At 44.2% G+C, this 69,832-nt stretch overlaps 22 non-coding genes and 2 pseudogenes across 22 annotated transcripts; 22 read left to right on the top strand and 2 right to left on the bottom strand.

The window, feature by feature from the left end:
• The first annotated feature begins 34,150 nt into the window (after nucleotides 1–34,150).
• On the top strand, nucleotides 34,151–34,314 carry LOC134997311 (U1 spliceosomal RNA). Its single transcript, XR_010199844.1, has one exon. It is a non-coding gene; the product is annotated as a U1 spliceosomal RNA (small nuclear RNA).
• A 152-nt stretch (nucleotides 34,315–34,466) lies between these two features.
• On the top strand, nucleotides 34,467–34,608 carry LOC134997204 (U1 spliceosomal RNA; annotated as a pseudogene).
• Nucleotides 34,609–35,300: 692 nt separating this feature from the next.
• On the top strand, nucleotides 35,301–35,464 carry LOC134997050 (U1 spliceosomal RNA). Its single transcript, XR_010199605.1, has one exon. It is a non-coding gene; the product is annotated as a U1 spliceosomal RNA (small nuclear RNA).
• Nucleotides 35,465–35,616: 152 nt separating this feature from the next.
• Nucleotides 35,617–35,779, top strand: LOC134997422 (U1 spliceosomal RNA). Its single transcript, XR_010199940.1, has one exon. It is a non-coding gene; the product is annotated as a U1 spliceosomal RNA (small nuclear RNA).
• A 674-nt stretch (nucleotides 35,780–36,453) lies between these two features.
• Nucleotides 36,454–36,617, top strand: LOC134996994 (U1 spliceosomal RNA). Its single transcript, XR_010199550.1, has one exon. It is a non-coding gene; the product is annotated as a U1 spliceosomal RNA (small nuclear RNA).
• Nucleotides 36,618–37,589: 972 nt separating this feature from the next.
• On the top strand, nucleotides 37,590–37,755 carry LOC134997226 (U1 spliceosomal RNA). Its single transcript, XR_010199771.1, has one exon. It is a non-coding gene; the product is annotated as a U1 spliceosomal RNA (small nuclear RNA).
• Nucleotides 37,756–37,907: 152 nt separating this feature from the next.
• On the top strand, nucleotides 37,908–38,070 carry LOC134997258 (U1 spliceosomal RNA). Its single transcript, XR_010199802.1, has one exon. It is a non-coding gene; the product is annotated as a U1 spliceosomal RNA (small nuclear RNA).
• A 671-nt stretch (nucleotides 38,071–38,741) lies between these two features.
• Nucleotides 38,742–38,905, top strand: LOC134996989 (U1 spliceosomal RNA). Its single transcript, XR_010199546.1, has one exon. It is a non-coding gene; the product is annotated as a U1 spliceosomal RNA (small nuclear RNA).
• A 152-nt stretch (nucleotides 38,906–39,057) lies between these two features.
• LOC134997356 (U1 spliceosomal RNA) lies at nucleotides 39,058–39,220 on the top strand. The gene has a single exon (XR_010199886.1). It is a non-coding gene; the product is annotated as a U1 spliceosomal RNA (small nuclear RNA).
• Nucleotides 39,221–39,891: 671 nt separating this feature from the next.
• On the top strand, nucleotides 39,892–40,056 carry LOC134997260 (U1 spliceosomal RNA). The gene has a single exon (XR_010199804.1). It is a non-coding gene; the product is annotated as a U1 spliceosomal RNA (small nuclear RNA).
• Nucleotides 40,057–40,208: 152 nt separating this feature from the next.
• LOC134997250 (U1 spliceosomal RNA) lies at nucleotides 40,209–40,371 on the top strand. The gene has a single exon (XR_010199794.1). It is a non-coding gene; the product is annotated as a U1 spliceosomal RNA (small nuclear RNA).
• A 674-nt stretch (nucleotides 40,372–41,045) lies between these two features.
• LOC134997033 (U1 spliceosomal RNA) lies at nucleotides 41,046–41,209 on the top strand. The gene has a single exon (XR_010199588.1). It is a non-coding gene; the product is annotated as a U1 spliceosomal RNA (small nuclear RNA).
• A 152-nt stretch (nucleotides 41,210–41,361) lies between these two features.
• Nucleotides 41,362–41,524, top strand: LOC134997240 (U1 spliceosomal RNA). The gene has a single exon (XR_010199785.1). It is a non-coding gene; the product is annotated as a U1 spliceosomal RNA (small nuclear RNA).
• Nucleotides 41,525–42,198: 674 nt separating this feature from the next.
• Nucleotides 42,199–42,362, top strand: LOC134997135 (U1 spliceosomal RNA). Its single transcript, XR_010199687.1, has one exon. It is a non-coding gene; the product is annotated as a U1 spliceosomal RNA (small nuclear RNA).
• A 152-nt stretch (nucleotides 42,363–42,514) lies between these two features.
• On the top strand, nucleotides 42,515–42,677 carry LOC134997301 (U1 spliceosomal RNA). The gene has a single exon (XR_010199835.1). It is a non-coding gene; the product is annotated as a U1 spliceosomal RNA (small nuclear RNA).
• A 674-nt stretch (nucleotides 42,678–43,351) lies between these two features.
• Nucleotides 43,352–43,515, top strand: LOC134997134 (U1 spliceosomal RNA). Its single transcript, XR_010199686.1, has one exon. It is a non-coding gene; the product is annotated as a U1 spliceosomal RNA (small nuclear RNA).
• A 152-nt stretch (nucleotides 43,516–43,667) lies between these two features.
• Nucleotides 43,668–43,830, top strand: LOC134997281 (U1 spliceosomal RNA). The gene has a single exon (XR_010199826.1). It is a non-coding gene; the product is annotated as a U1 spliceosomal RNA (small nuclear RNA).
• A 674-nt stretch (nucleotides 43,831–44,504) lies between these two features.
• Nucleotides 44,505–44,668, top strand: LOC134997066 (U1 spliceosomal RNA). The gene has a single exon (XR_010199620.1). It is a non-coding gene; the product is annotated as a U1 spliceosomal RNA (small nuclear RNA).
• Nucleotides 44,669–44,820: 152 nt separating this feature from the next.
• On the top strand, nucleotides 44,821–44,981 carry LOC134997421 (U1 spliceosomal RNA). Its single transcript, XR_010199939.1, has one exon. It is a non-coding gene; the product is annotated as a U1 spliceosomal RNA (small nuclear RNA).
• Nucleotides 44,982–45,655: 674 nt separating this feature from the next.
• On the top strand, nucleotides 45,656–45,819 carry LOC134997142 (U1 spliceosomal RNA). The gene has a single exon (XR_010199694.1). It is a non-coding gene; the product is annotated as a U1 spliceosomal RNA (small nuclear RNA).
• A 152-nt stretch (nucleotides 45,820–45,971) lies between these two features.
• LOC134997298 (U1 spliceosomal RNA) lies at nucleotides 45,972–46,134 on the top strand. Its single transcript, XR_010199833.1, has one exon. It is a non-coding gene; the product is annotated as a U1 spliceosomal RNA (small nuclear RNA).
• Nucleotides 46,135–46,958: 824 nt separating this feature from the next.
• Nucleotides 46,959–47,121, bottom strand: LOC134997239 (U1 spliceosomal RNA). The gene has a single exon (XR_010199784.1). It is a non-coding gene; the product is annotated as a U1 spliceosomal RNA (small nuclear RNA).
• Nucleotides 47,122–47,273: 152 nt separating this feature from the next.
• Nucleotides 47,274–47,437, bottom strand: LOC134997144 (U1 spliceosomal RNA). Its single transcript, XR_010199696.1, has one exon. It is a non-coding gene; the product is annotated as a U1 spliceosomal RNA (small nuclear RNA).
• A 3,497-nt stretch (nucleotides 47,438–50,934) lies between these two features.
• LOC134997451 (U1 spliceosomal RNA) lies at nucleotides 50,935–51,113 on the top strand (annotated as a pseudogene).
• The last annotated feature ends 18,719 nt before the right edge of the window (nucleotides 51,114–69,832 follow it).

Below are 69,832 nucleotides of genomic sequence, written 5' to 3'. Positions count from 1 at the left end.
GTAGTTTGTTTTTGTCAATTACCATTTTAATAATAGGGTAAAGAAAATTAAGTGGATTTTTGAAAGAAAACAATACTGTCAATATACTATTAAAACAAATTAAAATGGTAAAAGTTATTGTACTTTAAGTAAAAATAAAAGCTAAAATATCAATCCCAGTTTTGGATTACTTTAATGAACAAAAAAAAATGCATATAGCAAAGGATAGTTTCAATCTGCCTACCTCTGGGTTATGGGCCCAGCATGCTTCCAGTGCAGTACTCTGCTGCACATGTAAGTGCAAGAGATCCTGAAGCACTCACTCATCATGCGAAAGTACCAATGTGTTTCTTCATTGGTTGCTGGAAGAAACATCTTACAAAAACTCTCCAGATTATTGACTTTTTAAAGTTTTTCTAGGAAACGTTCTAGATGAATGCTTATTAGTCTTTGTCAGTAAGTACTTTTTGCAAAGTGTCTCTGTGGCGCAATCGGTTAGTGTGTTCAGCTATTAATCAAAAGGTTGGTGGTTCAATCCCACCCAGGGACGTAATTGACCTTGTGATCAGATTTTGGTGATATTTAAGTAGACAAGTCAAAATTGCAAACCCCCTCTTATGGTGTAGGGTACCTGGCCTTCTCTGATGTAATCAGAGTTATATTTGATTCAGTGATTTTATAAAAACAGCTAGGAAGCACAATTTAGCAGTGGGTTGCAGAGAAAAAGAAATATGCTGGCAGAAAAATCCAATTGAGTGATTAAACAGCTCTTCATTTTCTGGCTTTATTTTTATGATAACAAATTTGTTCTCTGAAAAGTGTCCACAAAGCCAAGTATCTGATTAACATCTTTGTAGGGATGGTTTTTCACCTATTACTAAATTAAACTTGCTTCATTGGAAAGGCAGCAAGATGCATCCTCATTTCAATATCTACTGAAATAATACAGGTTGACACCAGGAAACATTAACGCCACTGCATCTTTGCTGTTTTCTCATGTGGAAGTCTGTTTAATGTGAAAACAAGGTGATATCTAATTAGCACACAGGTAAGGAATTAAGAAAATCTTTATTTAAGGGTGAAGATGTTTCTCACAAAATCGTTGCCCCAATGCATCATTGAAATTCAAGCTGGAAAGATGATTTTAATATATCACTTGTACATTTTGTATTGCTCTTCTGGTGACAATGTAGTTTGTTTTTGTCAATTACCATTTTAATAATCGGGTAAAGAAAATTAATTGGATTTTTGAAAGAAAACAATACTGTCAATATACTATTAAAACAAATTAAAATGGTAAAAGTTATTGTACTTTAAGTAAAAATAAAAGAGCAAAAATATCAATCCCAGTTTTGGATTACTTTAATTAACAAAAAAAAATGCATATAGCAGAGGATAGTTTCAATCTGCCTACCTCTGGGTTATGGACCCAGCATGCTTCCATTACAGTACTCTGCTGCACATGTAAGTGCAAGAGATCCTGAAGCACTCACTCATCATGGGAAAGTACCAATGTGTTTCTTCATTGGTTGATGGAAGAAACATCTTACAAAAACTCTCCACATTATTGACTTTTTAAAATGTTTCTAGGAATCGTTCTAGATGAATGCTTATTAGCCTTTGTCAGAATATAGTTTTGCAAAGTGTCGCTGTGGCGCAATCAGTTAGTGTGTAAGGCTATTAACCAAAAGGTTGGTGGTTCAATCCCACCCAGGGACTTAATTGACCTTGTTATCAGTTTTTGGTGATCTTTAAGTAGACAAGTCAAAATTTCAAACCCCCTGTTATGGTGTAGGGTACCTGGCCTTCTCTGATGTAATCAGAGTTAGATTTGATTCAGTGATTTTATAAAAACAGCTAGGAAGCACAATTTAGCAGTGGGTTGCAGAGAAAAAGAAATATGCTGGCAGAAAAATCCAATTGAGTGATTAAACAGCTCTTCATTTTCTGGCTTTATTTTTATGCTAACTAATTTGTTCTCTGAAAAGTGTCCACAAAGCCAAGTATCTGATTAACATATTTGTAGTGATGGTTTTTCACCTATTACTAAATTAAACTTGCTTCATTGGAAAGGCAGCAAGATGCATCCTCATTTCAATATCTACTGAAATAATACAGGTTGACACCAGGAAACATTAACGCCACTGCATCCTTGCTGCTTTCTCATGTGGAAGTCTGTTTAATGTGAAAACAAGGTGATATCTAATTAGCACACAGGTAAGGAATTAAGAAAATCTTTATTTAAGGGTGAAGATGTTTCTCACAAAATCGTTGCCCCAATGCATCATTGAAATTCAAGCTGGAAAGATGATTTTAATATATCACTTGTACATTTTGTATTGCTCTTCTGGTGACAATGTAGTTTGTTTTTGTCAATTACCATTTTAATAATCGGGTAAAGAAAATTAATTGGATTTTTGAAAGAAAACAATACTGTCAATATACTATTAAAACAAATTAAAATGGTAAAAGTTATTGTACTTTAAGTAAAAATAAAAGCTAAAATATCAATCCCAGTTTTGGATTACTTTAATGAACAAAAAAAAAAATGCATATAGCAAAGGATAGTTTCAATCTGCCTACCTCTGGGTTATGGGCCCAGCATGCTTCCAGTGCAGTACTCTGCTGCACATGTAAGTGCAAGAGATCCTGAAGCACTCACTCATCATGCGAAAGTACCAATGTGTTTCTTCATTGGTTGCTGGAAGAAACATCTTACAAAAACTCTCCAGATTATTGACTTTTTAAAGTTTTTCTAGGAAACGTTCTAGATGAATGCTTATTAGTCTTTGTCAGTATGGACTTTTTGCAAAGTGTCTCTGTGGCGCAATCGGTTAGTGTGTTCAGCTATTAATCAAAAGGTTGGTGGTTCAATCCCACCCAGGGACGTAATTGACCTTGTGATCAGATTTTGGTGATATTTAAGTAGACAAGTCAAAATTTCGAAAACCCCTGTTATGGTGTAGGGTACCTGGCCTTCTCTGATGTAATCAGAGTTAGATTTGATTCAGTGATTTTATAAAAACAGCTAGGAAGCACAATTTAGCAGTGGGTTGCAGAGAAAAAGAAATATGCTGGCAAAAAAATCCAATTGACTGATTAAACAGCTCTTCATTTTCTGGCTTTATTTTTATGCTAACAAATTTGTTCTCTGAAAAGTGTCCACAAAGCCAAGTATCTGATTAACATCTTTGTAGGGATGGTTTTTCACCTATTACTAAATTAAACTTGCTTCATTGGAAAGGCAGCAAGATGCATCCTCATTTCAATATCTACTGAAATAATACAGGTTGACACCAGGAAACATTAACGCCACTGCATCCTTGCTGCTTTCTCATGTGGAAGTCTGTTTAATGTGAAAACAAGGTGATATCTAATTAGCACACAGGTAAGGAATTAAGAAAATCTTTATTTAAGGGTGAAGATGTTTCTCACAAAATCGTTGCCCCAATGCATCATTGAAATTCAAGCTGGAAAGATGATTTTAATATATCACTTGTACATTTTGTATTGCTCTTCTGGTGACAATGTAGTTTGCTTTTGTCAATTACCATTTTAATAATCGGGTAAAGAAAATTAATTGGATTTTTGAAAGAAAACAATACTGTCAATATACTATTAAAACAAATTAAAATGGTAAAAGTTATTGTACTTTAAGTAAAAATAAAAGAGCAAAAATATCAATCCCAGTTTTGGATTACTTTAATTAACAAAAAAAAAATGCATATAGCAGAGGATAGTTTCAATCTGCCTACCTCTGGGTTATGGACCCAGCATGCTTCCATTACAGTACTCTGCTGCACATGTAAGTGCAAGAGATCCTGAAGCACTCACTCATCATGGGAAAGTACCAATGTGTTTCTTCATTGGTTGATGGAAGAAACATCTTACAAAAACTCTCCACATTATTGACTTTTTAAAATGTTTCTAGGAATCGTTCTAGATGAATGCTTATTAGCCTTTGTCAGTATATAGTTTTGCAAAGTGTCGCTGTGGCGCAATCAGTTAGTGTGTAAGGCTATTAACCAAAAGGTTGGTGGTTCAATCCCACCCAGGGACTTAATTGACCTTGTTATCAGATTTTGGTGATCTTTAAGTAGACAAGTCAAAATTTCAAACCCCCTGTTATGGTGTAGGGTACCTGGCCTTCTCTGATGTAATCAGAGTTAGATTTGATTCAGTGATTTTATAAAAACAGCTAGGAAGCACAATTTAGCAGTGGGTTGCAGAGAAAAAGAAATATGCTGGCAGAAAAATCCAATTGAGTGATTAAACAGCTCTTCATTTTCTGGCTTTATTTTTATGCTAACTAATTTGTTCTCTGAAAAGTGTCCACAAAGCCAAGTATCTGATTAACATATTTGTAGTGATGGTTTTTCACCTATTACTAAATTAAACTTGCTTCATTGGAAAGGCAGCAAGATGCATCCTCATTTCAATATCTACTGAAATAATACAGGTTGACACCAGGAAACATTAACGCCACTGCATCCTTGCTGCTTTCTCATGTGGAAGTCTGTTTAATGTGAAAACAAGGTGATATCTAATTAGCACACAGGTAAGGAATTAAGAAAATCTTTATTTAAGGGTGAAGATGTTTCTCACAAAATCGTTGCCCCAATGCATCATTGAAATTCAAGCTGGAAAGATGATTTTAATATATCACTTGTACATTTTGTATTGCTCTTCTGGTGACAATGTAGTTTGTTTTTGTCAATTACCATTTTAATAATCGGGTAAAGAAAATTAATTGGATTTTTGAAAGAAAACAATACTGTCAATATACTATTAAAACAAATTAAAATGGTAAAAGTTATTGTACTTTAAGTAAAAATAAAAGCTAAAATATCAATCCCAGTTTTGGATTACTTTAATGAACAAAAAAAAATGCATATAGCAAAGGATAGTTTCAATCTGCCTACCTCTGGGTTATGGGCCCAGCATGCTTCCAGTGCAGTACTCTGCTGCACATGTTAGTGCAAGAGATCCTGAAGCACTCACTCATCATGCGAAAGTACCAATGTGTTTCTTCATTGGTTGCTGGAAGAAACATCTTACAAAAACTCTCCAGATTATTGACTTTTTAAAGTTTTTCTAGGAAACGATCTAGATGAATGCTTATTAGTCTTTGTCAGTATGTACTTTTTGCAAAGTGTCTCTGTGGCGCAATCGGTTAGTGTGTTCAGCTATTAATCAAAAGGTTGGTGGTTCAATCCCACCCAGGGACGTAATTGACCTTGTGATCAGATTTTGGTGATATTTAAGTAGACAAGTCAAAATTTCGAAAACCCCTGTTATGGTGTAGGGTACCTGGCCTTCTCTGATGTAATCAGAGTTAGATTTGATTCAGTGATTTTATAAAAACAGCTAGGAAGCACAATTTAGCAGTGGGTTGCAGAGAAAAAGAAATATGCTGGCAAAAAAATCCAATTGACTGATTAAACAGCTCTTCATTTTCTGGCTTTATTTTTATGCTAACAAATTTGTTCTCTGAAAAGTGTCCACAAAGCCAAGTATCTGATTAACATATTTGTAGGGATGGTTTTTCACCTATTACTAAATTAAACTTGCTTCATTGGAAAGGCAGCAAGATGCATCCTCATTTCAATATCTACTGAAATAATACAGGTTGACACCAGGAAACATTAACGCCACTGCATCCTTGCTGCTTTCTCATGTGGAAGTCTGTTTAATGTGAAAACAAGGTGATATCTAATTAGCACACAGGTAAGGAATTAAGAAAATCTTTATTTAAGGGTGAAGATGTTTCTCACAAAATCGTTGCCCCAATGCATCATTGAAATTCAAGCTGGAAAGATGATTTTAATATATCACTTGTACATTTTGTATTGCTCTTCTGGTGACAATGTAGTTTGTTTTTGTCAATTACCATTTTAATACTCGGGTAAAGAAAATTAATTGGATTTTTGAAAGAAAACAATACTGTCAATATACTATTAAAACAAATTAAAATGGTAAAAGTTATTGTACTTTAAGTAAAAATAAAAGCTAAAATATCAATCCCAGTTTTGGATTACTTTAATGAACAAAAAAAAAATGCATATAGCAAAGGATAGTTTCAATCTGCCTACCTCTGGGTTATGGGCCCAGCATGCTTCCAGTGCAGTACTCTGCTGCACATGTAAGTGCAAGAGATCCTGAAGCACTCACTCATCATGCGAAAGTACCAATGTGTTTCTTCATTGGTTGCTGGAAGAAACATCTTACAAAAACTCTCCAGATTATTGACTTTTTAAAGTTTTTCTAGGAAACGTTCTAGATGAATGTTTATTAGTCTTTGTCAGTATGTACTTTTTGCAAAGTGTCTCTGTGGCGCAATCGGTTAGTGTGTTCAGCTATTAATCAAAAGGTTGGTGGTTCAATCCCACCCAGGGACGTAATTGACCTTGTGATCAGATTTTGGTGATATTTAAGTAGACAAGTCAAAATTTCGAAAACCCCTGTTATGGTGTAGGGTACCTGGCCTTCTCTGATGTAATCAGAGTTAGATTTGATTCAGTGATTTTATAAAAACAGCTAGGAAGCACAATTTAGCAGTGGGTTGCAGAGAAAAAGAAATATGCTGGCAGAAAAATCCAATTGACTGATTAAACAGCTCTTCATTTTCTGGCTTTATTTTTATGCTAACAAATTTGTTCTCTGAAAAGTGTCCACAAAGCCAAGTATCTGATTAACATCTTTGTAGGGATGGTTTTTCACCTATTACTAAATTAAACTTGCTTCATTGGAAAGGCAGCAAGATGCATCCTCATTTCAATATCTACTGAAATAATACAGGTTGACACCAGGAAACATTAACGCCACTGCATCCTTGCTGCTTTCTCATGTGGAAGTCTGTTTAATGTGAAAACAAGGTGATATCTAATTAGCACACAGGTAAGGAATTAAGAAAATCTTTATTTAAGGGTGAAGATGTTTCTCACAAAATCGTTGCCCCAATGCATCATTGAAATTCAAGCTGGAAAGATGATTTTAATATATCACTTGTACATTTTGTATTGCTCTTCTGGTGACAATGTAGTTTGCTTTTGTCAATTACCATTTTAATAATCGGGTAAAGAAAATTAATTGGATTTTTGAAAGAAAACAATACTGTCAATATACTATTAAAACAAATTAAAATGGTAAAAGTTATTGTACTTTAAGTAAAAATAAAAGAGCAAAAATATCAATCCCAGTTTTGGATTACTTTAATTAACAAAAAAAAATGCATATAGCAGAGGATAGTTTCAATCTGCCTACCTCTGGGTTATGGACCCAGCATGCTTCCATTACAGTACTCTGCTGCACATGTAAGTGCAAGAGATCCTGAAGCACTCACTCATCATGGGAAAGTACCAATGTGTTTCTTCATTGGTTGATGGAAGAAACATCATACAAAAACTCTCCACATTATTGACTTTTTAAAATGTTTCTAGGAATCGTTCTAGATGAATGCTTATTAGCCTTTGTCAGTATGTACTTTTGCAAAGTGTCGCGGTGGCGCAATCAGTTAGTGTGTAAGGCTATTAACCAAAAGGTTGGTGGTTCAATCCCACCCAGGGACTTAATTGACCTTGTTATCAGATTTTGGTGATCTTTAAGTAGACAAGTCAAAATTTCAAACCCCCTGTTATGGTGTAGGGTACCTGGCCTTCTCTGATGTAATCAGAGTTAGATTTGATTCAGTGATTTTATAAAAACAGCTAGGAAGCACAATTTAGCAGTGGGTTGCAGAGAAAAAGAAAAATGCTGGCAGAAAAATCCAATTGAGTGATTAAACAGCTCTTCATTTTCTGGCTTTATTTTTATGCTAACTAATTTGTTCTCTGAAAAGTGTCCACAAAGCCAAGTATCTGATTAACATATTTGTAGGGATGGTTTTTCACCTATTACTAAATTAAACTTGCTTCATTGGAAAGGCAGCAAGATGCATCCTCATTTCAATATCTACTGAAATAATACAGGTTGACACCAGGAAACATTAACGCCACTGCATCCTTGCTGCTTTCTCATGTGGAAGTCTGTTTAATGTGAAAACAAGGTGATATCTAATTAGCACACAGGTAAGGAATTAAGAAAATCTTTATTTAAGGGTGAAGATGTTTCTCACAAAATCGTTGCCCCAATGCATCATTGAAATTCAAGCTGGAAAGATGATTTTAATATATCACTTGTACATTTTGTATTGCTCTTCTGGTGACAATGTAGTTTGTTTTTGTCAATTACCATTTTAATAATAGGGTAAAGAAAATTAAGTGGATTTTTGAAAGAAAACAATACTGTCAATATACTATTAAAACAAATTAAAATGGTAAAAGTTATTGTACTTTAAGTAAAAATAAAAGCTAAAATATCAATCCCAGTTTTGGATTACTTTAATGAACAAAAAAAAATGCATATAGCAAAGGATAGTTTCAATCTGCCTACCTCTGGGTTATGGACCCAGCATGCTTCCATTGCAGTACTCTGCTGCACATGTAAGTGCAAGAGATCCTGAAGCACTCACTCATCATGCGAAAGTACCAATGTGTTTCTTCATTGGTTGCTGGAAGAAACATCTTACAAACACTCTCCAGATTATTGACTTTTTAAAGTTTTTCTAGGAAACGTTCTAGATGAATGCTTATTAGTCTTTGTCAGTATATACTTTTTGCAAAGTGTCTCTGTGGCGCAATCGGTTAGTGTGTTCAGCTATTAATCAAAAGGTTGGTGGTTCAATCCCACCCAGGGACGTAATTGACCTTGTGATCAGATTTTGGTGATATTTAAGTAGACAAGTCAAAATTGCAAACCCCCTCTTATGGTGTAGGGTACCTGGCCTTCTCTGATGTAATCAGAGTTAGATTTGATTCAGTGATTTTATAAAAACAGCTAGGAAGCACAATTTAGCAGTGGGTTGCAGAGAAAAAGAAATATGCTGGCAGAAAAATCCAATTGAATGATTAAACAGCTCTTCATTTTCTGGCTTTATTTTTATGCTAACTAATTTGTTCTCTGAAAAGTGTCCACAAAGCCAAGTATCTGATTAACATATTTGTAGTGATGGTTTTTCACCTATTACTAAATTAAACTTGCTTCATTGGAAAGGCAGCAAGATGCATCCTCATTTCAATATCTACTGAAATAATACAGGTTGACACCAGGAAACATTAACGCCACTGCATCCTTGCTGCTTTCTCATGTGGAAGTCTGTTTAATGTGAAAACAAGGTGATATCTAATTAGCACACAGGTAAGGAATTAAGAAAATCTTTATTTAAGGGTGAAGATGTTTCTCACAAAATCGTTGCCCCAATGCATCATTGAAATTCAAGCTGGAAAGATGATTTTAATATATCACTTGTACATTTTGTATTGCTCTTCTGGTGACAATGTAGTTTGTTTTTGTCAATTACCATTTTAATAATCGGGTAAAGAAAATTAATTGGATTTTTGAAAGAAAACAATACTGTCAATATACTATTAGAAAAAATTAAAATGGTAAAAGTTATTGTACTTTAAGTAAAAATAAAAGCTAAAATATCAATCCCAGTTTTGGATTACTTTAATGAACAAAAAAAAATGCATATAGCAAAGGATAGTTTCAATCTGCCTACCTCTGGGTTATGGGCCCAGCATGCTTCCAGTGCAGTACTCTGCTGCACATGTAAGTGCAAGAGATCCTGAAGCACTCACTCATCATGCGAAAGTACCAATGTGTTTCTTCATTGGTTGCTGGAAGAAACATCTTACAAAAACTCTCCAGATTATTGACTTTTTAAAGTTTTTCTAGGAAACGTTCTAGATGAATGCTTATTAGTCTTTGTCAGTATGTACTTTTTGCAAAGTGTCTCTGTGGCGCAATCGGTTAGTGTGTTCAGCTATTAATCAAAAGGTTGGTGGTTCAATCCCACCCAGGGACGTAATTGACCTTGTGATCAGATTTTGGTGATATTTAAGTAGACAAGTCAAAATTTCGAAAACCCCTGTTATGGTGTAGGGTACCTGGCCTTCTCTGATGTAATCAGAGTTAGATTTGATTCAGTGATTTTATAAAAACAGCTAGGAAGCACAATTTAGCAGTGGGTTGCAGAGAAAAAGAAATATGCTGGCAAAAAAATCCAATTGACTGATTAAACAGCTCTTCATTTTCTGGCTTTATTTTTATGCTAACAAATTTGTTCTCTGAAAAGTGTCCACAAAGCCAAGTATCTGATTAACATCTTTGTAGGGATGGTTTTTCACCTATTACTAAATTAAACTTGCTTCATTGGAAAGGCAGCAAGATGCATCCTCATTTCAATATCTACTGAAATAATACAGGTTGACACCAGGAAACATTAACGCCACTGCATCCTTGCTGCTTTCTCATGTGGAAGTCTGTTTAATGTGAAAACAAGGTGATATCTAATTAGCACACAGGTAAGGAATTAAGAAAATCTTTATTTAAGGGTGAAGATGTTTCTCACAAAATCGTTGCCCCAATGCATCATTGAAATTCAAGCTGGAAAGATGATTTTAATATATCACTTGTACATTTTGTATTGCTCTTCTGGTGACAATGTAGTTTGTTTTTGTCAATTACCATTTTAATACTCGGGTAAAGAAAATTAATTGGATTTTTGAAAGAAAACAATACTGTCAATATACTATTAAAACAAATTAAAATGGTAAAAGTTATTGTACTTTAAGTAAAAATAAAAGCTAAAATATCAATCCCAGTTTTGGATTACTTTAATGAACAAAAAAAAAATGCATATAGCAAAGGATAGTTTCAATCTGCCTACCTCTGGGTTATGGGCCCAGCATGCTTCCAGTGCAGTACTCTGCTGCACATGTAAGTGCAAGAGATCCTGAAGCACTCACTCATCATGCGAAAGTACCAATGTGTTTCTTCATTGGTTGCTGGAAGAAACATCTTACAAAAACTCTCCAGATTATTGACTTTTTAAAGTTTTTCTAGGAAACGTTCTAGATGAATGCTTATTAGTCTTTGTCAGTATGTACTTTTTGCAAAGTGTCTCTGTGGCGCAATCGGTTAGTGTGTTCAGCTATTAATCAAAAGGTTGGTGGTTCAATCCCACCCAGGGACGTAATTGACCTTGTGATCAGATTTTGGTGATATTTAAGTAGACAAGTCAAAATTTCGAAAACCCCTGTTATGGTGTAGGGTACCTGGCCTTCTCTGATGTAATCAGAGTTAGATTTGATTCAGTGATTTTATAAAAACAGCTAGGAAGCACAATTTAGCAGTGGGTTGCAGAGAAAAAGAAATATGCTGGCAAAAAAATCCAATTGACTGATTAAACAGCTCTTCATTTTCTGGCTTTATTTTTATGCTAACAAATTTGTTCTCTGAAAAGTGTCCACAAAGCCAAGTATCTGATTAACATCTTTGTAGGGATGGTTTTTCACCTATTACTAAATTAAACTTGCTTCATTGGAAAGGCAGCAAGATGCATCCTCATTTCAATATCTACTGAAATAATACAGGTTGACACCAGGAAACATTAACGCCACTGCATCCTTGCTGCTTTCTCATGTGGAAGTCTGTTTAATGTGAAAACAAGGTGATATCTAATTAGCACACAGGTAAGGAATTAAGAAAATCTTTATTTAAGGGTGAAGATGTTTCTCACAAAATCGTTGCCCCAATGCATCATTGAAATTCAAGCTGGAAAGATGATTTTAATATATCACTTGTACATTTTGTATTGCTCTTCTGGTGACAATGTAGTTTGCTTTTGTCAATTACCATTTTAATAATCGGGTAAAGAAAATTAATTGGATTTTTGAAAGAAAACAATACTGTCAATATACTATTAAAACAAATTAAAATGGTAAAAGTTATTGTACTTTAAGTAAAAATAAAAGAGCAAAAATATCAATCCCAGTTTTGGATTACTTTAATTAACAAAAAAAAAATGCATATAGCAGAGGATAGTTTCAATCTGCCTACCTCTGGGTTATGGACCCAGCATGCTTCCATTACAGTACTCTGCTGCACATGTAAGTGCAAGAGATCCTGAAGCACTCACTCATCATGGGAAAGTACCAATGTGTTTCTTCATTGGTTGATGGAAGAAACATCATACAAAAACTCTCCACATTATTGACTTTTTAAAATGTTTCTAGGAATCGTTCTAGATGAATGCTTATTAGCCTTTGTCAGTATGTACTTTTGCAAAGTGTCGCGGTGGCGCAATCAGTTAGTGTGTAAGGCTATTAACCAAAAGGTTGGTGGTTCAATCCCACCCAGGGACTTAATTGACCTTGTTATCAGATTTTGGTGATCTTTAAGTAGACAAGTCAAAATTTCAAACCCCCTGTTATGGTGTAGGGTACCTGGCCTTCTCTGATGTAATCAGAGTTAGATTTGATTCAGTGATTTTATAAAAACAGCTAGGAAGCACAATTTAGCAGTGGGTTGCAGAGAAAAAGAAAAATGCTGGCAGAAAAATCCAATTGAGTGATTAAACAGCTCTTCATTTTCTGGCTTTATTTTTATGCTAACTAATTTGTTCTCTGAAAAGTGTCCACAAAGCCAAGTATCTGATTAACATATTTGTAGGGATGGTTTTTCACCTATTACTAAATTAAACTTGCTTCATTGGAAAGGCAGCAAGATGCATCCTCATTTCAATATCTACTGAAATAATACAGGTTGACACCAGGAAACATTAACGCCACTGCATCCTTGCTGCTTTCTCATGTGGAAGTCTGTTTAATGTGAAAACAAGGTGATATCTAATTAGCACACAGGTAAGGAATTAAGAAAATCTTTATTTAAGGGTGAAGATGTTTCTCACAAAATCGTTGCCCCAATGCATCATTGAAATTCAAGCTGGAAAGATGATTTTAATATATCACTTGTACATTTTGTATTGCTCTTCTGGTGACAATGTAGTTTGTTTTTGTCAATTACCATTTTAATAATAGGGTAAAGAAAATTAAGTGGATTTTTGAAAGAAAACAATACTGTCAATATACTATTAAAACAAATTAAAATGGTAAAAGTTATTGTACTTTAAGTAAAAATAAAAGCTAAAATATCAATCCCAGTTTTGGATTACTTTAATGAACAAAAAAAAATGCATATAGCAAAGGATAGTTTCAATCTGCCTACCTCTGGGTTGTGGACCCAGCATGCTTCCATTGCAGTACTCTGCTGCACATGTAAGTGCAAGAGATCCTGAAGCACTCACTCATCATGCGAAAGTACCAATGTGTTTCTTCATTGGTTGCTGGAAGAAACATCTTACAAACACTCTCCAGATTATTGACTTTTTAAAGTTTTTCTAGGAAACGTTCTAGATGAATGCTTATTAGTCTTTGTCAGTATATACTTTTTGCAAAGTGTCTCTGTGGCGCAATCGGTTAGTGTGTTCAGCTATTAATCAAAAGGTTGGTGGTTCAATCCCACCCAGGGACGTAATTGACCTTGTGATCAGATTTTGGTGATATTTAAGTAGACAAGTCAAAATTGCAAACCCCCTCTTATGGTGTAGGGTACCTGGCCTTCTCTGATGTAATCAGAGTTAGATTTGATTCAGTGATTTTATAAAAACAGCTAGGAAGCACAATTTAGCAGTGGGTTGCAGAGAAAAAGAAATATGCTGGCAGAAAAATCCAATTGAATGATTAAACAGCTCTTCATTTTCTGGCTTTATTTTTATGCTAACTAATTTGTTCTCTGAAAAGTGTCCACAAAGCCAAGTATCTGATTAACATATTTGTAGTGATGGTTTTTCACCTATTACTAAATTAAACTTGCTTCATTGGAAAGGCAGCAAGATGCATCCTCATTTCAATATCTACTGAAATAATACAGGTTGACACCAGGAAACATTAACGCCACTGCATCCTTGCTGCTTTCTCATGTGGAAGTCTGTTTAATGTGAAAACAAGGTGATATCTAATTAGCACACAGGTAAGGAATTAAGAAAATCTTTATTTAAGGGTGAAGATGTTTCTCACAAAATCGTTGCCCCAATGCATCATTGAAATTCAAGCTGGAAAGATGATTTTAATATATCACTTGTACATTTTGTATTGCTCTTCTGGTGACAATGTAGTTTGTTTTTGTCAATTACCATTTTAATAATCGGGTAAAGAAAATTAATTGGATTTTTGAAAGAAAACAATACTGTCAATATACTATTAGAAAAAATTAAAATGGTAAAAGTTATTGTACTTTAAGTAAAAATAAAAGCTAAAATATCAATCCCAGTTTTGGATTACTTTAATGAACAAAAAAAAAATGCATATAGCAAAGGATAGTTTCAATCTGCCTACCTCTGGGTTATGGGCCCAGCATGCTTCCAGTGCAGTACTCTGCTGCACATGTAAGTGCAAGAGATCCTGAAGCACTCACTCATCATGCGAAAGTACCAATGTGTTTCTTCATTGGTTGCTGGAAGAAACATCTTACAAAAACTCTCCAGATTATTGACTTTTTAAAGTTTTTCTAGGAAACGTTCTAGATGAATGCTTATTAGTCTTTGTCAGTATGTACTTTTTGCAAAGTGTCTCTGTGGCGCAATCGGTTAGTGTGTTCAGCTATTAATCAAAAGGTTGGTGGTTCAATCCCACCCAGGGACGTAATTGACCTTGTGATCAGATTTTGGTGATATTTAAGTAGACAAGTCAAAATTTCGAAAACCCCTGTTATGGTGTAGGGTACCTGGCCTTCTCTGATGTAATCAGAGTTAGATTTGATTCAGTGATTTTATAAAAACAGCTAGGAAGCACAATTTAGCAGTGGGTTGCAGAGAAAAAGAAATATGCTGGCAAAAAAATCCAATTGACTGATTAAACAGCTCTTCATTTTCTGGCTTTATTTTTATGCTAACAAATTTGTTCTCTGAAAAGTGTCCACAAAGCCAAGTATCTGATTAACATCTTTGTAGGGATGGTTTTTCACCTATTACTAAATTAAACTTGCTTCATTGGAAAGGCAGCAAGATGCATCCTCATTTCAATATCTACTGAAATAATACAGGTTGACACCAGGAAACATTAACGCCACTGCATCCTTGCTGCTTTCTCATGTGGAAGTCTGTTTAATGTGAAAACAAGGTGATATCTAATTAGCACACAGGTAAGGAATTAAGAAAATCTTTATTTAAGGGTGAAGATGTTTCTCACAAAATCGTTGCCCCAATGCATCATTGAAATTCAAGCTGGAAAGATGATTTTAATATATCACTTGTACATTTTGTATTGCTCTTCTGGTGACAATGTAGTTTGCTTTTGTCAATTACCATTTTAATAATCGGGTAAAGAAAATTAATTGGATTTTTGAAAGAAAACAATACTGTCAATATACTATTAAAACAAATTAAAATGGTAAAAGTTATTGTACTTTAAGTAAAAATAAAAGAGCAAAAATATCAATCCCAGTTTTGGATTACTTTAATTAACAAAAAAAAAATGCATATAGCAGAGGATAGTTTCAATCTGCCTACCTCTTGGTTATGGACCCAGTATGCTTCCATTACAGTACTCTGCTGCACATGTAAGTGCAAGAGATCCTGAAGCACTCACTCATCATGGGAAAGTACCAATGTGTTTCTTCATTGGTTGATGGAAGAAACATCATACAAAAACTCTCCACATTATTGACTTTTTAAAATGTTTCTAGGAATCGTTCTAGATGAATGCTTATTAGCCTTTGTCAGTATGTACTTTTGCAAAGTGTCGCGGTGGCGCAATCAGTTAGTGTGTAAGGCTATTAACCAAAAGGTTGGTGGTTCAATCCCACCCAGGGACTTAATTGACCTTGTTATCAGATTTTGGTGATCTTTAAGTAGACAAGTCAAAATTTCAAACCCCCTGTTATGGTGTAGGGTACCTGGCCTTCTCTGATGTAATCAGAGTTAGATTTGATTCAGTGATTTTATAAAAACAGCTAGGAAGCACAATTTAGCAGTGGGTTGCAGAGAAAAAGAAAAATGCTGGCAGAAAAATCCAATTGAGTGATTAAACAGCTCTTCATTTTCTGGCTTTATTTTTATGCTAACTAATTTGTTCTCTGAAAAGTGTCCACAAAGCCAAGTATCTGATTAACATATTTGTAGGGATGGTTTTTCACCTATTACTAAATTAAACTTGCTTCATTGGAAAGGCAGCAAGATGCATCCTCATTTCAATATCTACTGAAATAATACAGGTTGACACCAGGAAACATTAACGCCACTGCATCCTTGCTGCTTTCTCATGTGGAAGTCTGTTTAATGTGAAAACAAGGTGATATCTAATTAGCACACAGGTAAGGAATTAAGAAAATCTTTATTTAAGGGTGAAGATGTTTCTCACAAAATCGTTGCCCCAATGCATCATTGAAATTCAAGCTGGAAAGATGATTTTAATATATCACTTGTACATTTTGTATTGCTCTTCTGGTGACAATGTAGTTTGTTTTTGTCAATTACCATTTTAATAATCGGGTAAAGAAAATTAATTGGATTTTTGAAAGAAAACAATACTGTCAATATACTATTAAAAAAAATTAAAATGGTAAAAGTTATTGTACTTTAAGTAAAAATAAAAGCTAAAATATCAATCCCAGTTTTGGATTACTTTAATGAACAAAAAAAAAATGCATATAGCAAAGGATAGTTTCAATCTGCCTACCTCTGGGTTATGGGCCCAGCATGCTTCCAGTGCAGTACTCTGCTGCACATGTAAGTGCAAGAGATCCTGAAGCACTCACTCATCATGCGAAAGTACCAATGTGTTTCTTCATTGGTTGCTGGAAGAAACATCTTACAAAAACTCTCCAGATTATTGACTTTTTAAAGTTTTTCTAGGAAACGTTCTAGATGAATGCTTATTAGTCTTTGTCAGTATGTACTTTTTGCAAAGTGTCTCTGTGGCGCAATCGGTTAGTGTGTTCAGCTATTAATCAAAAGGTTGGTGGTTCAATCCCACCCAGGGATGTAATTAACCTTGTGATCAGATTTTGGTGATATTTAAGTAGACAAGTCAAAATTTCGAAAACCCCTGTTATGGTGTAGGGTACCTGGCCTTCTCTGATGTAATCAGAGTTAGATTTGATTCAGTGATTTTATAAAAACAGCTAGGAAGCACAATTTAGCAGTGGGTTGCAGAGAAAAAGAAATATGCTGGCAAAAAAATCCAATTGACTGATTAAACAGCTCTTCATTTTCTGGCTTTATTTTTATGCTAACAAATTTGTTCTCTGAAAAGTGTCCACAAAGCCAAGTATCTGATTAACATCTTTGTAGGGATGGTTTTTCACCTATTACTAAATTAAACTTGCTTCATTGGAAAGGCAGCAAGATGCATCCTCATTTCAATATCTACTGAAATAATACAGGTTGACACCAGGAAACATTAACGCCACTGCATCCTTGCTGCTTTCTCATGTGGAAGTCTGTTTAATGTGAAAACAAGGTGATATCTAATTAGCACACAGGTAAGGAATTAAGAAAATCTTTATTTAAGGGTGAAGATGTTTCTCACAAAATCGTTGCCCCAATGCATCATTGAAATTCAAGCTGGAAAGATGATTTTAATATATCACTTGTACATTTTGTATTGCTCTTCTGGTGACAATGTAGTTTGCTTTTGTCAATTACCATTTTAATAATCGGGTAAAGAAAATTAATTGGATTTTTGAAAGAAAACAATACTGTCAATATACTATTAAAACAAATTAAAATGGTAAAAGTTATTGTACTTTAAGTAAAAATTAAAGAGCAAAAATATCAATCCCAGTTTTGGATTACTTTAATTAACAAAAAAAAAATGCATATAGCAGAGGATAGTTTCAATCTGCCTACCTCTGGGTTATGGACCCAGCATGCTTCCATTACAGTACTCTGCTGCACATGTAAGTGCAAGAGATCCTGAAGCACTCACTTATCATGGGAAAGTACCAATGTGTTTCTTCATTGGTTGATGGAAGAAACATCATACAAAAACTCTCCACATTATTGACTTTTTAAAATGTTTCTAGGAATCGTTCTAGATGAATGCTTATTAGCCTTTGTCAGTATGTTCTTTTGCAAAGTGTCGCGGTGGCGCAATCAGTTAGTGTGTAAGGCTATTAACCAAAAGGTTGGTGGTTCAATCCCACCCAGGGACTTAATTGACCTTGTTATCAGATTTTGGTGATCTTTAAGTAGACAAGTCAAAATTTCGAAAACCCCTGTTATGGTGTAGGGTACCTGGCCTTCTCTGATGTAATCAGAGTTAGATTTGATTCAGTGATTTTATAAAAACAGCTAGGAAGCACAATTTAGCAGTGGGTTGCAGAGAAAAAGAAATATGCTGGCAAAAAAATCCAATTGACTGATTAAACAGCTCTTCATTTTCTGGCTTTATTTTTATGCTAACAAATTTGTTCTCTGAAAAGTGTCCACAAAGCCAAGTATCTGATTAACATCTTTGAAGGGATGGTTTTTCACCTATTACTAAATTAAACTTGCTTCATTGGAAAGGCAGCAAGATGCATCCTCATTTCAATATCTACTGAAATAATACAGGTTGACACCAGGAAACATTAACGCCACTGCATCCTTGCTGCTTTCTCATGTGGAAGTCTGTTTAATGTGAAAACAAGGTGATATCTAATTAGCACACAGGTAAGGAATTAAGAAAATCTTTATTTAAGGGTGAAGATGTTTCTCACAAAATCGTTGCCCCAATGCATCATTGAAATTCAAGCTGGAAAGATGATTTTAATATATCACTTGTACATTTTGTATTGCTCTTCTGGTGACAATGTAGTTTGCTTTTGTCAATTACCATTTTAATAATCGGGTAAAGAAAATTAATTGGATTTTTGAAAGAAAACAATACTGTCAATATACTATTAAAACAAATTAAAATGGTAAAAGTTATTGTACTTTAAGTAAAAATAAAAGAGCAAAAATATCAATCCCAGTTTTGGATTACTTTAATTAACAAAAAAAAAATGCATATAGCAGAGGATAGTTTCAATCTGCCTACCTCTGGGTTATGGACCCAGCATGCTTCCATTACAGTACTCTGCTGCACATGTAAGTGCAAGAGATCCTGAAGCACTCACTCATCATGGGAAAGTACCAATGTGTTTCTTCATTGGTTGATGGAAGAAACATCATACAAAAACTCTCCACATTATTGACTTTTTAAAATGTTTCTAGGAATCGTTCTAGATGAATGCTTATTAGCCTTTGTCAGTATGTACTTTTGCAAAGTGTCGCGGTGGCGCAATCAGTTAGTGTGTAAGGCTATTAACCAAAAGGTTGGTGGTTCAATCCCACCCAGGGACTTAATTGACCTTGTTATCAGATTTTGGTGATCTTTAAGTAGACAAGTCAAAATTTCAAACCCCCTGTTATGGTGTAGGGTACCTGGCCTTCTCTGATGTAATCAGAGTTAGATTTGATTCAGTGATTTTATAAAAACAGCTAGGAAGCACAATTTAGCAGTGGGTTGCAGAGAAAAAGAAAAATGCTGGCAGAAAAATCCAATTGAGTGATTAAACAGCTCTTCATTTTCTGGCTTTATTTTTATGCTAACTAATTTGTTCTCTGAAAAGTGTCCACAAAGCCAAGTATCTGATTAACATATTTGTAGGGATGGTTTTTCACCTATTACTAAATTAAACTTGCTTCATTGGAAAGGCAGCAAGATGCATCCTCATTTCAATATCTACTGAAATAATACAGGTTGACACCAGGAAACATTAACGCCACTGCATCCTTGCTGCTTTCTCATGTGGAAGTCTGTTTAATGTGAAAACAAGGTGATATCTAATTAGCACACAGGTAAGGAATTAAGAAAATCTTTATTTAAGGGTGAAGATGTTTCTCACAAAATCGTTGCCCCAATGCATCATTGAAATTCAAGCTGGAAAGATGATTTTAATATATCACTTGTACATTTTGTATTGCCCTTCTGGTGACAATGTAGTTTGTTTTTGTCAATTACCATTTTAATAATAGGGTAAAGAAAATTAAGTGGATTTTTGAAAGAAAACAATACTGTCAATATACTATTAAAACAAATTAAAATGGTAAAAGTTATTGTACTTTAAGTAAAAATAAAAGCTAAAATATCAATCCCAGTTTTGGATTACTTTAATGAACAACAAAAAAATGCATATAGCAAAGGATAGTTTCAATCTGCCTACCTCTGGGTTATGGACCCAGCATGCTTCCATTGCAGTACTCTGCTGCACATGTAAGTGCAAGAGATCCTGAAGCACTCACTCATCATGCGAAAGTACCAATGTGTTTCTTCATTGGTTGCTGGAAGAAACATCTTACACTCTCCAGATTATTGACTTTTTAAAGTTTTTCTAGGAAACGTTCTAGATGAATGCTTATTAGTCTTTGTCAGTATATACTTTTTGCAAAGTGTCTCTGTGGCGCAATCGGTTAGTGTGTTCAGCTATTAATCAAAAGGTTGGTGGTTCAATCCCACCCAGGGACGTAATTGACCTTGTGATCAGATTTTGGTGATATTTAAGTAGACAAGTCAAAATTGCAAACCCCCTCTTATGGTGTAGGGTACCTGGCCTTCTCTGATGTAATCAGAGTTAGATTTGATTCAGTGATTTTATAAAAAAACAGCTAGGAAGCACAATTTAGCAGTGGGTTGCAGAGAAAAAGAAAAATGCTGGCAGAAAAATCCAATTGAGTGATTAAACAGCTCTTCATTTTCTGGCTTTATTTTTATGCTAACTAATTTGTTCTCTGAAAAGTGTCCACAAAGCCAAGTATCTGATTAACATCTTTGTAGGGATGGTTTTTCACCTATTACTAAATTAAACTTGCTTCATTGGAAAGGCAGCAAGATGCATCCTCATTTCAATGTCTACGGAAATAATACAGGTTGACACCAGGAAACATTAACGCCACTGCATCTTTGCTGTTTTCTCATGTGGAAGTCTGTTTAATGTGAAAACAAGGTGATATCTAATTAGCACACAGGTAAGGAATTAAGAAAATCTTTATTTAAGGGTGAAGATGTTTCTCACAAAATCGTTGCGCCAATGCATCATTGAAATTCAAGCTGGAAAGATGATTTTAATATATCACTAGTACATTTTGTATTGCTCTTCTGGTGACAATGTAGTTTGTTTTTGTCAATTACCATTTTAATAATCGGGTAAAGAAAATTAAGTGGATTTTTGAAAGAAAACAATACTGTCAATTATAAGGGCACGGTCGTGCCCTTATATTAAGGCTGAATCGAACAAACGGAATTCTCCCATAGGGAACTTCTGAGATGGGGGCATGGTGTTTGAGGGGCTACACCTCAAAACTGATAGGACGTACTGAGCTGAAATTTGGCATGGACGCGTAGAATCGTCACCCGCTGCTGCAGGCCAAATTTCAGGGCAAAATAATAAAAAATGAGGAATTGGGAGTAAGCTAAAGTTCCAACTGTCAGTTTTTTTCTGCCACTCCCTCTGTGGCTTTTTGACAACGTTTTCCTATAGAGTGAATGAAGATTTTTTTGGGAAGGCATAACTCAGGATAGAGGACGAATTAAGACTTGGGGTTTGTTTTACTAGATAGAGTATGCCCCAGTGTAGTGCCTTTTGGGGTTGTGGTTTTTCAGAAAGTTATAGGGTTTTTTTAATTAAGAGAAATATGCCCCATTATAGAGATAGGGCATTTCAATTTGTTGCGCCTGCGCAGTGACCGCCAGCAGGGGGTGTACAGAGAGTAGCTCTGGCAGTTGGGCACGAGGAGACAGAGCGGGAAGGAGTCACGTGGAGCTGCAGGAGGACAGCCAGCGGTTCCCGGCGTGTGAGTTCATTGAGGTCCATGAAGCGGGAGGAGATCGCCGGAGCTGCGTAGCACTGGGTGAGTTCTGTCAGGCAGCCCACCGCTGTGTACCCAGCTTCCACTTCTCCCCCGCGTGTCCGGCCACCCTCCCTTCCCGCCCGCCCGGCCACCCTCCCCTCCCGCCCGCCCGCCCGCCCGCTCGCCCGCTCGCCCGCCCGCTTGCCCGCTGTGTGCCCGGCCGCCCGCCGGACCTTCCCTGGTGGCTGCCTGCGTCTCCTCCCCGCGTCTGTGGTGCGGCTGGCAGTAGGAGGCGTCTCGGGCAGCTGTGTCCGGCCACTCCTCCCTCCTCCTCCTCCCGCTGTGTCCGGCCCTCCCTACCTGCAGTATGCGGTATTTATCAAGGTCTCTATGGTCACCAGTCACCCCCCCTTCCCCCTCTCGCCCTCCCTGCTGTGTGTCCGTCTCCCCCCCCCTGCTGTGTGTCCGTCGCCCCCCCCCCTTGCCCTCCCTGCTGTGTGTCCCCCCCTCCTCCCTGCAGTGTGTTCCCCCCGTGCCCTCCCTGCTGTGTGTCCGGCCACCCTCCCCTCCTCCCGCTGTGTCCGGCCACCCCCCCCTCCCGCTGTGTCCGGCCACCCCCCCCCCTCTCGCTGTGTCCGTCCACCCCCCCCCTCCCGCTGTGTCCGGCCACCCCCCCTCCCGCTGTGACCGGCCACCCCCCCCCACTCCCGCTGTGTCTGGCCACCCCCCCCCTCCCGCTGTGTCCGGCCACCCTCCCCTCCTCCCGCTGTGTCCGGCCACCCTCCCCTCCTCCCGCTGTGTCCGGCCACCCCCCCCTCCCGCTGTGTCCGGCCACCCCCCCTCCCGCTGTGTCCGTCCACCCCCCCCTCCCGCTGTGTCCGGCCACCCTCCCCCTCCCGCTGTGTCCGGCCACCCCCCCTCCTCCCGCTGTGTCCGGCCACCCCCCCTCCTCCCGCTGTGTCAGGCCACCCCCCCTCCTCCCGCTGTGTCTGTCCACCCCCCCTCCTCCTCTCTGCTGTGTGTCCGTTCTCCCCCCGCCCTCCCTGCTGTGTGTCCGTCCCCCCCCGCCCTCCCTGCAGCGCCTGACATACGCACACGCAGCGCCTGACACACACGCACACACGCAGCACCTGACACACACACACAGACGCAGCACCTGACACTCACACGGACCTGACACACACGCACACACTCACACGCAGCGCCTGACACACACAGACACGCAGCGCCTGACACACACAGACACGCAGCGCCTGACACACACACACTCACGCACCTGACACACACACTCACACACCTGACACACACACACACACTCACGCACCTGACACACACACACTCACGCACCTGACACACGCACACTCACGCACCTGACACACGCACACGGCACGCAGCACCTGACACACACACACAGCACCTGACACACACACACACACACGCAGCACCTGACACACAGACATGCAGCGCCTGACACACACACACAGACACGCAGCACCTGACACACACACGCAGACACGCAGCACCTGACACACACACACACACGCAGCACCTGACACACACACGCAGACATGCAGCACCTGACACACACACGCAGACACGCAGCACCTGACACACACACGCAGACACGCAGCACCTGACACAGACACGCAGCACCTGACACACACACACATACGCAGCACCTGACACACACACACACACAGCACCTGACACACACACACGCAGCACCTGACACAGACATGCAGCGCCTGACACACACACGCAGACATGCAGCACCTGACACACACATGCAGCACCTGACAGACACACACACACACACACACACATGCAGCACCTGACACACCCACACACACAGACATGCAGCACCTGACACACCCACACACACACGCAGCACCTGACACACATACATACATGTGGCATTTAACGCACACACGCACAGCACCTGACACACAATCATATACACTCAGAGCACCTAACACACACATACACTCGCAGCACCTCACACACACTCGTATACACACGCAGCACCTGCCACTCACACATATATACACATGTAGCACCTGCCACTCCCACATACATGAACAGCACCTAACACACACATATATACATGCAGCACCTGACACACACATACACGTGCAGCACCTGACAGTCACACACATACAGATGCGACACAAACACATACACGCTCAACACCTGACACCCACGTGGCAGCTGACGCATACAAATGCAGCACCTGAGATACACACATATACACGTGCAGCACCTGAGACACACACATACACGTACAGCACCTGACACACACACACATGTATGTACACGCGTGGCTCCAGGCACACACATACGTACGTACACACGCGGAATTTAACACACACACACACATACACGTGCGGCACCTGACACACATGTACGAACACGCGTGGCTCCTGACACACACACACGCGTGGCTCCTGACACACACACACACACATGTACGAACACGCGCGGCTCCTGACACACACACATATATACGTATACGCACGGCACCTGACACCTACACGTATGTACGTATACGCACGGCTCCTGACACCCACACGCATGTACACGCGCGGCTCCTGGCACACACACACACACACACGTACGTACACGCGCGGCACCTGACACACGCCTGTACGTACACACATGCACAGCACCTGACATACACACATGTAGGTACGCGCCACCTGACACACACACACACACACACGTACACGTACGACACTTGACACACACGTACGTACACGCACGGCACTGACACGTATGTACGCGCACGGCACCTGACACTCACGTACATACTAGTGATGAGTGGGTTCGGTTCGTCGGAATCCGAACCCCCCGAACTTCACCCATTTTACACGGGTCCGAGGCAGGTTCGAACCTTCCCGCCTTGCTCGGCTAGCCTGAGCGCGCACGAACGTCATCATCCCGCTGTCGGATTCTCGCGAGATTCGGATGTCTGCATTCGTGGAAAGGGATCCCATGTGTAAACATGGGACCCCTTTCAGTCCGTCTGGTCCGGGTGTTCGGTTTGTTGTTTTGCCAAGTACGTGGATTTAATCTGGAACCTGGATCAGGTGAGTATAATTATCTTTTATTTTCAGGTACCCGTGGATTCTACTTGGAGAAGAGGACCGACTGCTTCATGTCAACATAGGTAAGTATGTGTGTGTCGGCAGGTGGGAAATAAAGTTATACTTTCACGGTGTCTGTGTCCTGTTTTTATTTGGGTATTTTTTCCCCAGTAGAACTACAGGTACCAGCGGGCCCGTTTTTCTCCTGCATGCTGGTACTTGTGGTTCTCCAAGTACCAGCTTGCGGGGGAGGCTTGCTGGGACTTGTAGTACTACTAGAAAAAACAATATTCTTTAAATTTTCTCAAGGCTATCAGCCTCCCATCCGCAGCCCTTGGATGGGGGGGACAGCCTCGGGCTTCACCCCTGGCCCTTAGGTGGCTGGGGGGGGGGACCCCTTGATTGAAGGGGTCACCACTCCCCCAGGGTACCCCGGCCAGGGGTGACTAGTTGGATATTTAATGCCACGGCCGCAGGGCACTGTATAAAAGTGACCCCCGGCTGTGGCATTATCTGTCCAGCTAGTGGAGCCCGATGCTGGTGTAAAAAATACGGGGGACCCCTACTCTTTTTGTCCCCCGTATTTTTTGCACCAGCACCAGGCGCAGAGCCCGGTGCTGGTTTTAAAAATACGGGGGATCCCCTGTCCGTTTTTCCCCCGGATTTTTAGAACCAGGACCGGCTCGAAGAGCCCGAGGCTGGTTATGCTTTGGAGGGGGGACCCACGCAATTTTTTTTTCGGGTTTTTCACATTCCATTTAAAAATAAATAATATTTTAAAAAATATATAAATAATACTTGTGCCTCCAAAAAAGACAAACCAAGTACCTAATCCCTTCTAATATAAATAGATATGCTATTACCAAAAAAAAAAAACTGCAAAAAAAAAACATGTTTTTAAATTTTTTTTATTAGATTCCGCCAGCAAAGTGTGGCGGATTGAAAATGACGAATTTACTGTTTAAAAGCACTGTTGTCGAATTTACAAACTTCAATTGAATATACTTTTGTCGAATTGCCGCATTTGTACCATTGCAGAAAAGTCGAATTTGTCAAATGTCGAATTTTAAAGTCGAATTTTGAAAGCCTGTAAGAATAGGCTCCGTCCCCTTCTACCCCTGTACCTTGCTCTCTCCTGTCTGTGCTCTCTCCCGTCTGTAGGACTAGGCCCCGCCCCCTTCTTACCCTCCTGTGACTGCTCTCTCCTGACAAGTGGACCAGGCCTGCCCCCTACACGCTGCTGGTGTCTTCATTGTTACTTGGTCTGGAGCTCCGTTGGGGAGAGAACTCACGTGAGCTCATTAAGAATGAGGAACTGGGATGTTTTAATTTTATTGTGAGTAGTGTAGTGTGGTGATGTAGTATGTTGTATGGGGGGTATAGTGTAATTATGAAGTGCAGCATATGGGAGGGCTGTAGCATAGTGATGTAGTGTGGCATATGGGGGGTGGTAGCGCATAGGCGTGCGTACAGGGGGTGCCTGGGCGCACAGGCACTCCCTAATGTCCAGCACCGCTGCACGCCACGCTTGCTGTAGCACAGTGATCGCTGACTGTGTGATCGGTGGAGCCTAGCCTGCAGCTCATTTCCGTACCTCCCACCACCGCTGCACCCGACCCCCCTCTGCCTGCTGCTAATACTATGCTGAGTGCATTCGTCGGCGGCCTCACTGGGGGGACTGGCGTCACCTTGCAATGTGACGTGGTGATGTCCGCCCATGCTCTCCTCCCGCCCACCTGTGCTTTCCTCCTGCTGCGGTCTCTCAGTCCTAGTGTGCCGCGGCCGCCACACCACTGGCAGTGTTCCTCTAGGAGGGACTGGGAGCTGCTGGCAGACACATTCTGCTGAGACTTACTTGTCAGTGCGGGTTCCGGACGGCAGGCGGCGGGTGGGAGGGCAGACGGGGAGCAGGTGTCACAAGGAGTGTGTGGGTAACTAATTCACAATACTTCCGCTCAACGTGGCACTGCTGGTCCTTCATCTCCCATGTCTCTTCACCAGGTGGCGGGCGGCCCGGAAATTAAGTGATGTGTTGTGCAGCAGTCAGTGTGAAGTGACTGTGAGTAACACTGGTGGTGCTGATGATGCTGCTGCAGAATCTGGAAGCAATTAATTCATAAATATAATGTACTCTATCAGTGTTTCTCTGACGTCCTAGTGGATGCTGGGAACTCCGTAAGGACCATGGGGATTAGCGGCTCCGCAGGATACTGGGCACAAAAGTAAAGCTTTAGGACTACCTGGTGTGCACTGGCTCCTCCCCCTATGACAATCCTCCAAGCCTCAGTTAGATTTTTGTGCCCGGCCGAGAAGGGTGCACACTAGGGGCTCTCCTGAGCTTCTTAGTGAAAGTTTAGTTTTAGGTTTTTTATTTTCAGTGAGACCTGCTGGCAACAGGCTCACTGCATCGAGGGACTAAGGGGAGAAGAAGCGAACTCACCTGCGTGCAGAGTGGATTGGGCTTCTTAGGCTACTGGACACCATTAGCTCCAGAGGGACCGAACACAGGCCCAGCCTCGGAGCTCGGTCCCAGAGCCGCGCCGCCGGCCCCCTTACAGAGCCAGAAGCAAGAAGAGGTCCGGAAAATCGGCGGCAGAAGACATCCTGTCTTCACCAAGGTAGCGCACAGCACTGCAGCTGTGCGCCATTGCTCCTCAGCACACTTCACACTTCGGTCACTGAGGGTGCAGGGCGCTAGGGGGGGGCACCCTGAGCAGCAATAGAAACACCTTGGCTGGCGAAAATACATCACATATAGCCCCCAGGGCTATATGGATGAATTTTAACCCCTGGCAGATTCCACAGAAAAACGGGAGAAAAGGCCGCCGAGAAGGGGGCGGAGCCTATCTCCTCAGCACACTGGCGCCATTTTCTCTCACAGCTCCGTTGGAGGGAAACTCCCTGGCTCTCCCCTGCAGTTACTACACTACAGAAAGGGGTTAAAAAAGAGAGGGGGGCACTAATTAGGCGTAGTATAACAATACAGCAGCTATAAGGGGAAAAACACTTATATAAGGTTATCCCTGTATATATATATATATATATAGCGCTCTGGTGTGTGCTGGCATACTCTCCCTCTGTCTCCCCAAAGGGCTAGTGGGGTCCTGTCCTCTATCAGAGCATTCCCTGTGTGTGTGTGTGTCGGTACGATTGTGTCGACATGTATGAGGAGGAAAATGGTGTGGAGGCGGAGCAATTGCCTGTAATGGAGTTGTCACCCCCTAGGGAGTCGACACCTGAGTGGCTGAGCTTATGGAAGGAATTACGTGACAGTGTCAGCTCTTTACAAAAGATTGATGACATGAGACAGCCGGCTACTCAGCCTGTGCCTGTCCAGGTGTCTCAAAAGCCATCAGGGGCTCTAAAACGCCCATTACCGCAGATGGCAGATACAGACGCCGACACGGATACTGATTCCAGTGTCGACGATTAAGAGACGAATGTGACTTCCAGTAGGGCCACACGTTACATGATTGAGGCTATGGAAAATGTTTTTACACATTTCTGATAATACCAGTACCACTAAAAAGGGTATTATGTTGGGTGAGAAAAAACTGCCTGTAGTTTTTCCTGCATCTGAGGAATTAAATGAAGTGTGTGATGATGCGTGGGTTTCCCCCGATAAAAACTGTTAATTCCTAAAAAGTTATTAGCATCATACCCCTTCCCGCCAGAGGATAGGGCACATTGGGAAACACCCCCTAGGGTGAATAAAGCGCTCACACGCTTGTCTAAACAGGTGGCACTACCGTCCCCGGATACGGCCGCCCTTAAGGAACCTGCTGACAGAAAGCAGTAAAATATCCTAAAATGTATATACACTCACACGGGTGTGATACTGCGACCAGCAATCGCCTCAGCCTGGATGTGCAGTGCTGGGGTGGCTTGGTCGGATTCCCTGACTGACAATATTGATACCCTAGATAGGGACAGTATATTACTGACTATAGAGCATTTAAAAGATGCTTTCTATATATGCGTGATGCACAGAGGGATATTTGCCGACTGGCATCAAGAGTAAGTGCGCTGTCCATTTCTGCCAGAAGAGGGTTATGGACAAGACAGTGGTCAGGTGATGCTGATTCCAAAAGGCATATGGAAGTATCGCCTTATAAAAGGGAGGAGTTATTTGGGGTAGGTCTAACAGACCTGGTGGCCACGGCAACGGCTGGGAAATCCACATTTTTACCCCAGGTAGCCTCTCAACATAAGAAGACGCCGTATTATCAGGCGCAGTCCTTTGGGCCCCATAAGGGCAAGCGGGCAAAAGGCTCCTCATTTCTGCCCCGTGGCAGAGGGAGAGGAAAAAGGCTGCAGCAAACAGCCAGTTCCCAGGAACAGAAACGGTGGGGGCCCGTCTCATAAATTTCAGCGTGCAGTGGGCTCACTCACAGGTGGACCCCTGGATCCTTCAGGTGGTATCTCAGGGGTACAAATTGGAATTCGAGACGTCTCCCCTTCGCCGTTTTCCTAAAGTCTGCTTTACCGACGTCTCCCTCCGACAGGGAGGCGGTATGGGAAGCCATTCACAAGCTGTATTCCCAGCAGGTGATAATCAAGGTACCCCTCCTACAACAGGGAAAGGGGTATTATTCCACGCTGTTTGTGGTACCGAAGCCGGACGGCTCGGTGAGACCTAATTTAAATCTGAAATCCTTGAACACTTACATACAAAGGTTCAAATTCAAGATGGAGTCACTCAGAGCGGTGATGGCAAACCGGGAAGAAGGGGATTATATGGTGTCTCTGGACATCAAGGATGCTTATCTCCATGTCCCAAATTACCCTTCTCACCAAGGGTACCTCAGGTTTGTGGTACAGAACTGTCACTATCAGTTTCAGACGCTGCCGTTTGGTTTGTCCACGGCACCCCGGGTCTTTACCAAAGTAATGGCCGAAATGATGATACTCCTTCGAAGGAAGGGAGTTTTAATTATCCCTTACTTGGACGATCTCCGGATAAGGGCAAGATCCAGGGAACAGTTGGTAGTCGGGGTAGCACTATCTCAAGTAGTGTTGCGGCAGCACGGTTGGATTCTTAATATTCCAAAATCGCAGCTGATTCCGACGACACGTCTTCTATTCCTAAGGATGATCCTGGACACAGTCCAGAAAATAAGAATTTACTTACCGATAATTCTATTTCTCATAGTCCGTAGTGGATGCTGGGGACTCCGAAAGGACCATGGGGAATAGCGGCTCCGCAGGAGACTGGGCACAAAGTAAAAGCTTTAGGACTAGCTGGTGTGCACTGGCTCCTCCCCCTATGACCCTCCTCCAAGCCTCAGTTAGGATACTGTGCCCGGACGAGCGTACACAATAAGGAAGGATTTTGAATCCCGGGTAAGACTCATACCAGCCACACCAATCACACCGTACAACTTGTGATCTGAACCCAGTTAACAGCATGATAACAGAAGGAGCCTCTGAAAAGATGGCTCACAACAACAATAACCCGATTTTTGTAACAATAACTATGTACAAGTAATGCAGACAATCCGCACTTGGGATGGGCGCCCAGCATCCACTATGGACTATGAGAAATAGAATTATCGGTAAGTAAATTCTTATTTTCTCTAACGTCCTAGTGGATGCTGGGGACTCCGAAAGGACCATGGGGATTATACCAAAGCTCCCAACCGGGTGGGAGAGTGCGGATGACTCTGCAGCACCGAATGAGAGAACTCCAGGTCCTCCTCAGCCAGGGTATCAAATTTGTAGAATTTAGCAAACATGTTTTCCCCTGACCAAGTAGCTGCTCGGCAAAGTTGTAAAGCCGAGACCCCTCGGGCAGCCGCCCAAGATGAGCCCACTTTCCGTGTGGAATGGGCTTTTACAGATTTTGGCTGTGGCAGGCCTGCCACAGAATGTGCAAGCTGAATTGTACTACAAATCCAACGAGCAATCGTCTGCTTAGAAGCAGGAGCACCCAGCTTGCTGGGTGCATACAGGATAAACAGCGAATCAGATTTTCTGACTCCAGCCGTCCTGGAAACATATATTTTCAGGGCCCTGACTACGTCCAGCAACTTGGAATCCTCCAAGTCCCTAGTAGCCGCAGGCACCACATATGAAAAATTAGGTAAGGGCTTTTATAGGATAAAGCCGCCAATTCTGAGACACGATGTACAGAGAGCCAACGTAAAAAATAACAATGTTTATTAATAAAACATATAAAAAGATTAATTGTCAAATAACCGGTGAAAAATATATATAAATATATATAAGAACATTCTACCTTTGAGAAAGTCACGTGAACGTGACGAAACGCGTCAGGACCCGCCCCTATCCACACTCAGCTCAGGTGAAATCTTCCAGGTGTTCCTTGGTCCCCGCTGCACCCTCCTTCTACAGCATCCGACATCAGCGGCTTCAGCGCACACGCCGCCACGACCGGGTTGTGAGAGAGACGGTCCATTCCTTTCCGCTGCACAGCGTATATGGGCATTGCAGGACATTGAAGCCGAGGACGCTCGGCTCTTACCAGCCCATTTTGGAAAGGTATTGAATATCAATTTCAACTGAGGGACTTTTTTATTCATTAGGATCCTACCAACACACCTGGTATTTATCAACTATCTAACAAGTGAATCACTGAACTTTTCACCCCAATAAGCTGAGTCATTACAATATACCACTAGTTCACGTCTAGTGACTGTTCTTATATATATTTGTATATATTTTTCACCGGTTATTTGACAATTAATCTTTTTATATGTTTTATTAATAAACATTGTTATTTTTTACGTTGGCTCTCTGTACATCATGTTTCGTTCCTGATATTCAGCGCAGCCGTTTGTTCTTTTTCTATGCTATCACCACAATACTACACATAGTATTCCGGCAAGCGCAGACTATCAGGAACATAAAATTGTGATTATTTAATTCTATGAAACACGTATTGGTTTTCACTTTTTATTTTGATGATTAGGCGCTCGTTTGTTGCAGTTTTTTGTTTTGGTCAATTCTGAGACACGCCTGGCTGAAGCCAGGGCTAACAGCATTACCACTTTCCATGTGAGATATTTTAAGTCCACAGTGGTGAGTGGTTCAAACCAATGTGATTTTAGGAATCCCAAAACTACATTGAGATCCCAAGGTGCCACTGGAGGCACAAAAGGAGGCTGTATATGCAGTACTCCCTTGACAAACGTCTGAACTTCAGGAACAGAAGCCAGTTCTTTTTGGAAGAATATTGACAGGGCCGAAATTTGAACCTTAATGGACCCTAATTTGAGGCCCATAGACAGTCCTGTTTGCAGGAAATGCAGGAAACGACCCAGTTGAAATTCCTCTGTAGGGGCCTTCCTGGCCTCGCACCACGCAACATATTTACGCCAAATACGGTGATAATGTTGTATGGTTACATCCTTCCTGGCTTTGATCAGGGTAGGGATGACTTCATCCGGAATGCCTTTTTCCTTCAGGATCCGGCGTTCAACCGCCATGCCGTCAAACGCAGCCGCGGTAAGTCTTGGAACAGACATGGTCCCTGCTGGAGCAGGTCCTTTCTTAGAGGTAGAGGCCACGGGTCTTCCGTGAGCATCTCTTGAATTTCCGGGTACCAAGTCCTTCTTGGCCAATCCGGAGCCACGAGTATAGTCTTTACTCCTCTCCTTCTTATGATTCTCAGTACTTTTGGTATGAGAGGAAGAGGAGGGAACACATACACTGACTGGTACACCCACGGTGTTACCAGAGAGTCCACAGCTATTGCCTGAGGGTCCCTTGACCTGGCGCAATATCTGTCCAGCTTTTTGTTGAGGCGGGACGCCATCATGTCCACCCTTTGGTTTTTCCCAACGGTTCACAATCATGTGGAAGACTTCTGGGTGAAGTCCCCACTCCCCCGGGTGAAGATCGTGTCTGCTGAGGAAGTCTGCTTCCCAGTTGTCCACTCCCGGAATGAACACTGCTGACAGTGCTATCACATGATTCTCCGCCCAGCGAAGAATCCTTGCCACTTCCATCATTGCCCTCCTGCTTCTTGTGCCGCCCTGTCTGTTTACGTGGGCGACTGCCGTGATGTTGTCCGACTGGATCAACACCGGCTGACCCTGAAGCAGAGGTCTTGCCTGACTTAGGGCATTGTAAATGGCCCTTAGTTCCAGGATATTTATGTGAAGTGACGTTTCCATGCTTGACCACAAGCCCAGGAAATTTCTTCCCTGTGTGACTGCTCCCCAGCCTCTCAGGCTGGCATCCGTGGTCACCAGGACCCAATCCTGAATGCCGAATCTGCGGCCCTCTAGGAGATGAGCACTCTGTAACCACCACAGGAGAGACATCCTTGTCCTTGGAGACAGGGTTATCCGCTGATGCATTTGAAGATGCGATCCGGACCATTTGTCCAGCAGATCCCACTGAAAAGTTCTTGCATGGAATCTGCCGAATGGAATCGCTTCGTAAGAAGCCACCATCTTTCCCAGGACCATTGTGCATTGTACTGACACTTGGCCTGGTCTTAGGAGGTTCCTGACTATGTCGGATAACTCCTTGGCTTTCTCCTCCGGGAGAAACACCTTTTTCTGTACTGTGTCCAGAATCATCCCTAGGAACAGCAGACGTGTCGTCGGAATCAGCTGCGATTTTGGAATATTTAGAATCCATCCGTGCTGTCGTAGTACTACTTGAGATAGTGCTACTCCGACCTCTAACTGTTCTCTGGACCTTGCCTGCTTACTTTGTGCCTTCCAATGCACAATGCAAACTACAGGTAGTGCTGCAGGGCCCACACCCTTTTACTTGCCGTACAGAGTAGCTCTGGAGCTGTTACAGTGCCCAGCTGCTGCAAGAAATCAGCTTGAATGCTTCAGGGGCTGGGGCATAGCCAACATGAGCCCCACACCGAAGGAGGGTGGAGGTGTTTAATGCGAACTAGGGGTCATCCAAGCGCCGCAAAAGGCCGCCATGCCCTGCACGCCCCTTTTCTCTTTTCATATGCAGACGAGGGTTGAAGCCAACTTTGACCCACTGCTTGGATGACATCACCGTATGCAAATCCATCTGCTGCAGGCCTTCCCCCAGGAATGCTTGCACTAGTTGTTGCATTTGGTTTGTTGTTTGACCCACTGCTTGGATGACATCACCGTATGCAAATCCATCTGCTGCAGGCCTTCCCCCAGGAATGCTTGCACTAGTTGTTGCATTTGGTTTGTTGTTTGGGGGTGCTTCATTATTAGGCAGCCTTCTGCCCTCCCATGTTCATCTGAAAATTTGTGTTCTCCCTGCAGTTGTTGTCCCCAGATGAGAGTTCCCTTGTGCTGCCTCAGTTGAATCTCCTTTACTTGACAGAGATGTGCCTGAGCAGCGGCCCTCCCCAGCCCTATCCCAAATCATACTTATTTTGCATAGGAGATACCATGGTCATGAAGATTGTTCTCCCAGGGTGAGGTTCATTCATTGCATTCTGGGTATGCTGACCCCTGTGATTTCCCCAAATGTGGGAAACTCGACTGCATTATTTGTGGTAGTGGGGGACTGTGTTTGTGCTTTCCTCTGGTCAGCTCTGGTAAAAGTCAGATTTATTTGTCTCAGATCTTCCTCTAGCCTTGTTCTTCTTTCGAGAGTTCCCTTGTGCTGCCTCAGTTGGATCTCCTTCACTTGACAGGGGGGTACCCGAGCAGCGACCCTCCCCAGCTCTAGCCCAACTTCTACTTACCTGGCAGGTGAGATACTATGATCATGTAGGTGCTTCTCCCAGGGCAAGGCTCACCCATTGCACTCTGGGTGTGCTGCTCCTGCGATTTCCCCAAATGTGGGAAACTTGACTGCATAATTTGTGTTTCCCCTGGTCGGCTCTCATATAATTCAGATCTCTTTGTCTCAGGTCTCTCTCCAGCCTAGTTTGCTGTCTGTTTCAACTTCTCTTTTCTTGAGCCGCTCCCTTCTATGCCCTTGCGCACTATCCTGACTTCTCCCGTCTGCTTACTTTGTGCCTTCCAATGCACAATGCAAACAACAGGTAGTGCTGCAGGGCCCACACCCTTTTACTTGCCGTTCAGAGCAGCTCTGGAGCTGTTACAGTGCCCAGCTGCTGCAAGAAATCAGCTTGAATGCTTCAGGGGCTGGGGCATAGCCAACATGAGCCCCACACCGAAGGAGGGTGGAGGTGTTTAATGCGAACTAGGGGTCATCCAAGCGCCGCAAAAGGCCGCCATGCCCTGCACGCCCCTTTTCTCTTTTCATATGCAGATGAGGGTTGAAGCCAACTTTGACCCACTGCTTGGATGACATCACCGTATGCAAATCCGTCTTCTGCAGAACTTCCCCCAGGAATGCTTGCACTAGTTGTTGCATTTGGTTTGTTGTTTGGGGGTGCTTCAGTATTAGGCAGCCTTCTGCCCTCCCATGTTCATCTGAAAATATGTGTTCTCCCTGCAGTTGTTGTCCCCAGATGAGAGTTCCCTTGTGCTGCCTCAGTTGAATCTCCTTTACTTGACAGAGATGTGCCTGAGCAGCGGCCCTCCCCAGCCCTATCCAAAATCATACTTATTTTGCATAGGCGATACCATGGTCATGAAGATTGTTCTCCCAGGGTGAGGTTCATTCATTGCATTCTGGGTATGCTGACCCCTGTGATTTCCCCAAATGTGGGAAACTCGACTGCATTATTTGTGGTAGTGGGGGACTGTGTTTGTGCTTTCCTCTGGACAGCTCTGGTAAAAGTCAGATTTATTTGTCTCAGATCTTCCTCTAGCCTTGTTCTTCTTTCGAGAGTTCCCTTGTGCTGCCTCAGTTGGATCTCTTTCACTTGACAGGGGGGTGCCAGAGCAGCGACCCTCCTCAGCTCTAGCCCAACTCCTACTTACCTGCCAGGTGAGATACTTTGATCATGAAGGTGCTTCTCCCAGGGCAAGGCTCACCCATTGCACTCTGGGTGTGGTGCCCCTGCGATTTCCCCAAATGTGGGAAGCTTGACTGCATAATTTGTGTTTCCCCTGGTCAGCTCTCGTATAATTCAGATCTCTTTGTCTCAGGTCTCTCTCCAGCCTAGTTTGCTGTCTGTTTCCACTTCTTTTTTCATGAGCCCCTCCCTTTTATACCCTTGTGCACTATCCTGACTTCTCCTCCTGTCTGCTTACTTTGTGCCTTCCAATGCACAATGCAAACTACAGGTAGTGCTGCAGGGCCCACACCCTTTTACTTGCCGTACAGAGCAGCTCTGGAGCTGTTACAGTGCCCAGCTGCTGCAAGAAATCAGCTTGAATGCTTCAGGGGCTGGGGCATAGCCAACATGAGCCCCACACCGAAGGAGGGTGGAGGTGTTTAATGTGAACTAGGGGTCATCCAAGCGCCGCAAAAGGCCGCCATGCCCTGCACGCCCCTTTTCTCTTTTCATATGCAGACGAGGGTTGAAGCCAACTTTGACCCACTGCTTGGATGACATCACCGTATGCAAATCCATCTGCTGCAGGCCTTCCCCCAGGAATGCTTGCACTAGTTGTTGCATTTGGTTTGTTGTTTGGGGGTGCTTCAGTATTAAGCAGCCTTCTGCCCTCCCATGTTCATCTGAAAATATGTGTTCTCCCTGCAGTTGTTGTCCCCAGATGAGAGTTCCCTTGTGCTGCCTCAGTTGAATCTCCTTTACTTGACAGAGATGTGCCTGAGCAGCGGCCCTCCCCAGCCCTATCCCAAATCATACTTATTTTGCATAGGAGATACCATGGTCATGAAGATTGTTCTCCCAGGGTGAGGTTCATTCATTGTATTCTGGGTATGCTGACCCCTGTGATTTCCCCAAATGTGGGAAACTCGACTGCATTATTTGTGGTAGTGGGGGACTGTGTTTGTGCTTTCCTCTGGTCAGCTCTGGTAAAAGTCAGATTTATTTGTCTCAGATCTTCCTCTAGCCTTGTTCTTCTTTCGAGAGTTCCCTTGTGCTGCCTCAGTTGGATCTCTTTCACTTGACAGGGGGGTACCCGAGCAGCGACCCTCCCCAGCTCTAGCCCAACTCCTACTTACCTGCCAGGTGAGATACTATGATCATGAAGGTGCTTCTCCCAGGGCAAGGCTCACCCATTGCACTCTGATTTCCCCAAATGTGGGAAGCTTGACTGCATAATTTGTGTTTCCCCTGGTCGGCTCTCGTATAATTCAGATCTCTTTGTCTCAGGTCTCTCTCCAGCCTAATTTGCTGTCTGTTTCCACTTCTTTTTTCATGAGCCCCTCCCTTTTATACCCTTGTGCACTATCCTGACTTCTCCTCCTGTCTGCTTTCTTTGTGCCTTCCAATGCACAATGCAAACTACAGGTAGTGCTGCAGGGCCCACACCCTTTTACTTGCCGTACAGAGCAGCTCTGGAGCTGTTACAGTGCCCAGCTGCTGCAAGAAATCAGCTTGAATGCTTCAGGGGCTGGGGCATAGCCAACATGAGCCCCACACCGAAGGAGGGTGGAGGTGTTTAATGCGAACTAGGGGTCATCCAAGCGTCGCAAAAGGCCGCCATGCCCTGCACGCCCCTTTTCTCTTTTCATATGCAGACGAGGGTTGAAGCCAACTTTGACCCACTGCTTGGATGACATCACCGTATGCAAATCCATCTGCTGCAGGCCTTCCCCCAGGAATGCTTGCACTAGTTGTTGCATTTGGTTTGTTGTTTGGGGGTGCTTCAGTATTAGGCAGCCTTCTGCCCTCCCATGTTCATCTGAAAATATGTGTTCTCCCTGCAGTTGTTGTCCCCAGATGAGAGTTCCCTTGTGCTGCCTCAGTTGAATCTCCTTTACTTGACAGAGATGTGCATGAGCAGCGGCCCTCCCCAGCCCTATCCCAAATCATACTTATTTTGCATAGGAGATACCATGGTCATGAAGATTACTCTCCCAGGGTGAGGTTCATTCATTGCATTCTGGGTATGCTGACCCCTGTGATTTCCCCAAATGTGGGAAACGCGACTGCTTTATTTGTTGGTAGTGGGGGGACTGTGTTTGTGCTTTCTTCTGGTCAGCTCTGGTAAAAGTCAGATTTCTTTGTCTCAGATCTTCCTCTAGCCTTGTTCTTCTTTCGAGAGTTCCTTTGTGCTGCCTCAGTTGGATCTCCTTCACTTGACAGGGGGGTGCCCGAGCAGCGACCCTCCCCAGCTCTTGCCCAACTCCTACTTACCTGCCAGGTGAGATACTATGATCATGAAGGTGCTTCTCCCAGGGCAAGGCTCACCCATTGCACTCTGGGTGTGCTTCCCCTGCGATTTCCCCAAATGTGGGAAACTTGACTGCATAATTTGTGTTTCCCCTGGTCGGCTCTCGTATAATTCAGATCTCTTTGTCTCAGGTCTCTCTCCAGCCTAGTTTGCTGTCTGTTTCCACTTCTCTTTTCTTGAGCCGCTCCCTTCTATGCCCTTGCGCACTATCCTGACTTCTCCCGTCTGCTTACTTTGTGCCTTCCTACGCACAATGCGAACTACAGGTAGTGCTGCAGGGCCCACACCCTTTTAGTTGCCTTACAGAGCAGCTCTGGAGCTGTTACAGTGCCCAGCTGCTGCAAGAAATCAGCTTGAATGCTTCAGGGGCTGGGGCATAGCCAACATGAGCCCCACACCGAAGGAGGGTGGAGGTGTTTAATGCGAACTAGGGGTCATCCAAGCGCCGCAAAAGGCCGCCATGCCCTGCATAACCCTTTTCTCTTTTCATATGCAGATGAGGGTTCCAGCCAACTTTGGCCCACTGCTTGGATGACATCACCGTATGCAAATCCGTCTTCTGCAGACCTTCACCCAGGAATGCTTTTACTAGTTGTTGCATTTGGTTTGTTGTTTGGGGGTGCTTCAGTATAAGGCAGCCTTCTGTCCTCCCATGTTCATCTGAAAATATGTGTTCTCCCTGCAGTTGTTGTCCCCAGATGAGAGTTCCCTTGTGCTGCCTCAGTTGAATCTCCTTTACTTGACAGAGATGTGCCTGAGCAGCGGCCCTCCCCAGCCCTATCCCAAATCATACTTATTTTGCATAGGAGATACCATGGTCATGAAGATTGTTCTCCCAGGGTGAGGTTCATTCATTGCATTCTGGGTATGCTGACCCCTGTGATTTCCCCAAATTTGGGAAACTCGACTGCATTATTTGTGGTAGTGGGGGACTGTGTTTGTGCTTTCCTCTGGTCAGCTCTGGTAAAAGTCAGATTTCTTTGTCTCAGATCTTCCTCTAGCCTTGTTCTTCTTTCGAGAGTTTCCTTGTGCTGCCTCAGTTGGATCTCCTTCACTTGACAGGGGGGTGCCCGAGCAGCGACCCTCCCAAGCTCTAGCCCAACTCCTACTTACCTGCCAGGTGAGATACTATAATCAGGAAGGTGCTTCTCCCAGGGCAAGGCTCACCCATTGCACTCTGGGTGTGCTGCTCCTGCGATTTCCCCTAATGTGGGAAACTTGACTGCATAATTTGTGTTTCCCCTGGTCGGCTCTCGTATAATTCAGATCTCTTTGTCTCAGGTCTCTCTCCAGCCTAGTTTGCTGTCTGTTTCAACTTCTCTTTTCTTGAGCCGCTCCCTTCTATGCCCTTGCGCACTATCCTGACTTCTCCCGTCTGCTTACTTTGTGCCTTCCAATGCACAATGCAAACTACAGGTAGTGCTGCAGGGCCCACACCCTTTTACTTGCCGTTCAGAGCAGCTCTGGAGCTGTTACAGTGCCCAGCTGCTGCAATAAATCAGCTTGAATGCTTCAGGGGATGGGGCATGGCCAACATGAGCCCCACACCAAAGGAGGGTGGGGGTGTTTAATGCGAACTAGGGGTCATCCAAGCACCGCAAAAGGCCGCCATGCCCTGCACGCCCCTTTTCTCTTTTCATATGCAGATGAGGGTTGAAGCCAACTTTGACCCACTGCTTGGATGACATCACCGTATGCAAATCCGTCTTCTGCAGAACTTACCCCAGGAATGCTTGCACTAGTTGTTGCATTTGGTTTGTTGTTTGGGGGTGCTTCAGTATTAGGCAGCCTTCTGCCCTCCCATGTTCATCTGAAAATATGTGTTCTCCCTGCAGTTGTTGTCCCCAGATGAGAGTTCCCTTGTGCTGCCTCAGTTGAATCTCCTTTATTTGACAGAGATGTGCATGAGCAGCGGCCCTCCCCAGCCCTATCCCAAATCATACTTATTTTGCATAGGAGATACCATGGTCATGAAGATTACTCTCCCAGGGTGAGGTTCATTCATTGCATTCTGGGTATGCTGACCCCTGTGATTTCCCCAAATGTGGGAAACGCGACTGCTTTATTTGTTGGTAGTGGGGGACTGTGTTTGTGTTTTCCTCTGGTCAGCTCTGGTAAAAGTCAAATTTCTTTGTCTCAGATCTTCCTCTAGCCTTGTTCTTCTTTCGAGAGTTTCCTTGTGCTGCCTCAGTTGGATCTCCTTCACTTGACAGGGGGGTGCCCGAGCAGCGACCCTCCCCAGCTCTAGCCCAACTCCTACTTACCTGCCAGGTGAGATACTATGATCATGAAGGTGCTTCTCCCAGGGCAAGGCTCACCCATTGCACTCTGGGTGTGCTGCCCCTGCGATTTCCCCAAATGTGGGAAACTTGACTGCATAATTTGTGTTTCCCCTGGTCAGGTCTCGTATAATTCAGATCTCTTTGTCTCAGGTCTCTCTCCAGCCTAGTTTGCTGTCTGTTTCAACTTCTCTTTTCTTGAGCCGCTCCCTTTTATACCCTTGTGCACTATCCTGACTTCTCCTCCTGTCTGCTTACTTTGTGCCTTCCAATGCGCAATGCAAACTACAGGTAGTGCTGCAGGGCCCACACCCTTTTACTTGCCTAACAGAACAGCTCTGGAGCTGTTACAGTGCCAAGCTGCTGCAAGAAATCAGCTTGAATGCTTCAGGGGATGGGGCATGGCCAACATGAGCCCCACACCGAAGGAGGGTGGGGGTGTTTAATGCGAACTAAGGGTCATCCAAGCGCCGCAAAAGGCCGCCATGCCCTGCATACCCCTTTTCTCTTTTCATATGCAGATGAGGGTTCCAGCCAACTTTGGCCCACTGCTTGGATGACATCACCGTATGCAATTCCGTCTTCTGCAGAACTTCCCCCAGGAATGCTTGTAATAGTTGTTGCATTTGGTTTGTTGTTTGGGGGTGCTTCAGTATTAGGCAGCCTTCTGCCCTCCCATGTTCATCTGAAAATATGTGTTCTCCCTGCAGTTGTTGTCCCCAGATGAGAGTTTCCTTGTGCTGCCTCAGTTGAATCTCCTTTACTTGACAGAGATGTGCATGAGCAGCGGCCCTCCCCAGCCCTATCCCAAATCATACTTATTTTGCATAGGAGATACCATGGTCATGAAGATTGTTCTCCCAGGGTGAGGTTCATTCATTGCATTTTGGGTATGCTGACCCCTGTGATTTCCCCAAATGTGGGAAACTCGACTGCATTATTTGTGGTAGTGGGGGACTGTGTTTGTGCTTTCCTCTGGTCAGCTCTGGAAAAAGTCAGATTTCTTTGTCTCAGATCTTCCTCTAGCCTTGTTCTTCTTTCGAGAGTTCCCTTGTGCTGCCTCAGTTGGATCTCTTTCACTTGACAGGGGGGTGCCCGAACAGCGACTTTCCCCAGCTCTAGCCCAACTCCTACTTACCTGCCAGGTGAGATACTATGATCATGAAGGTGCTTCTCCCAGGGCAAGGCTCACCCATTGCACTCTGGGTGTGCTGCCCCTGCGATTTCCCCAAATGTGGGAAACTTGACTGCATAATTTGTGTTTCCCCTGGTCGGCTCTCGTATAATTCAGATCTCTTTGTCTCAGGTCTCTCTCCAGCCTAGTTTGCTGTCTGTTTCCACTTCTCTTTTCTTCAGCCGCTCCCTTCTATACCCTTGTGCACTATCCTGACTTCTCCTCCCATCTGCTTACTTTGTGCCTTCCAATGCACAATGCAAACTACAGGTAGTGCTGCAGGGCCCACACCCTTTTACTTGCCTTACAGAGCAGCTCTGGAGCTGTTACAGTGCCCAGCTGCTGCAAGAAATCAGCTTGAATGCTTCAGGGGATGGGGCATGGCCAACATGAGCCCCACACCAAAGGAGGGTGGAGGTGTTTAATGCGAACTAGGGGTCATCCAAGCACCGCAAAAGGCCGCCATGCCCTGCACGCCCCTTTTCTCTTTTCATATGCAGATGAGGGTTGAAGCCAACTTTGACCCACTGCTTGGATGACATCACCGTATGCAAATCCGTCTTCTGCAGAACTTCCCCCAGGAATGCTTGGACTAGTTGTTGCATTTGGTTTGTTGTTTGGGGGTGCTTCAGTATTAGGCAGCCTTCTGCCCTCCCATGTTCATCTGAAAATATGTGTTCTCCCTGCAGTTGTTGTCCCCAGATGAAAGTTCCCTTGTGCTGCCTCAGTTGAATCTCCTTTACTTGACAGAGATGTGCATGAGCAGCGGCCCTCCCCAGCCCTATTCCAAATCATACTTATTTTGCATAGGAGATACCATGGTCATGAAGATTTTTCTCCCAGGGTGAGGTTCATTCATTGCATTTTGGGTATGCTGACCCCTGTGATTTCCCCAAATGTGGGAAACTTGACTGCATTATTTGTGGTAGTGGGAGACTGTGTTTGTGCTTTCCTCTGGTCAGCTCTGGTAAAAGTCAGATTTCTTTGTCTCAGATTTTCCTTTAGCCTTGTTCTTCTTTCGAGAGTTCCCTTGTGCTGCCTCAGTTGGATCTCCTTCACTTTACAGGGGGGTACCCGAGCAGCGACCCTCCCCAGCTCTAGCCCAACTCCTACTTACCTGCCAGGTGAGATACTATGATCATGAAGGTGCTTCTCCCAGGGCAAGGCTCACCCATTGTACTCTGGGTGTGCTGCTCCTGCGATTTCCCCAAATGTGGGAAACTTGACTGCATAATTTGTGTTTCCCCTGGTCGGCTCTCGTATAATTCAGATCTCTTTGTCACAGGTCTCTCTCCAGCCTAGTTTGCTGTCTGTTTCCACTTCTCTTTTCTTCAGCCGCTCCCTTCTATACCCTTGTGCACTATCCTGACTTCTCCTCCCGTCTGCTTACTTTGTGCCTTCCAATGCACAATGCAAACTACAGGTAGTGCTGCAGGGCCCACACCCTTTTACTTGCCTTACAGAGCAGCTCTGGAGCTGTTACAGTGCCCAGCTGCTGCAAGAAATCAGCTTGAATGCTTCAGGGGATGGGGCATGGCCAACATGAGCCCCACACCAAAGGAGGGTGGAGGTGTTTAATGCGAACTAGGGGTCATCCAAGCACCGCAAAAGGCCGCCATGCCCTGCACGCCCCTTTTCTCTTTTCATATGCAGATGAGGGTTGAAGCCAACTTTGACCCACTGCTTGGATGACATCACCGTATGCAAATCCGTCTTCTGCAGAACTTCCCCCAGGAATGCTTGCACTAGTTGTTGCATTTGGTTTGTTGTTTGGGGGTGCTTCAGTATTAGGCAGCCTTCTGCCCTCCCATGTTCATCTGAAAATATGTGTTCTCCCTGCAGTTGTTGTCCCAAGATGAGAGTTCCCTTGTGCTGCCTCAGTTGAATCTCCTTTACTTGACAGAGATGTGCATGAGCAGCGGCCCTCCCCAGCCCTATTCCAAATCATACTTATTTTGCATAGGAGATACCATGGTCATGAAGATTTTTCTCCCAGGGTGAGGTTCATTCATTGCATTTTGGGTATGCTGACCCCTGTGATTTCCCCAAATGTGGGAAACTTGACTGCATTATTTGTGGTAGTGGGAGACTGTGTTTGTGCTTTCCTCTGGTCAGCTCTGGTAAAAGTCAGATTTCTTTGTCTCAGATTTTCCTTTAGCCTTGTTCTTCTTTCGAGAGTTCCCTTGTGCTGCCTCAGTTGGATCTCCTTCACTTTACAGGGGGGTACCCGAGCAGCGACCCTCCCCAGCTCTAGCCCAACTCCTACTTACCTGCCAGGTGAGATACTATGATCATGAAGGTGCTTCTCCCAGGGCAAGGCTCACCCATTGTACTCTGGGTGTGCTGCTCCTGCAATTTCCCCAAATGTGGGAAACTTGACTGCATAATTTGTGTTTCCCCTGGTTGGCTCTCGTATAATTCAGATCTCTTTGTCTCAGGTCTCTCTCCAGCCTAGTTTGCTGTCTGTTTCCACTTCTCTTTTCTTCAGCCGCTCCCTTCTATACCCTTGTGCACTATCCTGACTTCTCCTCCCGTCTGCTTACTTTGTGCCTTCCAATGCACAATGCAAACTACAGGTAGTGCTGCAGGGCCCACACCCTTTTACTTGCCTTACAGAGCAGCTCTGGAGCTGTTACAGTGCCCAGCTGCTGCAAGAAATCAGCTTGAATGCTTCAGGGGCTGGGGCATAGCCAACATGAGCCCCACACCGAAGGAGGGTGGAGGTGTTTAATGCAAACTAGGGGTCAGACAAGCGCCGCAAAAGGCCACCATGCCCTGCACGCCCCTTTTCTGTTTTCATATGCAGAGGAGGGTTGAAGCCAACTTTGACCCACTGCTTGGATGACATCACCATATGCAAATCCATCTGCGGCAGGCCTTCCCTCAGGAATGCTTGCACTAGTTGTTGCATTTGGTTTGTTGTTTGGGGGTGCTTCAGTATTAGGCAGCCTTCTGCCCTCCCATGTTCATCTGAAAATATGTGTTCTCCCTGCAGTTGTTGTCCCAAGATGAGAGTTCCCTTTTGCTGCCTCAGTTGAATCTCCTTTACTTGACAGAGATGTGCATGAGCAGCGGCCCTCCCCAGCCCTATTCCAAATCATACTTATTTTGCATAGGAGATACCATGGTCATGAAGATTTTTCTCCCAGGGTGAGGTTCATTCATTGCATTTTGGGTATGCTGACCCCTGTGATTTCCCCAAATGTGGGAAACTTGACTGCATTATTTGTGGTAGTGGGGGACTGTGTTTGTGCTTTCCTCTGGTCAGCTCTGGTAAAAGTCAGATTTCTTTGTCTCAGATTTTCCTCTAGCCTTGTTCTTCTTTCGAGAGTTCCCTTGTGCTGCCTCAGTTGGATCTCCTTCACTTTACAGGGGGGTACCCGAGCAGCGACCCTCCCCAGCTCTAGCCCAACTCCTACTTACCTGCCAGGTGAGATACTATGATCATGAAGGTGCTTCTCCCAGGGCAAGGCTCACCCATTGCTCTGGGTGTGCTGCTCCTGCGATTTCCCCAAATGTGGGAAACTTGACTGCATAATTTGTGTTTCCCCTGGTCGGCTCTCGTATAATTCAGATCTCTTTGTCTCAGGTCTCTCTCCAGCCTAGTTTGCTGTCTGTTTCCACTTCTCTTTTCTTGAGCCGCTCCCTTCTATGCCCTTGCGCACTATCCTGACTTCTCCTCCTGTCTGCTTACTTTGTGCCTTCCAACGCACAATGCGAACTACAGGTAGTGCTGCAGGGCCCACACCCTTTTACTTGCCTTACAGAGCAGCTCTGGAGCTGTTACAGTGCCCAGCTGCTGCAAGAAATCAGCTTGAATGCTTCAGGGGCTGGGGCATAGCCAACATGAGCCCCACACCAAAGGAGGGTGGAGGTGTTTAATGCAAACTAGGGGTCAGCCAAGCGCCGCAAAAGGCCACCATGCCCTGCACGCCCCTTTTCTCTTTTCATATGCAGACGAGGGTTGAAGCCAACTTTGACCCACTGCTTGGATGACATCACCATATGCAAATCCATCTGCGGCAGGCCTTCCCCCAGGAATGCTTGCACTAGTTGTTGCATTTGGTTTGTTGTTTGGGGGTGCTTCAGTATTAGGCAGCCTTCTGCCCTCCCATGTTCATCTGAAAATATATGTTCTCCCTGCAGTTGTTGTCCCCAGATGAGAGTTCCCTTGTGTTGCCTCAGTTAAATCTCCTTTACTTGACAGAGATGTGCATGAGCAGCGGCCCTCCCCAGCCCTATTCCAAATCATACTTATTTTGCATAGGAGATACCATGGTCATGAAGATTTTTCTCCCAGGGTGAGGTTTATTCATTGCATTTTGGGTATGCTGACCCCTGTGATTTCCCCAAATGTGGGAAACTTGACTGCATTATTTGTGGTAGTGGGAGGCTGTGTTTGTGATTTCTTCTGGTCAGCTCTGGTAAAAGTCAGATTTCTTTGTCTCAGATTTTCCTTTAGCCTTGTTCTTCTTTCGAGAGTTCCCTTGTGCTGCCTCAGTTGGATCTCCTTCACTTTACAGGGGGGTACCCGAGCAGCGACCCTCCCCAGCTCTAGCCCAACTCCTACTTACCTGCCAGGTGAGATACTATGATCATGAAGGTGCTTCTCCCAGGGCAAGGCTCACCCATTGTACTCTGGGTGTGCTGCTCCTGCGATTTCCCCAAATGTGGGAAACTTGACTGCATAATTTGTGTTTCCCCTGGTCGGCTCTCGTATAATTCAGATCTCTTTGTCTCAGGTCTCTCTCCAGCCTAGTTTGCTGTCTGTTTCCACTTCTCTTTTCTTCAGCCGCTCCCTTCTATACCCTTGTGCACTATCCTGACTTCTCCTCCCGTCTGCTTACTTTGTGCCTTCCAATGCACAATGCAAACTACAGGTAGTGCTGCAGGGCCCACACCCTTTTACTTGCCTTACAGAGCAGCTCTGGAGCTGTTACAGTGGCCAGCTGCTGCAAGAAATCAGCTTGAATGCTTCAGGGGCTGGGGCATAGCCAACATGAGCCCCACACCGAAGGAGGGTGGAGGTGTTTAATGCAAACTAGGGGTCAGTCAAGCGCCGCAAAAGGCCACCATGCCCTGCACGCCCCTTTTCTGTTTTCATATGCAGACGAGGGTTGAAGCCACCTTTGACCAACTGCTTGGATGACATCACCACAAATCCATCTGCGGCAGGCCTTCCCCCAGGAATGCTTGCACTAGTTGTTGCATTTGGTTTGTTGTTTGGGGGTGCTTCAGTATTAGGCAGCCTTCTGCTCCACCCTCCTTTGGTGTGGGGCTCATGTTGGCCATGTCCCATCCCCTGAAGCATTCAAGCAGATTTCTTGCAGCAGCTGGGCACTGTAACAGCTCCAGAGACGCTCTGTAAGGCAAGTAAAAGGGTGTGGGCCCTGCAGCACTACCTGTAGTTTGCATTGTGCATTGGAAGGCACAAAGTAAGCAGACGGGAGGAGAAGTCAGGATAGTGCACAAGGGTATAGAAGGGAGCGGCTGAAGAAAAGAGAAGTGGAAACAGACAGCAAACTAGGCTGGAGAGAGATCTGAGACAAAGAGATCTGAATTATACGAGAGCCGACCAGGGGAAACACAAATTATGCAGTCAAGTTTCCCACATTTGGGGAAATCGCAGGGGCAGCACACCCAGAGTGCAATGGGTGAGCCTTGCCCTGGGAGAAGCACCTTCATGATCATAGTATCTCACCTGGCAGGTAAGTAGGAGTTGGGCTAGAGCTGGGGAGGGTCGCTGCTCGGGCACCCCCCTGTTAAGTGAAGGAGATCCAACTGAGGCAGCACAAGGGAACTCTCGAAAGAAGAACAAGGCTAAAGGAAAATCTGAAACAAAGAAATCTGACTTTTACCAGAGCTGACCAGAAGAAATCACAAACACAGCCTCCCACTACCACAAATAATGCAGTCGAGTTTCCCACATTTGGGGAAATCACAGGGGTCAGCATACCCAAAATGCAATGAATGAACCTCACCCTGGGAGAAAAATCTTCATGACCATGGTATCTCCTATGCAAAATAAGTATGATTTGGAATAGGGCTGGGGAGGGCCGCTGCTCATGCACATCTCTGTCAAGTAAAGGAGATTCAACTGAGGCAGCACAAGGGAACTCTCATCTTGGGACAACAACTGCAGGGAGAACATATATTTTCAGATGAACATGGGAGGGCAGAAGGCTGCCTAATACTGAAGCACCCCCAAACAACAAACCAAATGCAACAACTAGTGCAAGCATTCCTGGGGGAAGGCCTGCCGCAGATGGATTTGCATATGGTGATGTCATCCAAGCAGTTGGTCAAAGTTGGCTTCAACCCTCGTCTGCATATGAAAAGAGAAAAGGGGCGTGCAGGGCATGGTGGCCTTTTGCGGCGCTTGGCTGACCCCTAGTTTGCATTAAACACCTCCACCCTCCTTTGGTGTGGGGCTCATGTTGGCTGTGCCCCAGCCCCTGAAGCATTCAAGCTGAATTCTTGCAGCAGCTGGGCACTGTAACAGCTCCAGAGCTGCTCTGTAAGGCAAGTAAAAGGGTGTGGGCCCTGCAGCACTACCTGTAGTTCGCAGATGGATTTGCCGCCATAGAATGCGCCTGCTGAATCGTGTTACAGATCCAGAGAGCAATAGTCTGCTTTGAAGCAGGGGTGCCAATCTTGTTGGCTGCATACAGGACAAACAGTGCTTCTGTTTTTCTGACTCTAGCCGTTCTGGCCACGTAAATTTTCAAAGCCCTGACCACATCAAGGGACTCGGAATCCTCCAAGTCACGCGTAGCCACAGGCATCACAATAGGTTGGTTCATATGAAAGGATGATTCCACTTTTAGCAGGAATTGAGGACGGGTCTGCAATTCCGCTGCCACCGCGCTACAACCCCGGCCGACGCAATTGCCGGTCTGAGTAAGGTACCAGAATGTGTGTAAATGGACTTTAGGGTAACCTCCTGCTTGCGGTCAGCAGGGTCCCTGATGGTAGCCGTATCCTGGGATGGCAGCGCTACCTTTTTGGATAAGCGTGTCAATGCTTTATCCACCCTAGGGGAGGATTCCCACCGTATCCTGTCCATTGGCGGGAAAGGATACGCCATAAGAATCCTTTTGGGAATCTGCAGCTTTTTGTCTGGAGATTCCCAAGCTTTTTCACATAATTCGTTCAACTCATGTGAGGGGGGAAAGGTTATCTCAGGTTTCTTTCCCTTATACATGTGTACCCTCGTGTCAGGGACAGGGGACTCTGTGATGTGCAAAACATCTTTTAGTGCAATAATCATATATCGAATACATTTAGCCAATTTTGGCTGTAACTTTGCATCATCGTAGTCGACACTGGAGTCAGAATCCGTGTCGGTATCTGTGTCAACTATTTGGGATAGTGGGCGCTTTTGAGACCCCGAAGGTCCCTGCGACATAGGGACAGGCATGGGTTGACTCCCTGACTGTTCCCTAGCTTCAGCTTTGTCTAATCTCTTGTGTAATAAGTTTACATTAGCACTTAAAACATTCCACATATCCATCCAGTCAGGTGTCGGCGTTGTCGATGGAGACACCACATTAATTTGCTCCTGCTCCTCTCTAGGAGAGCCTTCTACCTCAGACATGTCGACACACGTGTACCGACACACCATACACTCAGGGAATCCTCTTATCTGAGGACAGTTCCCCAACAAGGCCCTTTGGAGAGACAGAGAGAGAGAGTATGCCAGCACACACCCCAGCGCTATATGACCCAGGAAAAAAACACAATAATTTTATGTTTACCCAGTAGCGCTGTATTTCCATATATATATGCGCCTAATTATGTGCCCCCCTCTTCTTTAAGACCCTCTTTCTACCGTGGTATAAGCAGGGGAGAGTCCATGGAGCTTCCCCTCAGCGGTGCTGTGGAGAAAATGGCGCTGGTGAGTGCTGAGGGAGAAGCCCCACCCCCTCTGCGACGGGCTTCTGTCCCGCTCAAATATAGTAAAAAAAAGGCGGGGGCTCTTATATATATATACAGTGCCTAGCTGCATATATATTTATTTTGCCAAAGAGAGGTCTATATTGCTGCCCAGGGCGTCCCCCCTGCGCCCTTCACCCTTACACTGACTGCCGTGTGAGAGGTGTATGGGAGCAATGGAGCACAGCTTTACTGCTGTGCGTTACCTCAGTGAAGATCATGAAGTCTTCCGCCGCCTCTGAAGTCTTCTTTTCTTCTCATACTCACCCGGCTTCTATCTTCCGGCTCTGCGAGGGGGACGGCGGCGCGGCGCTGGGACGGACGGCGAGGGTGAGACCTGCGTACCGATACCTCTGGAGCTAATGCTGTACAGTAGCCTAAGAAGCAGAGCCTATCAACTCACAGAAGTAGGTGTGCGTCTCTCCCCTCCGCCCCTCGATGCAGGGAGTCTGTTGCCAGCAGGCTCCCTGAAAATAAAAAAATCTAACAAATATACTTTCTGTCAGGAAACTCAGGAGAGCTCCCTGAAAAGCACCCAGTCTCCTCTGGGCACAGTAGTAAACTGAGGTCTGGAGGAGGGGCATAGAGGGAGGAGCCAGTGCACACCCAGATCTAAAGTCTTTCTTAAAGTGCCCATGTCTCCTGCGGAGCCCGTCTATCCCCCATGGTCCTTACGGAGTCCCCAGCATCCTCTAGGACGTAAGAGAAAAATTATGCTGGCAGAAAAATCCAATTGAGTGATTAAACAGCTCCAGAGCTGCTCTGTAAGGCAAGTAAAAGGGTGTGGGCCCTGCAGCACTACCTGTAGTTTGCATTGTGCATTGGAAGCCTAGTTTGCTGTCTGTTTCCACTTCTTTTTTCTTGAGCCCCTCCCGTCTATACCCTTGTGCACTATCCTGACTTCTCTTCCCGTCTGCTTACTTTGTGCCTTCCAAAGCACAATGCAAACTACAGGTAGTGCTGCAGGGCCCACACCCTTTTACTTGCCTTACAGAGCAGCTCTTGAGCTGTTACAGTGCCCAGCTGCTGCAAGAAATCAGCGTGAATGCTTCAGGGGCTGGGGCATGGCCAACATGAGCCCCACACCGAAGGAGGGTGGGGGTGTTTAATGCGAACTAGGGGTCTCGCACAATGCGAACTACAGGTAGTGCTGCAGGGCCCACACCCTTTTACTTGCCTTACAGAGCAGCTCTGGAGCTGTTACAGTGCCCAGCTGCTGCAAGAAATGTGAACTAGGGGTCATCCAAGTGCCGCAAAAGGCCGCCATGCCCTGCACGCCCCTTTTCTCTTTTCATATGCAGACGAGGGTTGAAGCCAACTTTGACCCACTGCTTGGATGACATCGCCATATGCAAATCCATCTGCTGCAGGCCTTCCCCCAGGAATGCTTGCACTAGTTGTTGCATTTGGTTTGTTGTTTGGGGGTGCTTCAGTATTAGGCAGCCTTCTGCCCTCCCATGTTCATCTGAAAATATGTGTTCTCCCTGCAGTTGTTGTCCCCAGATGAGAGTTCCCTTGTGCTGCCTCAGTTGAATCTCCTTTACTTGACAGAGATGTGCCTGAGCAGCGGCCCTCCCCAGCCCTATCCCAAATCATACTTATTTTGCATAGGAGATACCATGGTCATGAAGACTGTTCTCCCAGGGAGCGGTTCATTCATTGCATTCTGGGTATGCTGACCCCTGTGATTTCCCCAAATGTGGGAAACTCGACTGCATTATTTAATGCGAACTAGGGGTCATCCAAGCACCGCAAAAGGCCGCCATGCCCTGCATACCCCTTTTCTCTTTTCATAAGCAGACGAGGTTTGAAGCCAACTTTGACCCACTGCTTGGATGACATCACTTGCTGCCTTTCCAATGAAGCAAGTTTAATTTAATAATAGGTGAAAAACCATCCCTACAAAGATGTTAATCAGATACTTGGCTTTGTGGACACTTTTCAGAGCACAAATTTGTTAGCATAAAATAAAGCCAGAAAATGAAGAGCTGTTTAATCACTCAATTGGATTTTTCTGCCAGCATATTTCTTTTTCTCTGCAACCCACTGCTAAATTGTGCTTCCTAGCTGTTTTTATAAAATCACTGAATCAAATCTAACTCTGATTACATCAGAGAAGGCCAGGTACCCTACACCATAACAGGGGGTTTGAAATTTTGACTTGTCTACTTAAAGATCACCAAAATCTGATAACAAGGTCAATTAAGTCTCTGGGTGGGATTGAACCACCAACCTTTTGGTTAATAGCCTTACACACTAACTGATTGCGCCACAGCAACACTTTGCGAAAGTCCATACTGACAAAGGCTAATAAGCATTCATCTAGAACGATTCCTAGAAACATTTTAAAAAGTCAATAATGTGGAGAGTTTTTGTAAGATGTTTCTTCCATCAACCAATGAAGAAACACATTGGTACTTTCCCATGATGAGTGAGTGCTTCAGGATCTTTTGCACTTACATGTGCAGCAGAGTACTGTAATGGAAGTGCTGGGTCCATAACCCAGAGGTAGGCAGATTGAAACTATCCTCTGCTATATGCATTTTTTTTTGTTAATTAAAGTAATCCAAAACTGGGATTGATATTTTTGCTCTTTTATTTTTAGTTAAAGTACAATAACTTTTACCATTTTAATTTGTTTTAATAGTATATTGACAGTATTGTTTTCTTTCAAAAATCCAATTAATTTTCTTTACCCGATTATTAAAATGGTAATTGACAAAAACAAACTACATTGTCACCAGAAGAGCAATACAAAATGTACAAGTGATATATTAAAATCATCTTTCCAGCTTGAATTTCAATGATGCATTGGGGCAACGATTTTGTGAGAAACATCTTCACCCTTAAATAAAGATTTTCTTAATTCCTTACCTGTGTGCTAATTAGATATCACCTTGTTTTCATATTAAACAGACTTCCACATGAGAAAACAGCAAAGATGCAGTGGCGTTAATGTTTCCTGGTGTCAACCTGTATTATTTCCGTAGATATTGAAATGAGGATGCATCTTGCTGCCTTTCCAATGAAGCAAGTTTAATTTAGTAATAGGTGAAAAACCATCCCTACAAAGATGTTAATCAGATACTTGGCTTTGTGGACACTTTTCTGAGAACAAATTTGTTATCATAAAAATAAAGCCAGAAAATGAAGAGCTGTTTAATCACTCAATTGGATTTTTCTGCCAGCATTTTTCTTTTTCTCTGCAACCCACTGCTAAATTGTGCTTCCTAGCTGTTTTTTTTATAAAATCACTTAATCAAATCTAACTCTGATTACATCAGAGAAGGCCAGGTACCCTACACCATAAGAGGGGGTTTGCAATTTTGACTTGTCTACTTAAATATCACCAAAATCTGATCACAAGGTCAATTACGTCCCTGGGTGGGATTGAACCACCAACCTTTTGATAAATAGCTGAACACACTAACCGATTGCGCCACAGAGACACTTTGCAGAAAATACATACTGACAAAGACTAATAAGCATTCATCTAGAACGTTTCCTAGAAAAACTTTAAAAAGTCAATAATCTGGAGAGTTTTTGTAAGATGTTTCTTCCAGCAACCAATGAAGAAACACATTGGTACTTTCGCATGATGAGTGAGTGCTTCAGGATCTCTTGCACTTACATGTGCAGCAGAGTACTGCAATGGAAGCATGCTGGGCCCATAACCCAGAGGTAGGCAGATTGAAACTATCCTTTGCTATATGCATTATTTTTTTGTACATTAAAGTAATTCATAACTGGGATTGATATTTTAGCTTTTATTTTTACTTAAAGTACAATAACTTTTACCATTTTAATTTGTTTTAATAGTATATTGACAGTATTGTTTTCTTTCAAAAATCCAAGCCACTGCATCTTTGCTGTTTTCTCATATGGAAGTCTGTTTAATGTGAAAACAAGGTGATATCTAATTAGCACACAGGTAAGGAATTAAGAAAATCTTTATTTAAGGGTGAAGATGTTTCTCACAAAATCGTTGCCCCAATGCATCATTGAAATTCAAGCTGGAAAGATGATTTTAATATATCACTTGTACATTTTGTATTGCTCTTCTGGTGACAATGTAGTTTGTTTTTGTCAATTACCATTTTAATAATCGGGTAAAGAAAATTAATTGGATTTTTGAAAGAAAACAATACTGTCAATATACTATTAAAACAAATTAAAATGGTAAAAGTTATTGTACTTTAAGTAAAAATAAAAGCTAAAATATCAATCCCAGTTTTGGATTACTTTAATGAACAAAAAAAAATGCATATAGCAAAGGATAGTTTCAATCTGCCTACCTCTGGGTTATGGGCCCAGCATGCTTCCAGTGCAGTACTCTGCTACACATGTAAGTGCAAGAGATCCTGAAGCACTCACTCATCATGCGAAAGTACCAATGTGTTTCTTCATTGGTTGCTGGAAGAAACATCTTACAAAAACTCTCCAGATTATTGACTTTTTAAAGTTTTTCTAGGAAACGTTCTAGATGAATGCTTATTAGTCTTTGTCAGTATGTACTTTTTGCAAAGTGTCTCTGTGGCGCAATCGGTTAGTGTGTTCAGCTATTAATCAAAAGGTTGGTGGTTCAATCCCACCCAGGGACGTAATTGACCTTGTGATCAGATTTTGGTGATATTTAAGTAGACAAGTCAAAATTGCAAACCCCCTCTTATGGTGTAGGGTACCTGGCCTTCTCTGATGTAATCAGAGTTAGATTTGATTAAGTGATTTTATAAAAAAACAGCTAGGAAGCACAATTTAGCAGTGGGTTGCAGAGAAAAAGAAAAATGCTGGCAGAAAAATCCAATTGAGTGATTAAACAGCTCTTCATTTTCTGGCTTTATTTTTATGATAACAAATTTGTTCTCTGAAAAGTGTCCACAAAGCCAAGTATCTGATTAACATCTTTGTAGGGATGGTTTTTCACCTATTACTAAATTAAACATGCTTCATTGGAAAGGCAGCAAGATGCATCCTTATTTCAATATCTACGGAAATAATACAGGTTGACACCAGGAAACATTAACGCCACTGCATCTTTGCTGTTTTCTCATGTGGAAGTCTGTTTAATGTGAAAACAAGGTGATATCTAATTAGCACACAGGTAAGGAATTAAGAAAATCTTTATTTAAGGGTGAAGATGTTTCTCACAAAATCGTTGCCCCAATGCATCATTGAAATTCAAGCTGGAAAGATGATTTTAATATATCACTTGTACATTTTGTATTGCTCTTCTGGTGACAATGTAGTTTGTTTTTGTCAATTACCATTTTAATAATCGGGTAAAGAAAATTAATTGGATTTTTGAAAGAAAACAATACTGTCAATATACTATTAAAACAAATTAAAATGGTAAAAGTTATTGTACTTTAAGTAAAAATAAAAGAGCAAAAATGTCAATCCCAGTTTTGGATTACTTTAATTAACAAAAAAAAATGCATATAGCAGAGGATAGTTTCAATCTGCCTACCTCTGGGTTATGGACCCAGCATGCTTCCATTACAGTACTCTGCTGCACATGTAAGTGCAAGAGATCCTGAAGCACTCACTCATCATGGGAAAGTACCAATGTGTTTCTTCATTGGTTGATGGAAGAAACATCTTACAAAAACTCTCCAGATTATTGACTATTAAAAGTTTTTATAGGAAACGTTCTAGATGAATGCTTATTAGCCTTTGTCAGTATGTACTTTTGAAAAGTATTGCTGTGGCGCAATCAGTTAGTGTGTACGGCAATTAACCAAAAGGTTGGTGGTTCAATCCCACCCAGGGACGTAATTGACCTTGTTATCAGATTTTGTTGATCTTTAAGTAGACAAGTCAAAATTTCGAATACCCCTGTTATGGTGTAGGGTACCTGGCCTTCTCTGATGTAATCAGAATTAGATTTGATTCAGTGATTTTATAAAAACAGCTAGGAAGCACAATTTAGCAGTGGGTTGCAGAGAAAAAGAAATATGCTGGCAAAAAAATCCAATTGAGTGATTAAACAGCTCTTCATTTTCTGGCTTTATTTTTATGCTAACAAATTTGTTCTCTGAAAAGTGTCCACAAAGCCAAGTATCTGATTAACATCTTTGTAGGGATGGTTTTTCACCTATTACTAAATTAAACTTGCTTCATTGGAAAGGCAGCAAGATGCATCCTCATTTCAATATCTACTGAAATAATACAGGTTGACACCAGGAAACATCAACGCCACTGCATCCTTGCTGCTTTCTCATGTGGAAGTCTGTTTAATGTGAAAACAAGGAGATATCTAATTAGCACACAGGTAAGGAATTAAGAAAATCTTTATTTAAGGGTGAAGATGTTTCTCACAAAATCGTTGCCCCAATGCATCATTGAAATTCAAGCTGGAAAGATGATTTTAATATATCACTTGTACATTTTGTATTGCTCTTCTGGTGACAATGTAGTTTGTTTTTGTCAATTACCATTTTAATAATCGGGTAAAGAAAATTAATTGGATTTTTGAAAGAAAACAATACTGTCAATATACTATTAAAACAAATTAAAATGGTAAAAGTTATTGTACTTTAAGTAAAAATAAAAGAGCAAAAATATCAATCCCAGTTTTGGATTACTTTAATTAACAAAAAAAAATGCATATAGCAGAGGATAGTTTCAATCTGCCTACCTCTGGGTTATGGACCCAGCATGCTTCCATTACAGTACTCTGCTGCACATGTAAGTGCAAGAGATCCTGAAGCACTCACTCATCATGGGAAAGTACCAATGTGTTTCTTCATTGGTTGATGGAAGAAACATCTTACAAAAACTCTCCACATTATTGACTTTTTAAAATGTTTCTAGGAATCGTTCTAGATGAATGCTTATTAGCCTTTGTCAGTATCTACTTTTGCAAAGTGTTGCTGTGGTGCAATCAGTTAGTGTGTAAGGCTATTAACCAAAAGGTTGGTGGTTCAATTCCACCCAGGGACTTAATTGACCTTGTTATCAGATTTTGGTGATCTTTAAGTAGACAAGTCAAAATTTCAAACCCCCTGTTATGGTGTAGGGTACCTGGCCTTCTCTGATGTAATCAGAGTTAGATTTGATTCAGTGATTTTATAAAAACAGCTAGGAAGCACAATTTAGCAGTGGGTTGCAGAGAAAAAGAAATATGCTGGCAGAAAAATCCAATTGAGTGATTAAACAGCTCTTCATTTTCTGGCTTTATTTTTATGCTAACTAATTTGTTCTCTGAAAAGTGTCCACAAAGCCAAGTATCTGATTAACATATTTGTAGGGATGGTTTTTCACCTATTACTAAATTAAACTTGCTTCATTGGAAAGGCAGCAAGATGCATCCTCATTTCAATATCTACTGAAATAATACAGGTTGACACCAGGAAACATTAACGCCACTGCATCCTTGCTGCTTTCTCATGTGGAAGTCTGTTTAATGTGAAAACAAGGTGATATCTAATTAGCACACAGGTAAGGAATTAAGAAAATATTTATTTAAGGGTGAAGATGTTTCTCACAAAATCGTTGCCCCAATGCATCATTGAAATTCAAGCTGGAAAGATGATTTTAATATATCACTTGTACATTTTGTATTGCTCTTCTGGTGACAATGTAGTTTGTTTTTGTCAATTACCATTTTAATAATAGGGTAAAGAAAATTAAGTGGATTTTTGAAAGAAAACAATACTGTCAATATACTATTAAAACAAATTAAAATGGTAAAAGTTATTGTACTTTAAGTAAAAATAAAAGCTAAAATATCAATCCCAGTTTTGGATTACTTTAATGAACAAAAAAAAATGCATATAGCAAAGGATAGTTTCAATCTGCCTACCTCTGGGTTATGGGCCCAGCATGCTTCCATTGCAGTACTCTGCTGCACATGTAAGTGCAAGAGATCCTGAAGCACTCACTCATCATGCGAAAGTACCAATGTGTTTCTTCATTGGTTGCTGGAAGAAACATCTTACAAAAACTCTCCAGATTATTGACTTTTTAAAGTTTTTCTAGGAAACGTTCTAGATGAATGCTTATTAGTCTTTGTCAGTATATAGTTTTTGCAAAGTGTCTCTGTGGCGCAATCGGTTAGTGTGTTCAGCTATTAATCAAAAGGTTGGTGGTTCAATCCCACCCAGGGACGTAATTGACCTTGTGATCAGATTTTGGTGATATTTAAGTAGACAAGTCAAAATTGCAAACCCCCTCTTATGGTGTAGGGTACCTGGCCTTCTCTGATGTAATCAGAGTTAGATTTGATTAAGTGATTTTATAAAAAAACAGCTAGGAAGCACAATTTAGCAGTGGGTTGCAGAGAAAAAGAAAAATGCTGGCAGAAAAATCCAATTGAGTGATTAAACAGCTCTTCATTTTCTGGCTTAATTTTTATGATAACAAATTTGTTCTCTGAAAAGTGTCCACAAAGCCAAGTATCTGATTAACATCTTTGTAGGGATGGTTTTTCACCTATTACTAAATTAAACTTGCTTCATTGGAAAGGCAGCAAGATGCATCCTCATTTCAATATCTACGGAAATAATACAGGTTGACACCAGGAAACATTAACGCCACTGCATCTTTGCTGTTTTCTCATGTGGAAGTCTGTTTAATGTGAAAACAAGGTGATATCTAATTAGCACACAGGTAAGGAATTAAGAAAATCTTTATTTAAGGGTGAAGATGTTTCTCACAAAATCGTTGCCCCAATGCATCATTGAAATTCAAGCTGGAAAGATGATTTTAATATATCACTTGTACATTTTGTATTGCTCTTCTGGTGACAATGTAGTTTGTTTTTGTCAATTACCATTTTAATAATCGGGTAAAGAAAATTAAGTGGATTTTTGAAAGAAAACAATACAGTCAATTATAAGGGCACGGTCGTGCCCTTATATTAAGGCTGAATCGAACAAACGGAATTCTCCCATAGGGAACTTCTGAGATGGGGGCATGGTGTTTGAGGGGCTACACCTCAAAACTGATTGGACGTACTGAGCTGAAATTTGGTATGGACGCGTAGAATCGTCACCCGCTGCTGCAGGACAAATTTCAGGGCAAAATAATAAAAAATGAGGAATTGGGAGTAAGCTAAATTTCCAACTGTCAGTTTTTTTCTGCCACTCCCTCTGTGGCTTTTTGACAACGTTTTCCCATAGAGTGAATGAAGATTTTTTTGGGAAGGCATAAGTCAGGATAGAGGACGAATTAAGACTTGGGGTTTGTTTTACTAGATAGAGTATGCCCCAGTGTAGTGCCTTTTGGGGTTGTGGTTTTTCAGAAAGTTATAGGGTTTTTTTAATTAAGAGAAATATGCCCCATTATAGAGATAGGACATTTCAATTTGTTGCGCCTGCGCAGTGACCGCCAGCAGGGGGTGTACAGAGAGTAGCTCTGGCAGTTGGGCACGAGGAGACAGAGCGGGAAGGAGTCACGTGGAGCTGCAGGAGGACAGCCAGCGGTTCCCGGCGTGTGAGTTCATTGAGGTCCATGAAGCGGGAGGAGATCGCCGGAGCTGCGTAGCACTGGGTGAGTTCTGTCAGGCAGCCCACCGCTGTGTACCCAGCTTCCACTTCTCCCCCGCGTGTCCGGCCACCCTCCCCTCCCGCCCGCCCGGCCACCCTCCCCTCCCGCCCGCCCGCCCGCCCGCTCGCCCGCCCGCTCGCCCGCTGTGTGCCCGGCCGCCCGCCGGACCTTCCCTGGTGGCTGCCTGCGTCTCCTCCCCGCGTCTGTAGTGCGGCTGGCAGTAGGAGGCGCCTCGGGCAGCTGTGTCCGGCCACTCCTCCCTCCTCCTCCTCCCGCTGTGTCCGGCCCTCCCTCCGTGCAGTATGCGGTATTTATCAAGGTCTCTATGGTCACCAGTCACCCCCCCCTCCCCCTCTCGCCCTCCCTGCTGTGTGTCCGTCTCCCTCCCCCCCCCTGCTGTGTGTCCGTCGCCCCCCCCTTGCCCTCCCTGCTGTGTGTCCCCCCCCCTCCTCCCTGCAGTGTGTTCCCCCCCGCGCCCTCCCTGCTGTGTGTCCGGCCACCCTCCCCTCCTCCCGCTGTGTCCGGCCACCCTCCCCTCCTCCCGCTGTGTCCGGCCACCCCCCCCTCCCGCTGTGTCCGGCCACCCCCCCCTCTCGCTGTGTCCGTCCACCCCCCCCTCCCGCTGTGTCCGGCCACCCCCCCCTCCCGCTGTGTCCGGCCACCCCCCCCTCCCGCTGTGTCTGGCCACCCCCCCCTCCCGCTGTGTCCGGCCACCCTCCCCTCCTCCCGCTGTGTCCGGTTACCCCCCCCTCCCGCTGTGTCCGGCCACCCCCCCTCCCGCTGTGTCCGTCCACCCCCCCCTCCCGCTGTGTCCGGCCACCCCCCCCTCCCGCTGTGTCCGGCCACCCCCCCTCCCGCTGTGTCCGGCCACCCCCTCTCCTCCCGCTGTGTCCGGCCACCCCCCCTCCTCCCGCTGTGTCCGGCCACCCCCCTCCTCCCGCTGTGTCCGGCCACCCCCCCTCCTCCCGCTGTGTCCGGCCACCCCCCCTCCTCCTCTCTGCTGTGTGTCCGTTCTCCCCCCGCCCTCCCTGCTGTGTGTCCGTCCCCCCCCGCCCTCCCTGCTGTCCGTCCCCCCCGCCCTCCCTGCAGCGCCTGACACACGCACACGCAGCGCCTGACACACACGCAGCACCTGACACACACACAGACGCAGCACCTGACACTCACACGGACCTGACACACACGCACACACTCACACGCAGCGCCTTACACACACAGACACGCAGCGCCTGACACACACAGACACGCAGCGCCTGACACACACACACTCACGCACCTGACACACACACTCACGCACCTGACACACACACACACTCACGCACCTGACACACACACACTCACGCACCTGACACACGCACACTCACGCACCTGACACACGCACACGGCACGCAGCACCTGACACACACACACAGCACCTGACACACACACACGCAGCACCTGACACACAGACATGCAACGCCTGACACACACACGCAGACATGCAGCACCTGACACACACACGCAGACACGCAGCACCTGACACACACACACACACACACACGCAGCACCTGACACACACACGCAGACACGCAGCACCTGACACACACACGCAGACACGCAGCACCTGACACACACACACACACACACACACAGCACCTGACACACACACACACACACGCAGCACCTGACACAGACATGCAGCGCCTGACACACACGCAGACATGCAGCACCTGACACACACATGCAGCACCTGACAGACACACACACACACACATGCAGCACCTGACACACCCACACACACAGACATGCAGCACCTGACACACCCACACACACACGCAGCACCTGACACACATACATACATACATGTGGCATTTAACGCACACACGCACAGCACCTGACACACAATCATATACACTCAGAGCACCTAACACACACATACACTCGCAGCACCTCACACACACTCGTATACACACGCAGCACCTGCCACTCACACATATATACACATGTAGCACCTGCCACTCCCACATACATGAACAGCACCTAACACACACATATATACATGCAGCACCTGACACACACATACACGTGCAGCACCTGACAGTCACACACATACAGATGCGACACAAACACATACACGCTCAACACCTGACACCCACGTGGCAGCTGACGCATACAAATGCAGCACCTGAGATACACACATATACACGTGCAGCACCTGAGACACACACATACACGTACAGCATCTGACACACACACACATGTATGTACACGCGCGGCTCCAGGCACACACATACGTACGTACACATGCGGAATTTAACACACACACACACATACACGTGCGGCACCTGACACACATGTACGAACACGCGCGGCTCCTGACACACACACACACACGCGTGGCTCCTGACACACACACACATGTACGAACACGCGCGGCTCCTGACACACACACGTATATACGTATACGCACGGCACCTGACACCTACACGTATGTACGTATACGCACGGCTCCTGACACCCACACGCATGTACACGCGCGGCTCCTGGCACACACACACACGTACGTACACGCGCGGCACCTGACACACGCCTGTACGTACACACATGCACAGCACCTGACATACACACATGTAGGTACGCGCCACCTGACACACACACACACACGTACACGCACGACACTTGACACACACGTACGTACACGCACGGCACTGACACGTATGTACGCGCATGGCACCTGACACTCACGTACATACTAGTGATGAGTGGGTTCGGTTCGTCGGAATCCGAACCCCCCGAACTTCACCCATTTTACACGGGTCCGAGGCAGGTTCGAACCTTCCCGCCTTGCTCGGCTAGCCCGAGCGCGCACGAACGTCATCATCCCGCTGTCGGATTCTCGCGAGATTCGGATGTCTGCATTCGTGGAAAGGGATCCCATGTGTAAACATGGGACCCCTTTCAGTCCGTCTGGTCCGGGTGTTCGGTTTGTTGTTTTGCCAAGTACGTGGATTTAATCTGGAACCTGGATCAGGTGAGTATAATTATCTTTTATTTTCAGGTACCCGTGGATTCTACTTGGAGAAGAGGACCGACTGCTTCATGTCAACATAGGTAAGTATGGGTGTGTCGGCAGGTGGGAAATAAAGTTAAATTTTTACGGTGTCTGTGTCCTGTTTTTATTTGGGTATTTTTTCCCCAGTAGAACTACAGGTACCAGCGGGCCCGTTTTTCTCCTGCATGCTGGTACTTGTGGTTCTCCAAGTACCAGCTTGCGGGGGAGGCTTGCTGGGACTTGTAGTACTACTAGAAAAAACAATATTATTTAAATTTTCTCAAGGCTATCAGCCTCCCATCCGCAGCCCTTGGATGGGGGGGACAGCCTCGGGCTTCACCCCTGGCCCTTGGGTGGCTGGGGGGGACCCCTTGATTGAAGGGGTCCCCACTCCCCAAGGGTACCCCGGCCAGGGGTGACTAGTTGGATATTTAATGCCACGGCCGCAGGGCACTGTATAAAAGTGACCCCCGGCTGTGGCATTATCTGTCCAGCTAGTGGAGCCCGATGCTGGTGTAAAAAATACGGGGGACCCCTACTCTTTTTGTTCCCCGTATTTTTTGCACCAGCACCAGGCGCAGAGCCCGGTGCTGGTTTTAAAAATATGGGGGATCCCCTGTCCGTTTTTCCCCCAGATTTTTAGAACCAGGACCGGCTCGAAGAGCCCGAGGCTGGTTATGCTTTGGAGGGGGGACCCACGCAATTTTTTTTCGGGTTTTTCACATTCCATTTAAAAAATAAATAATATTTTAAAAAATATATAAATAATACTTGTGCCTCCAAAAAAGACAAACCAAGTACCTAATCCCTTCTAATATAAATAGATATGCTATTACCAAAAAAAAAAAACTGCAAAAAAAAAACATGTTTTTAAAAATTTTTTATTAGATTCCGCCAGCAAAGTGTGGCGGATTGAAAATGACGAATTTACTGTTTAAAAGCACTGTTGTCGAATTTACAAACTTCAATTGAATATACTTTTGTCGAATTGCCGCATTTGTACCATTGCAGAAAAGTCGAATTTGTCAAATGTCGAATTTTAAAGTCGAATTTTGAAAGCGTGTAAGAATAGGCTCCGTCCCCTTCTACCCCTGTACCTTGCTCTCTCCTGTCTGTGCTCTCTCCCGTCTGTAGGACTAGGCCCCGCCCCCTTCTTACCCTCCTGTGACTGCTCTCTCCTGACAAGTGGACCAGGCCTGCCCCCTACACGCTGCTGGTGTCTTCATTGTTACTTGGTCTGGAGCTCCGTTGGGGAGAGAACTCACGTGAGCTCATTAAGAATGAGGAACTGGGATGTTTTAATTTTATTGTGAGTAGTGTAGTGTGGTGATGTAGTATGTTGTATGGGGGGTATAGTGTAATTATGAAGTGCAGCATATGGGAGGGCTGTAGCATAGTGATGTAGTGTGGCATATGGGTGGTGGTAGCGCATAGGCGTGCGTACAGGGGGTGCCTGGTGCGCACAGGCACTCCCTAATGTCCAGCACCGCTGCACGCCACGCTTGCTGTAGCACAGTGATCGCTGAGTGTGTGATCGGTGGAGCCTAGCCTGCAGCTCATTTCCGTACCTCCCACCACCGCTGCACCCAACCCCCCTCTGCCTGCTGCTAATACTATGCTGAGTGCATTCGTCGGCGGCCTCACTGGGGGGACTGGCGTCACCTTGCAATGTGACATGGTGATGTCCGCCCATGCTCTCCTCCCGCCCACCTGTGCTTTCCTCCTGCTGCGGTCTCTCAGTCCTAGTGTGCCGCGGCCGCCACACCACTGGCAGTGTTCCTCTAGGAGGGACTGGGAGCTGCTGGCAGACACATTCTGCTGAGACTTACTTGTCAGTGCGGGTTCCGGACGGCAGGCGGCGGGTGGGAGGGCAGACGGGGAGCAGGTGTCACAAGGAGTGTGTGGGTAACTAATTCACAATACTTCCGCTCAACGTGGCACTGCTGGTCCTTCATCTCCCATGTCTCTTCACCAGGTGGCGGGCGGCCCGGAAATTAAGTGATGTGTTGTGCAGCAGTCAGTGTGAAGTGACTGTGAGTAACACTGGTGGTGCTGATGATGCTGCTGCAGAATCTGGAAGCAATTAATTCATAAATATAATGTACTCTATCAGTGTTTCTCTGACGTCCTAGTGGATGCTGGGAACTCCATAAGGACCATGGGGATTAGCGGCTCCGCTGGAGACTGGGCACAAAAGTAAAGCTTTAGGACTACCTGGTGTGCACTGGCTCCTCCCCCTATGACAATCCTCCAAGCCTCAGTTAGATTTTTGTGCCCGGCCGAGAAGGGTGCACACTAGCGGCTCTCCTGAGCTTCTTAGTGAAAGTTTAGTTTTAGGTTTTTTATTTTCAGTGAGACCTGCTGGCAACAGGCTCACTGCATCGAGGGACTAAGGGGAGAAGAAGCGGACTCACCTGCGTGCAGAGTGTATTGGGCTTCTTAGGCTACTGGACACCATTAGCTCCAGAGGGACCGAACACAGGCCCAGCCTCGGAGCTCGGTCCCAGAGCCGCGCCGCCGGCCCCCTTACAGAGCCAGAAGCAAGAAGAGGTCCGGAAAATCGGCGGCAGAAGACATCCTGTCTTCACCAAGGTAGCGCACAGCACTGCAGCTGTGCGCCATTGCTCCTCAGCACACTTCACACTTCGGTCACTGAGGGTGCAGGGCGCTAGGGGGGGGCGCCCTGAGCAGCAATAGAAACACCTTGGCTGGCGAAAATACATCACATATAGCCCCCAGGGCTATATGGATGAATTTTAACCCCTGCCAGATTCCACAGAAAAACGGGAGAAAAGGCCGCCGAGAAGGGGGCGGAGCCTATCTCCTCAGCACACTGGCGCCATTTTCTCTCACAGCTCCGTTGGAGGGAAGCTCCCTGGCTCTCCCCTGCAGTTACTACACTACAGAAAGGGGTTAAAAAAGAGAGGGGGGCACTAATTAGGCGTAGTATAACAATACAGCAGCTATAAGGGGAAAAACACTTATATAAGGTTATCCCTGTATATATATTATTAGCGCTCTGGTGTGTGCTGGCATACTCTCCCTCTGTCTCCCCAAAGGGCTAGTGGGGTCCTGTCCTCTATCAGAGCATTCCCTGTGTGTGTGCTGTGTGTCGGTACGATTGTGTCGACATGTATGAGGAGGAAAATGGTGTGGAGGCGGAGCAATTGCCTGTAATGGAGTTGTCACCCCCTAGGGAGTCAACACCTGAGTGGCTGAGCTTATGGAAGGAATTACGTGACAGTGTCAGCTCTTTACAAAAGATTGATGACATGAGACAGCCGGCTACTCAGCCTGTGCCTGTCCAGGTGTCTCAAAAGCCATCAGGGGCTCTAAAACGCCCGTTACCGCAGATGGCAGATACAGACGCCGACACGGATACTGATTCCAGTGTCGACGATTAAGAGACGAATGTGACTTCCAGTAGGGCCACACGTTACATGATTGAGGCTATGGAAAATGTTTTTACACATTTCTGATAATACCAGTACCACTAAAAAGAGTATTATGTTGGGTGAGAAAAAACTGCCTGTAGTTTTTCCTGCATCTGAGGAATTAAATGAAGTGTGTGATGATGCGTGGGTTTCCCCCGATAAAAACTGTTAATTCCTAAAAAGTTATTAGCATCATACCCCTTCCCGCCAGAGGATAGGGCACATTGGGAAACACCCCCTAGGGTGAATAAAGCGCTCACACGCTTGTCTAAACAGGTGGCACTACCGTCCCCGGATACGGCCGCCCTTAAGGAACCTGCTGACAGAAAGCAGTAAAATATCCTAAAATGTATATACACTCACACGGGTGTGATACTGCGACCAGCAATCGCCTCAGCCTGGATGTGCAGTGCTGGGGTGGCTTGGTCGGATTCCCTGACTGACAATATTGATACCCTAGATAGGGACAGTATATTACTGACTATAGAGCATTTACAATATGCTTTCTATATATGCGTGATGCACAGAGGGATATTTGCCGACTGGCATCAAGAGTAAGTGCGCTGTCCATTTCTGCCAGAAGAGGGTTATGGACAAGACAGTGGTCAGGTGATGCTGATTCCAAAAGGCATATGGAAGTATCGCCTTATAAAAGGGAGGAGTTATTTGGGGTAGGTCTAACAGACCTGGTGGCCACGGCAACGGCTGGGAAATCCACATTTTTACCCCAGGTAGCCTCTCAACATAAGAAGACGCCGTATTATCAGGCGCAGTCCTTTGGGCCCCATAAGGGCAAGCGGGCAAAAGGCTCCTCATTTCTGCCCCGTGGCAGAGGGAGAGGAAAAAGGCTGCAGCAAACAGCCAGTTCCCAGGAACAGAAACGGTGTGGGCCCGTCTCATAAATTTCAGCGTGCAGTGGGCTCACTCACAGGTGGACCCCTGGATCCTTCAGGTGGTATCTCAGGGGTACAAATTGGAATTCGAGACGTCTCCCCTTCGCCGTTTTCCTAAAGTCTGCTTTACCGACGTCTCCCTCCGACAGGGAGGCGGTATGGGAAGCCATTCACAAGCTGTATTCCCAGTAGGTGATAATCAAGGTACCCCTCCTACAACAGGGAAAGGGGTATTATTCCACGCTGTTTGTGGTACCGAAGCCGGACGGCTCGGTGAGACCTAATTTAAATCTGAAATCCTTGAACACTTACATACAAAGGTTCAAATTCAAGATGGAGTCACTCAGAGCGGTGATGGCAAACCGGGAAGAAGGGGATTATATGGTGTCTCTGGACATCAAGGATGCTTATCTCCATGTCCCAAATTACCCTTCTCACCAAGGGTACCTCAGGTTTGTGGTACAGAACTGTCACTATCAGTTTCAGACGCTGCCGTTTGGTTTGTCCACGGCACCCCGGGTCTTTACCAAAGTAATGGCCGAAATGATGATACTCCTTCGAAGGAAGGGAGTTTTAATTATCCCTTACTTGGACGATCTCCGGATAAGGGCAAGATCCAGGGAACAGTTGGTAGTCGGGGTAGCACTATCTCAGGTAGTGTTGCGGCAGCACGGTTGGATTCTTAATATTCCAAAATCGCAGCTGATCCCGACGACACGTCTTCTATTCCTAAGGATGATCCTGGACACAGTCCAGAAAATAAGAATTTACTTACCGATAATTCTATTTCTCATAGTCCGTAGTGGATGCTGGGGACTCCGAAAGGACCATGGGGAATAGCGGCTCCGCAGGAGACTGGGCACAAAGTAAAAGCTTTAGGACTAGCTGGTGTGCACTGGCTCCTCCCCCTATGACCCTCCTCCAAGCCTCAGTTAGGATACTGTGCCCGGACGAGCGTACACAATAAGGAAGGATTTTGAATCCCGGGTAAGACTCATACCAGCCACACCAATCACACCGTACAACTTGTGATCTGAACCCAGTTAACAGCATGATAACAAAGAGATAGGCATTGGAAAATTCAGGGCTATAACAAGTAGATGAAGCACTAACAGGAGGCTTTAAAATTTTCATTCTAGTGTCTTTCGTTTGGGAGAAAAATGCAAAGGTACAATACAGCTTTTCCTTGCCGATATCTCTCTTTTGCAAAGAGATAGGCATTGGAAAATTCAGGGCTATAACGTGTAGATGAAGCATTAACAGGAGGCTTTAAAATTTTCATTCTAGTGTCCTTCGTTTGGGAGAAAAATGCAAAGGTACAATACAGCTTTTCCTTGCCGATATCTCTCTTTTGCAAAGAGATAGGCATTGGAAAATTCAGGGCTATAACGTGTAGATGAAGCACTAACAGGAGGCTTTAAAATTTTTATTCTAGTGTCCTTCGTTTGGGAGAAAAATGCAAAGGTACAATACAGCTTTTCCTTGCCGATATCTCTCTTTTGCAAAGAGATAGGCATTGGAAAATTCAGGGCTATAACGTGTAGATGAAGCACTAACAGGAGGCTTTAAAATTTTCATTCTAGTGTCTTTCGTTTGGGAGAAAAATGCAAAAGTACAATGCAGCTTTTCCTTGCCGATATCTCTCTTTTGCAAAGAGATAGGCATTGGAAAATGCAGGGCTATAACGTGTAGATGAAGCACTAACAGGAGGCTTTAAAATTTTCATTCTAGTGTCTTTCGTTTGGGAGAAAAATGCAAAGGTACAATACAGCATTTCCTTGCCGATATCTCTCTTTTGCAAAGAGATAGGCATTGGAAAATTCAGGGCTATAACATGTAGATTAAGCACTAACAGGAGGCTTTAAAATTTTCATTCTAGTGTCCTTCGTTTGGGAGAAAAATGCAAAGGTGCAATACAGCTTTTCCTTGCCGATATCTCTCTTTTGCAAAGAGATAGGCATTGGAAAATTCAGGGCTATAACGTGTAGATGAAGCACTAATAGGAGGCTTTAAAATTTTCATTCTAGTGTCCTTCGTTTGGGAGAAAAATGCAAAGGTACAATACAGCTTTTCCTTGCCGATATCTCTCTTTTGCAAAGAGATAGGCATTGGAAAATTCAGGGCTATAACGTGTAGATGAAGCACTAATAGGAGGCTTTAAAATTTTCATTCTAGTGTCCTTCGTTTGGGAGAAAAATGCAAAGGTACAATACAGCTTTTCCTTGCCGATATCTCTCTTTTGCAAAGAGATAGGAATTGGAAAATTCAGGGCTATAACGTGTAGATGAAGCACTAACAGGAGGCTTTAAAATTTTCATTCTAGTGTCTTTCGTTTGGGAGAAAAATGCAAAAGTACAATGCAGCTTTTCCTTGCCGATATCTCTCTTTTGCAAAGAGATAGGCATTGGAAAATGCAGGGCTATAACGTGTAGATGAAGCACTAACAGGAGGCTTTAAAATTTTCATTCTAGTGTCTTTCGTTTGGGAGAAAAATGCAAAGGTACAATACAGCATTTCCTTGCCGATATCTCTCTTTTGCAAAGAGATAGGCATTGGAAAATTCAGGGCTATTACGTGTAGATGAAGCACTAACAGGAGGCTTTAAATTTTTCATTCTAGTGTCTTTCGTTTGGGAGAAAAATGCAAAAGTACAATGCAGCTTTTCCTTGCCGATATCTCTCTTTTGCAAAGAGATAGGCATTGGAAAATGCAGCGCTATAACGTGTAGATGAAGCACTAACAGGAGGCTTTAAAATTTTCATTCTAGTGTCTTTCGTTTGGGAGAAAAATGCAAAGGTACAATACAGCTTTTCCTTGCCGATATCTCTCTTTTGCAAAGAGATAGGCATTGGAAAATTCAGGGCTATAACGTGTAGATGAAGCACTAAAAGGAGGCTTTAAAATTTTCATTCTAGTGTCCTTCGTTTGGGAGAAAAATGCAAAGGTACAATACAGCTTTTCCTTGCCGATATCTCTCTTTTGCAAAGAGATAGGCATTGGAAAATTCAGGGCTATAACGTGTAGACGAAGCACTAACAGGAGGCTTTAAAATTTTCATTCTAGTGTCTTTCGTTTGGGAGAAAAATGCAAAGGTACAATACAGCTTTTCCTTGCCGATATCTCTCTTTTGCAAAGAGCTAGGCATTGGAAAATTCAGAGCTATAACGTGTAGATGAAGCACTAACAGTAGGCTTTAAAATTTTCATTCTAGTGTCTTTCGTTTGGGAGAAAAATGCAAAGGTACAATACAGCTTTTCCTTGCCAATATCTCTCTTTTGCAAAGAGATAGGCATTGGAAAATGCAGGGCTATAACGTGTAGATGAAGCACTAACAGGAGGCTTTAAAATTTTCATTCTAGTGTCTTTCGTTTGGGAGAAAAATGCAAAGGTACAATACAGATTTTCCTTGCCGATATCTCTCTTTTGCAAAGAGCTAGGCATTGGAAAATTCAGGGCTATAACGTGTAGATGAAGCACTAACAGGAGGCTTTAAAATTTTCATTCTAGTGTCCTTCGTTTGGGAGAAAAATGCAAAGGTACAATACAGCTTTTCCTTGCCAATATCTCTCTTTTGCAAAGAGCTAGGCATTGGAAAATTCAGGGCTATACCGTGTAGTTGAAGCACTAACAGGAGGCTTTTAAATT

The sequence above is a fragment of the Pseudophryne corroboree genome, unplaced genomic scaffold, assembly GCF_028390025.1.
Source record: "Pseudophryne corroboree isolate aPseCor3 unplaced genomic scaffold, aPseCor3.hap2 scaffold_144, whole genome shotgun sequence".
Taxonomy (NCBI): domain Eukaryota; kingdom Metazoa; phylum Chordata; class Amphibia; order Anura; family Myobatrachidae; genus Pseudophryne; species Pseudophryne corroboree.
This window is presented reverse-complemented; position numbering and strand designations above follow the sequence as displayed.